The sequence below is a fragment of the Petromyzon marinus genome, chromosome 7 (assembly GCF_048934315.1).
Source record: "Petromyzon marinus isolate PM22_M1 ecotype Great Lakes invasive population chromosome 7, UKy_Petmar_22M1.pri1.0, whole genome shotgun sequence".
NCBI classification, from domain to species: Eukaryota; Metazoa; Chordata; class Hyperoartia; order Petromyzontiformes; family Petromyzontidae; genus Petromyzon; species Petromyzon marinus.
Window position 1 is genome coordinate 8,693,555 of NC_133673.1, and position 55,533 is coordinate 8,749,087.

Sequence of the window (55,533 nt, forward strand, 5' to 3'; positions counted from 1 at the left end):
TTATATATATTTTGTTATTTTGTTGTTTCTCTTCAACGTGACTTTACCGAAAAAACTAAGAATATGAATTACTACAGTCACGAAAGCTTTAAATCAAAAGTGGATACATTGTTTAAGTTGCAATTGCTGTATATCAAAACGGAGTATACTGTTGTGGTCAATAATGCTGCGAAGGACTTAACGTGGGGAAGGTCATTTCTCAGAAGCAAACAATATAATCAATCGTCATGCGGTACTTTTTTCTGTGTTCGCAATTGTGGTTATTCTGAAAATTGAGGTTTGAGTACAGTGTGCGTTAAATGCTCCTTTTCTGATCTTAGAAGCTACGTGACTTGTTACATTTTTTAGGATCACAAAAACTAAAACCAAATATTATGTAATAACTCTGTTAGAATGTGCTCATGTAAAACCCCGTATTAAAATCTCACGTAATTGTGTTGTTATTATTAAGACTTCATATGTGCTGAGCCAGCGTGTTTTCAGCTTCTAGTGCGCGGCATGATGTCCGACGTTTTGCTCCGCGTGCATGAGAGCTTCTTCAGGAGCTGAATTCATACATACAGCACAACCACGGAAGACGTGCACAGTAGTAGTATGTGCTGAGCCCATTTAAGAAATGGCCTTTGTTCATTATTATCTGTCAACATTTTGGTTGCTCAGCAACCACTTTTGCTTCAAGCAAAGTTGTGAATAAGTGTGTCTGTTCAAAATGCTCAGCGTACTTCCCGACATGCAACAAACTTGAAATTTGCCATGTGGGTACTTTCAAGACTGTACACCATGCAAAAATTATAAAAATAAACTTTTGTGGGTTTTTTTATTTTGGGGGGGGGAGCTCAATAATGCATTTATTTTTTGCACGGCAAGTGAGCTGTGACGTCAAATCTGTCACGTGACCCGCGCACGTGGAAGCGTAACGCATTGTAGTGTAGTGGTTAGCGCGCTGCGCTACGAACCTGGCGACCCGAGTTCGATTCCCGCTCACGGCCACCACCGGTGACGATTATTTTAACTGGGCCTCCACTGGGTCGACTCAGCCTCAAACGAGTAACTGGTGTGTGGTGTGTGAACATCGCCACTGGCGGGACAAAGGCGGCCGGGCGTCGTGAATCCAAGTCCCGGGCGAATCCGTGGTAAGTTAAGCTAGTAACAGTATAAACCTATGGCAGACAGAGACAAAGCAAGCACAGATGCATCTGGACCGCATGCAATCTCTCAGGTAAAACACAAGCGTCGCCCAAAGGCAGGCAATCGAATTTTAATGTACGAACTCCTATAGGACGTTGCCGAGAGAATAAAACTACGTGCAGAAATGCAAGTGTTTGCCCGATGCCAGTAAGTCCATGAGCACGAGCTATGACCACAACGCCCCCGATCACGAACGTGGCAGCAGAAACCAAAAAGGTCGAGGGTCAACTCCACCCGCGGTGTCCGTGCGGTTAGAAGGGGGGGAGGGGGGGTGCTTTTTGTGCCCGTGTGAATTATATTTCCCTTCGTATGTGTGTTGTGTTGTTGTTTCCTGTAGCAAGAACTTCCTGTTGCAACAGTGTGTTGAAGCAGCCAGTGTGAAACCAACAGTTAGAGAGGCACAAGAAAGGCTCAGGGCACACGCATGCTGAATGTTGTCCTTTCACCGCACCTCCGATTAGCACGGTTTGCTATGTACGGTGCGAAAGAAGTTCAGCATATATGAATACAAATGATCGACCATCTGGTGTTTCTCACACTCTCACAAGTGTCTACGCGTCTGCAGGTACCAGATATGTTGGTTGTTATCCCTGCAAAGTACTTGCGTTTGTGTGTATATATATATTTTAAACGTGAATTGTATTGCATTAAAAACTACAGCATACAGATTTTTTGCATGCGTTAACGTTTATATGTACAAATTGTATGTATTGTTGCGAGTTAAAAAATATTACCATTTAAGAATTTTTAATTTCTTGGTCAATGTAGCTAATGTATAATGTTGGCTTGAAAATAATTATGCTGTGTAAGTACAAAGCTTATAGAGTAGTGGGGAAAATTGAAATTTGTAAAAAGTGCATGAGGAGAGGTCTGTCTCGGGCCTCATTATTCTCCTACTTTCATTTTAAACCCAACCCAAGCATGGAATAATAGCTTTCAAGAGCTGATCCCTGTGCAAAAAGCAGACCCATGACGACTCTTTGAAAGACATGGTAAATGCCCACACCTGATTGTAACACTCCAGCCGCAACCATTTGCGCGAATGTCATCGACTCGGCAATGCACAATACGCACGGGCACGGCTCAATGTCGTTCTAAAAATTCCACGCGCACGTTAACTTTTGCATTTTGTGTGCGGCGTCATTCCACAGGGTTGAGCCTTCCTCATGATGTGGCCTCGAGGAGGGAGATGAAACACTTTTTATTAAACATAACCAGGAGGTGCCTTGGTTATAATTATCTTCCTCCAACTCGAATCGAACAAGGCACTGTGACACTGCGGAAAGTGATTGTGTTGAAGAGCTACCTGCGAGTGGATGAAGGGAATGCTCTTGACTCTGGCACAGCTCCGCCCTTGTACGCATCTCAAAACATTATGAGGCTCACACAATAACCTCATTTTCCATGTTTCCCCCCCCACACAGCCCAATTAAATCGTATGTTGCTAGGTGATGCTTTGCATTGAGCGGACAAGCGAGCGCCTAACGACAAGTTCTGGTAAACCAAGTGCTCAAATACACACAGCGCACCGAAGAAGCCCCACCACCACCACCACCACGTGCGCGCTTGAACCTCTCCCCCTGAGTGTTGCGTGGGCTGTACTCCTGCGATTCCTGGTCGATGGCGAGCCTGGCCGCCGGAGACGAGGGGGTCGTGACAGGAGCTGCGGTTGTGGCGGCAGGCGGACTTGTTGCAAGCGGTAGCGGTGGCAGTGGTGCCGCGTCGTGCAGAGCATTAACGAGAGCACCGGGGGGCTCCATGTGCGAGACCCCTCCGTGGAATCGGCGGCCGAGCCTGCTGTGGAACCTGGAGCCGGACGAGATGAGGGACAAGGTCCGAGAGCTCTTCCTTCTCTGCGACAAGGAGGACAAAGGCTTCATCACCAAAAGGGACATGCAGGTACGTCCGGGGACTGCTCGTGCCGACTGACACGGTGGCTTTGTGTACGAGCAATGTAGGAAAGCGGTGGCGACGGTGATGATTTCTTCTCCCTTGGGAAAAAAACGAAATAATGTCACATGCAATGTAAGACAGCACGAAGGTGTATAAGGACTGTTGACTACAACTTACAATTTCTATGTATTTCCAGTGACGTCTGAACCGTGCATAGTGGCATAACAGAATGCGATTCTGTGCTTAGCACTCTTGTTGCAGCTAACTGCGGTGTAAATAGTGAACCATGGTTTTGCACTTAATATGCATTACAGTTACGGCACACCTCAGCACATTTGTCAGTATATTTAACTAAAGTGTCACGATAACGAGTTGGAATTGTTAAACGATTGTTTCATGTGTGAATGATAATTACGCTTGGCCGTGTGTTGCAAACGTTCACGTTTAAAGAGTTTGCAAAACAGCTGAAACTACTAAGATGAGGACTGTTAAATATTAGAGCCATTAAAATAACTCGCTGGCAAAGTAGAGTTTATTTTTTGTTAATGGAAATTATAGAAGGCAGTCAGAGACTTGTTTTTTTTCTTTTGTCAAATCGTTCATTTAGATGTGCTACATTATGCCAACTACATATTCAGCGACTCTCTGTTCCTCGTAACACCTCTACTTATAGATTGCGATCTAAAACTTTAACATAAACACGTGTTTTAATAGATTTCAACATGCATTATGGTTGAGCAGAATGCACCCTCATAATGGACATCATGAGCCATGATCTATCCAGTCCTGGATGAAGGCCTCCCCGTAACCATCTCTTATGGTCTCGCGGTGTAATAATCCATCTAACTGTGGCACAGGGGTTGATTCCATCACCCAATCTCTGGGGTGTACATTCTCTCGCATTACTTCACTCCTTTGCCTGCCAATTGATCGTTCGTCTGAATCAGCAGCCATCGTCCCTTCTAGCCAAGTGTACTGCCCAAACCCATTTACTTCCCTTGACGGTCAATGCAATGTCGGTTACTTGCATATGTTCTGTAATCCATGTGTTCCTCTTTCTGGCTGTCGGTGTGATTACAATCATGCACGAATCAATGCTTCTGCCCGCACATTTCAGCTTTTGTTCCATTTTCTTTGTCAATGTTTATCCTTCCGATCGATACGTCGTCACAGCAGGTAATATTAACTTATTAAAAAAAACAATTGCTTTCAGCACGCTGGTATTTTGCGTTTTATTATTAAATTCAATTTCCCAAAAGCATTCTAACGTGATATCGTCCACATATTTATTTAATCAGTTTGATCCCAATGTGCCTTTAATAACGATCCTTGGTATGCATACTCTGATGAGTTTTCCAGTTGCGTTACTCCAATAATTGTCTTCACTTGTTTAGCCAGCTTGCTCTACAGAACTTACATTTGTTTTAATATTTATGACATATTGAGCCTAACTTTGCATCCTTATTAAGTTCAAGAATGATTTCCTCTAGCTATTTTCCTTGGGCTTTTATCATTACACATGTCATTAGAAAAGTCACGATGATGTATTTGAAAAGTACTTCAACACAAATGAAGAATTACAGACCGTTTGTCGTCTTATCGCATGTACATAAATTTGCACAAAGCTTACTGAGAAACGGAATAACTAAAAATGTAGATACCAACCACATGAGAAAGCAGGGTTCAGCAAAGGTTTCTCTTGCGTCAACCACATACACACTATGAAACATATTCTGACAATAACTAATTAATACCAAATACCACTGTGCCTCGTCTTTGTAGAGGATGAAAAGGTATTTGACAAGTTGATGCGGCTATCATAAGCCAAGGCTTAAATTTAAAATACCATTTGCTAAAATGGAACAACTACACCGAGTTTACATCTACAAACCAACAAAAAAAATCATCATAAGGGGTGTCAGACAAGGCAACATGCTTTCACCAAAGTTATTCGCAGAAGCACTGGAAGATAATATGTGAAAATCGGATTTGAGAAAAAAGGCATAAACATAAATCGGGAAAATATTAACCATCTCAGATTTGCTGATGACATGGTGATTTTAATTAAAGAGAGGTAGAACATGTAATCAGCATTCCATGTGGTCGAGAAATGCGGGTATTAAATTGTTTACGAGTGTTCATTAAACCTTGATTAATTTAAGGAACCAAAGCACAGGAAGTGATGTCAATGTGAGGAACATGTAGACTGTGCATTGGTAATGGGTGCCGCACGTCTTGGTGTAGCTTCGATCAACAGTCATACCCAAACTTATTCTTTCGTACGACTGCTGATGTAGATGCAGAGCAACAATGACAGTTTCACATTCACGTGGTCAAGCCCAGACAACCGCGCCAGGAGCAGCAGAGTGTGTGTATCGCTGTGATGTCCCCTTCGTATTCCGTCGTTATATGTTGTGTGGTCCGTTCTGGATGACCACAGTCGCACATGGGAGAGTTTTTAATTTTCCGTTTGTGTATCGAATATCCGCATCTGCCATGGTTTGTGCGGATGCGGTTTAGGGTGGACGATGAGCTTCATGGAGGATGAAAACCAGGGATCTTCTGCGTTGGGTCTTTCACCCAAACATAACAGAGCAATCTGCGCACTGAAACTTCACCATTCGCACGACAGTTTGGCAGACCATGCCGTTGGCCGCTCTGACCTTCATTCATCCACGTGCACACACGATGGACAAATGATGTGCTATCACCCGTAACCCACTTGTCATATAAACAGCGCCGCTATACAGTTGTCCTTTTATCCCGCTATTGTCTAAAATAGCGTGGGCAATTTTTTTTACAAATTTTGTGGTGGTCTACAACAAGGCTGTGTGCATTATACACACGTGGCATGGTGATGTCAAGTGACATGCAAGGCGTGATAGGAGAACCAATCCAAATTGTCACATTCGTACCTCTTGCCGTATATATATTAAAAAATTTGACCTGTTGCGTGTACGGATACAATTAACCATATTTGATTTAAGACTGTGAGCATGCTTGTTCTGTTCGACGAGTTTAAAATAATTCACAGGAAGTGTTGGAATTAATCGGTCAGTGACGTGCTGCGGTGTGCCGGTAACCGTACTCTGCACGCGCGACTGCTTGCGTGCTGCGCTGCGTTTCGTAGAGGCTTGAGGCCGAGCTGCCCCTGAACCCCGAGCAGCTGGAGGACGTCTTTGAGAAGCTGGACTGCCACATGCAGGGATACCTCACCCTGGCCGAGTTCACCCATGGCCTGGGTAAACCGTGCACACATGGGCCGACTTAACCAAATGTTCAGGGCTGGCACGCGACGTCGGTGCAGTCTGTGGATTCGGGGGGGGAGCCCTGGGAAATTCAGGAAAGCCCCCAGAAGCAGCAATGAGTCGCCTGTGCCGTACCAGCCTCACTTTGCTCAGTGATGTAGCCGGGCAACATGACAGCGAGGTTGTGTTGCTGTTAGCGTTTTTCATTCAGTTGTCCAACGTCCCACGTGTATGTACAGCCCACCGGTGAATCCACTGCTAAATGATGGCCTCTCCACACGGTGTTGGGCCTGCGGGTTGGTTGACCATTTCTCACCGTGCTAGTAAGTGCAGGTTGGTAAAGGTTGGTGGAGCGCAAAACATTACTGCATGTTACTGCATTGCCTTCTACTGCCTATCCGAGCACAATCCAGGCTCAAATCTGCTTAGATGCCGAGGTCTAATAGGACGATGTGCAATTTCGAGTCATATGGTCAGAGGTGCATGATGTCCCACCAGTGGAAATATTGCTAACTATAAAAAATAAAAAGGTCGTCTGGCTAGCGTGGAAGAGTAGGACAAATGCCTTTTAGAGGAGCTTTATAGAGCCCCCTCTTTTGGAAGACTTTCTGCCAGTAGTAGCATGAGCAAGTAATTGCAGGGCTGCACCTATACCTGTTAATCTTTTATAATACTGTGTTATTCTCAACGCAGGTCAGTATCTGGGCCTGCAAAGCCTCGTGACTAAGGGAGAGCAGGTCCCTAAATTTGCTGAAAAACATCTTCCCGTCCTGACGTGGGGCGACAGTGAGAGCGACCTCTGCCAAGAAGATGAGCTCCATTTCTCTCGCCTCATGGACAGCTTGGGCGCTCGCAACGTCTTTGGCGAGTGAGTCAACTGCAGGCGGCTGCACAAGTACAACAACACCCCCTTTGTGTCGGCTCCATGGAAAACCTCCAGACGAAGACAAAGATTCCCCGTATTGCCTCAGACAGACTATTGGGACAAGTGCCGTTAGCAAGCACCTATTCCCCCACACACGTACGCACACACATGCACGCACATGCAGTGGCTTGGTTAACTATCGAGTGTGTAGTCGGTGCAACTGCACCCGTGTCAATGGGCCAGGAGAGCCCAAGCACCCACGAAGAGCGGAGATATTGGACCAGGGATCCCAAGTTTATTCTTTGCACGAGGGCCTATGCCAACCATGCTAAGCTCATGTGCTTATGTGCATATTATTGGGTCTTTCGGTAAAGTCACGTAGATAGGTTCATAGAAAATAACAAAAAAATATTTGAACCTATCTACGTGACTTTACAGAAAGACTCAAGAATATGAATTTCTGCAGTCATATTCATCATTTAACTCATTTCAAATAATTGCACCTGAAATGAGTTAAGTGATGACGTCACCCTGCTGCTCTATTTAAGACCGGGAGCAAGCGAGGGCTTTACCATTCTGGCGAATTGCCGATGATGCTGGATGTAATTACCAGCGAAACGTCGTACTCAAACTGTAAATGTTGTGGATTCACTCTTCAACACACCGGTGGGCTAAAGTAGTGAACTATTTGTCTTTTGTCAACGTGACACTTTTTTGCTGATTGGCCGTGTCGGGTGGTGGAGGGTTACGACACATTTATAAATAATGCGATCTAACCCAAAAACCTTTATTATGAAAAATAGTTCACTTTGTACATATGCCCATCGCTTAAGCAATGTTGACGCACACTGAGGTGCATTATTGCAACCCAGTTTGCATTCTTTAACAAAAGTGAAGAAAACACATTTCCAGTTGATTAATTTAATGACGATAGCTGTGAACGAATGCACTTGCACGATTTTCCATGCATTGGTGGAAAGTGAAGGACGTATTGCATCAGCAGCTGCCTTCAAAGGCAGCCCTGTCTCGCAGCCGTTCATTGAATTGAGAGTACAAGACTTTGTGGAGTTTAAAACCTTGAACCTCAATATTAAAACGTGACAATTATTTCTAAAACTTGGAAATACGCTCACACTGAGCGACATCGTTACACTTCAGAGACAATCGTGTAAATGTAATTGGTCATGACTCAGGTCAAGTAATGGCATCAGACGACCACTGGGGACTTGTCCAGAAATGTATTCTTGTCTTTGACCTCTCGCCAACTAAAGCGTGATCTTCCCCTGACTGGGATTGCAACTGGCAACCTTTTGTTTGTGAGTCTTGTACCCTATCCATGGGCAATTTGCAGAGTGCAATACGTTAAGCATCTTAACTATGACACAATAAATAACAGGTTCAATTGGAGGGATAAAAAGTCCCGTATAAACTATAACAAAACTCATTTAAATCAGCCGTGACAGATTTCCATAATATACGTGGAGAAGTGTTTTTTTTTGTTTTAAATGAAAACCATTTTAAATGTACATAATTAATCACATTTTGAAATACCTCCTTTAATTACCACATATTTTAAATGTTTCACATCTGATTATGGTTGATAATACGCAGCAATTCGACAGCCTCCGATTTGATTAGTAAAATAGCAACGTGTGATTTCAGCACGTTATTTAATTGTATGAATCATAGTCTTATTATAACCAATCACAGGAGTGGCCGGGCAATAATTTAATACGCGATTGAACAATGTTTCAGTGACAGTGCACGTTAGGGCCAGTGGCGCCAATAAATTAATTAAATTATTTGGGATAAAGGTGCCCGTTAAAATAAACACGTTGGAGCAGGGTGCATTCATTGTGTGTGGTGACGTGCATGCGTGATGGAAAATTGGGAAAGCATGCATGATGTGTGACCCTGAATGGTATGACATCTACATATGAAAGGAAAGTAGAGAGACTGCGGCATTTTCAAGTGCAGATAGGAGACATAAAAGCACATAAAAGCATCAATTTAATTCACCAAGATGGCCAAAAGCTGAGGTTCAGAGTGTGTTCTCTCCCGCTCAATAGGAGCACATCTGCTGGCCTATCCGAGGTTATATTTATATATAATGCCTCTTTCTTTCCCAGGTCCTCTGGTGAATCATGACTTATGACATACATGCCCCTTTTTTCATATGCAGGGGCAAACGTGGAATGCTGCCTCCAATATTTCACAAGTAACTTGATCTATTTACTGGTGTCTCATTACACACATTCATTAATTCGTATGAGACTCTGTACATTTGGGCACTTGGGTCAGACAAGGATCTTACTACCTACAGTGCTGTCGATAGGTCAGGGGTGCAGCCACTGTGGCTGTCGTAGGTGTTTTAACACCCTTGGAACTTATATGTGGCTAAGAGGCACATGGTAGTTTGGGTCTACGCTTTCCTGACCTCAACATAATTGCTGATTATGCCCATGGCAGAGCCTTTATATACACATTAGCGCACAGACAGTAGGCTAATATAGTCAGCAGCCAGTAGTTCTGTGGATTTGATCAAACTAGAGTGCAGTAGAATTCACCTTATACTCAATGACGTGGGGTCGAACTTCAGGTATAATAACACGTGAGTTTTCACATCCAATACTATGATTCGTGATTGATGTTTTGAGATCGGGCAAATTTGAAGAACAATCATCATGATGCCAGGTAGCAGTTAGATACAATGAGATAGTATCTCATTCCTACATTTGGTTGTGAGGACTGTTCTTCAATTCACCGGTGAGCTCAAACAATAATATATCCTTGTACACGTGACAATTAATTTGTTTGTGTCGGGTGGTGGAGGATCTTAATGACAAAGATTTGGTCAAAATTAAATATATTATTTGGCGACGGTGCATTGACAGTTTTGCATGAGGACAATTATAAAATAAACCGTCAACAATGACATTTCCTGAAATGTCACCAAATATGTGTTGAGTGTTTTTTTTTTACATATTTGGTCCTCATTATTACGTGGCCTAACCCAATGATCAAAAATGACTTCTGGGATCCTATCTGTAATGTAACCAAAAAACCACCGAGAACGGTTCTTTGGTAGGGCACCCTCAACTCGCTCACGCATAGGTGCTGATGTTAACAGTGGTTTGGAGTCATCTACGAGGCGTCACACTCATTGTCAGCAATGGAGCAGCTGCCCAGGCTTGAAGCCACTTGTCTCGCAGGCTTCAGTTGTTAGCCCGGCATCCAACAGACGTTTATAAACGAGTGCATACCTCACAGACTGACCATATTTCTTTGGTTTCGTGGCAGCAATCTGACTCAGGTGAGGTGTATGAATATCGTATTAGTCATTATAATGTTTGGCTTTCTTTCTCCACAATATACCCTTTCAGAAATCTATGTTGAACTGCTGAACACCATAGGCTCATGGAATAATACAATCTACTTGGTTCATTTGAACTTATTTGATGGGTTAATTAGACATTGGTGGATTGGTTAATTCAATCTTGGTAGACTGGTTAATTGTGAGACATGTTGGCACAGTGGTATTGCGCCATGAACCCGGCAAACTTGAGTTCAATTCCTGGCCACGGATAACATCAATGGCAAGTGATATTTGAACCAGCAGTGAGGTGCCCCTTTCACTAACTTGGACTGAACAGCATGGTTGCATATGGTCAAACGACCCATATGACTGACACGGCATGCCTTCATCCAGCATTGGATTGAAAAAAGGCTGTCAATTATTCATGATTGTAATTAGATTGGTTAATTGGACTCTGTCTGGTCTTTGGTGCTGCTTTGGCCTCATGATAATGAGCAGAGTTGGGAGACCTGGTACCCCTGTATCACTGGGCACTCTGTGCCAGCACATCTATTGCGCATTATGATCCAATTCCACCTGAATAGGACAATATTGTAATCAGGATGCGTTCGTGCTCTGTAACAAAACAAGCCTGAATGTATCTTCTTAATATAACACAGCCTCCCAAAAAAATGTGTGTTTGTCTCAAACATTGCTACATCATGATGACACTCTACACAGATGCATGGCAGGACTTGAGAAGCCTGAGGATTTGAAATAGAAAACATAATCAGGAAGGAGCATTTAAGTTTACCACACTGATGTAATTATAAAATAATAATACCTTTTTTTATTTGAAGAATTCATGAATGGAAAAAAATCTTCATTTTTTTCATGCATTTATTTTACGTGCTTTGCCAAAGCATACTGTACATGTTTTATAGATTAGATAAATTTCCTATCGAATATGCACCCCACTTTGTTTTACGTGGGTTTGATTTAACTAAATAACACTTTCCTTCGTATTGCACTCATGAATAAAGCTAGTGCTAAACATTGTGCATTAATTGTCTGAACAAGCTCACATGCCTACATTCATCCAAGTGCTATTTTGTGGGTTAGGCTGCAGTTGAATCGATGGCCGCAGTAGTCATGGCAATAGCTTGAGAGAAGAAATGCTCGACGAGCAGCCTGACCCGGAAATCCACACTTGGATTACAAGCAGCTGCGAAAATGTACTGATTTTAATGTGCCACGTCCTTCTCTTGAATGTGCCCGGCGTTGCAGGCAGGATGAGGTGCGCGCCTTGTGGACCCGCTTACGCAGAGATGAGCCGGAGCTTCTGAACAATTTTGAAGGCTTCCTCTCCAGGGTGTCCCTGCTGATCCTGCAGGCCAAGCAGGAGAAAGCCACTGTGGAACGTATACTCCAAAAGTACGTACTCCGCGCTTAATCGCAGTGCTCATTCCGTTATGGAGATTATTTACGACTATAACCGTCAACTACGGTAAGTGGGGGGGGGGGGGGGTTTGTTGTTGTCCATCAACGGTGGGCACAAGTCGATGAAATTCATCAAGTGTGACGATGTCTTCGATTGCCTACCAGGGAAAAAATCATGACTGGTGAAATTAACCAGTCGATCGAATATGCAGGCCAAAGTAATTTAGGACCATCATTAGAGACAGCAGCAATGCTTAGATGAAGACCCTCACATCAACCTTTAATAACCAATCGTGCACTACATTTTGGACTGCTTACGTCAACAGACCATGATAATTACTATTGTAAATGAAAGCCACGGATGAAGATTCGGCTAAAATATTACAATGTCATCGACCAGACTAAGACGATGACTAAATTATTTATCATTGTTTAACCGTTACCAAATCTCTTCACGTGGGCATGGCAACACAGAGAACAGGGGCCAGGAAAGTCAAATGTTATGATCCCATGATAAAGAGGCTTTATCAGCTACCTTGGTTACTTGCCTTCTCCCAACTTCAAATGTATTTCCACCACCTTTCCATTTCCAGAGCATATATTATTTTGCTTGCAAAGCTAAGAGAACAAAAAGAGAACAAATCGGAAATATCTTCGTATTTTAGTCATTAAAGCCATATTCATATATCCACTGCTGGCTGGAGGACTCCCAATGCCTTGTTGGTCATTGTCAGGCCATAACTCCACCACACTGGTGGACTTTGGGTTGTTCAAGAGTTGATGCACCAGGACTGGATTAAATACCACTTGCCACTGATGTTAGTAATAGCAAGAATTATAAATTCAGTGCAGTGCACAAACCACTGTATCACACCTCCCCCAAATCAATGTAATAAAATAAAATTATCAGAGTTTCTTTTTGTTTGCATTTTTAACTGCTTGTGTTGTGGTTATTGCAAACATGATCCCTTGTATAAAGGTGTCAGTTTTCGTGCCAGCTAAAAGGGCAAAAACCTATTACTATATCTTGTTACTGGCAAAAGAGGTCTCATAATTATTTTTCAGTTTGGCAAGCTTGTGTGGGATTTTGACTTAATTGTGGCCCATTGTGTTTTGTAAAAAAATGGAAGTATAGCGAAAAGTAATTAACTTCATGAAAACACCAGCATTACCCAGAAAATATTGTGAGAAATAATAGTTTGGTTGAATACAACTTCGTATTTTGGCGATTTTTACCACTTGTGTGGGGTCTGCCTTCCTCATTCTCTCTCTCCACTCATCTCTCTCTCTCTCTGTCTTGGGCCATCTCCACGTCCACGCCACCACAGTTCCATCACATCATTCTCTCTCTCCACTCATCTCTCTCTCATCACATCATTCTCTCTCTCCACTCATCTCTCTGTCTTGGGCCATCTCCACGTCCACGCCACCACAGTTCCATCACATCATCGTGATCACCACTTAAAACCACCTCTTTCTAGGCCCTGCATCACAGTCTCTACCCTGGTTTGCTAATTCCCATTGTGTTGTCACCTTTCTGACTTCTTCTTCCGATGCAGTTTCCTCCTCTTCGTCCAACACGTCCCGGCCATATAAGTCGACTTGTCTGGAATCATTAAAATGCCTAAAATAATTGTAAAATATATATTTCTGGTCTCAATGGAGGATACAATTTTCAGTTAGAAAAAGCTAAGGTCGTGAATGTATTAAACAGTGTGTGGTATAATCAATAATCAGATGAAGCATGTGATGCATCATTGTAATTTTGTTCGACCAAATTTATTTAGTATCCTGGCGATCGGTATGCCAACCACAGAGTTATTTTGAATTGAACATGTAAATTAATTAACACAACTGCAAAATACTATAATGGGAATTAGCAAACCACCTGCCATGAAGTACTTTAGTCATTAGATATTCAGTTGCGTAAAAGCCATACATCGAGTGGTTGATATCTCAAACTTTTACCTTTTCCCATATTTGATTTCGAGTCAGGAATTAATGATTGCTCATAGGTACCAATGTTTATTTTTAACTGCATTTTTCTTTCAATATATTTCAATGGTTTCTCAAATCAAACAATAGCATAAGAATAAATTGATCATTATTTATATACTAATTATGATCATTCTATGTTTATACTCAGCAAAACCTCACTGAGTGTCAATTCTTCCTTTCAAAAAGCTCATTGGCCAGTTACATTCATGAATGATATAGGTATTTATGACATGCATCATAAGCTATTAGTAATACATAAAATTAAACAAGTCTTTTTTACGACCAAATACACGTAATTTTGGTCCATTTGCCTATAGGCCTTCTAAACCAATATATTCCAGCAGCATGTGTTCAAGCAAGCAAAGTATGAATCCCAACAAATGGACTAAAAGAGCACAGACAGATGATGAAACCCACTTGATTTCCAAGTTCACTACATGACGAAGCTTAGAGCAGCTTGAGCGAATCAAATTCATGAGAAATCCTAAGCCACCGGAGCATTATTGGTCAGAATTTGATCGAGACAAATCACATCTTTGTAAACGGGACAATCTTGTTGGATGGTGTACGATTAGTTACACGAATTTTGGCACAACACTACTTCGTGGCCTAACCCATAAACAAATATGGATCAATTTATCGACCTAAACCATGTATCTGTTGATTTTTATGATTCGAAAACGGACACCTGTCTGTTTATTTGTTCATTACTTGCTTGCTTATATAGCCTCACACTTTCTTCTGAAAACCGCCGTCCCTGTGCATGTGCCTCTGAGCCTCATTCTCGAGTCCAACTGCGTCTCACGCTGCTTAACGTATGGCACTGGTACTTCTCAATCGATAGTTAATGAGCACCTACTCCCTGCTGATGCTGCTGCGACGCAGCCCACTCACTACTAATGCCCAACTCTCAATTTATAAATCACATTCTCACTCTATTGTGGGCAGATCTATTGGTGTTCAAAAGTTTACGTCACTAAAAAGAATATATTTCAATAAAGAATAATTTAGAGACTTAAGGCCAGAACAATGTTAATATAATATTGGATGAAAGTTTAATTTCAAGATGTAATAAATTGCAACGTTCTAGCTATCCCCTTTTTTAATATAAATTCGTATAGACAACCCAGACAAGTCTTCTTTGGTTCTTTCGGTAAAGTCACGTAGAATGAGAATAAAATAATAAATTGATAAAATTAAATAACACAATAATATTCTCACGACGTTTCGGCCACAACACAAGCAGCCTTCATCAGGTGAAGGGGACGAGACTGTCCGGAGGACAGCGCTGGAGTGAGAAAGCCACGCTGAGATCACGACCTTTAAGCTGTGTGAGAAGAAACAACGTGCCTTGACAAAGGAATTAGCATATAATTTAGCATTGAAATGGCTGCTAATGCTAATTCCTTTGTCAAGGCGCTTTGTTTCTTCTCACACAGCTTAAAGGTCGTGATCTCAGCGTGGCTTTCTCACTCCAGCGCTGTCCTCCAGACAGTCTCGTCCCCTTCACCTGATGAAGGCCGCTTGTGTTGTGGCCGAAACGTCGTGAGAATATTATTGTGTTGTTTTATTTTATCAATTTATTATTTTATTCTCATTCTACGTGACTTTACCAAAAGAACCAAAGAAGATGAATCCTTGCAGTCACGAAAGCTTTAAATCGAAGCCCAGACAAGGTAAAATGTTATCCCCATGCTTGTATTAGTTCTGTATTCTGGATGACCTGTATGGAATGTGTTTCTAACCATTTTAATTAGTCTGCAGTAGTTGGCATTTGAAAGAAAATTACCTGATTATATTTTACATACCAAAAGTGTAGAAGAAGAATAATAAAGAATCAAACTTTTGTGAAATTAATAATTTTGCTACGACAAATTAAATTATCGTATCTACTTTTATAAAAGCATCCATATTTTGTAGAATACCTTCCACTCAACAGAGCAACACTTATGGCTAATGCACCGTTTGAAATATTAAGAGAACATTCTGTACTCTAGTTGCACAAAATGGCTTATAGAGAATAATGTGCGTCATAAACAGAACCAATTTAGTTTCTGCAATTCCAGTTGCACATTTAGAATTGCAATTTTCCCGAATTGCAGCTTAAAGGGCACAAATACAAGAACACAGTACGTCATTATTTTATTTCCCCCTGATGGAGTTGATAAATTCTAATCGACTAAATTAAAATTATTAAAATGTGTTCAGATTACAAATGTAAACATAATTATGATTTAAAGCCCGTTGTACATTTTTAAACCCTTTACCACATAGGCTGAGTGGTTCTAAAAGCAAAAATTGCATATTAATAATTGATGGAAATAAAATTAGTATTAAATGGTACAGTGAACTCTGCAATTCGGTTTTGCACTTTGAAGGTTAAACAATTAGTACTTCACTGCTTACATTGGTTGGGCTGCCAAGTCCAGTATGTAATCCCCAGCTGGATGAAGGCCTCTTAATGCTATTGGTTATAGGGTTGTGTGACCATCCATTACTGTGCTGATCAGTACAGGTTCGTTAAGGGGGTGCACAGGACCAGTTCAGGCATTACTCACCACTCATGTTAGGTGTGGTCAAGAATCCAACTCAGGTGGCTGGGTTCAGAGTGCAATGCACTTAACACTGCACTACCACTCCACCCCTTTTTCAATGTGTTGATTCAATACTTTCCAGAAGTTGCTTTAACCCTGGATTGCTTCTTGACACACTATGGTACTATTTTTGTTAAATATAAAAGTGCCCTGCACATGTATGACATATATGTGATCAATGTATGATTAAATATTTCCTAATTAATGTTACAATATCAATATTCTGTTTATATCAGTGTGAGATGACATGTGAATGTAATGTATATTTATTTAGATTTTTCTCATCAAAAGAAAGCATACAGCAGGTTGTATATTTCTAGAACAGAAATATTAATGTTAGCATTACTTTATTAAACATATATATATATTGTCATACACTCATAATATATTCTGTATGTGATATATAAATATCCCCCAGGGATACATTTAATATTTTTTGTTTCAGATAATGCATTTTCATATTTTAAGACTCAATTTGAGATTTTATTTAGTATTTCATGTTAATTAATTGCACCTTCATGCACTGAATTGAATAATTTGTAAGATTTTAGTAAAACAAACATTTAAATGTAAAAACATGTTCATATTTTATACAAAAGTTACATCCTTTCCTATGATGTTACAGATCAATCTGAAAGTGTTTTTTAGCCCATCTGATATCATTTATAGGCTCGATATTCAGATAAATCCTAATCCCTAATATCCATTGATATGTATTGGTAATATATACCATAATTCCTAACACATTATTGCTAGACATTAAAATAATATCACTGGCCGTATGCTTTCTCTTTTAGAGAACAAATTATATTTACACATACATAACGTAACTGAATTCAAATGGCATATATATGCTGGGGTACCTACCTGTATATGCTTGTTTGCATTAAAATATTTACAGATGTGTAACCTCTGCAGTCCGTACAATTGGTTTCATGAAAGAAAACGAACAGATGTGTAAATCTAGTTCCCTCTTAATGCCTTATTCCGCAGTTCACATTTAACTTCTAGATTGCAATTGGGCTGCATGAGTAATGTCGTATTCAAGTAAGTTGTAATTGCCAACAAAGCATGCGACAAGTGGGGAGGGAGCTTCCATGTCAAGCAAATCATCTTCATCTCGGTGGCACACGGCATTTGTCGCTGCAACAAATATTATGGTACATTTCCTAAGATGTAACATTTACCATTGTAAATGTTACAGTGGCCACCCACCATGTGAAAACCATTAGCGCCAAAACTATTTGGAAATTATTATTATTATTGACCAGACGGGCTGCGCTAACAGCTTTACAAGAGACTTAACCCCCCCTACCTGTCCACTTTGACCCGGCGCTTCGGCATGCTGATGGACAGGAGGAATGGCGACCATGACCGCGAGGTGCAGCACCTGTACGAGGAGATGGAGCAGCAGATGAAGAGTGAGAAGGAGAAGCTCTCCAGCCAGGTATTCATCGCAGCTGCATGCCGTTTCAGAAGCTTAGCAAGCTTTATATTTCCCCTTTATTTACGTATCACGAGCAGCATTATCGTCAGCAGTAGCTTTGATTTATCCGCTGCTCGATGAAGGCCTCCCTAATCTGCTGCCATCCATCACGGTCCAGCAATGTGATCATTCACCTGTCTCTGCAATGCATGTCCTCTGCAGCACGTTTCCTTCCTTGGCTGCCACTCTATCGTTAGACGTTGGTCTCAACCAACGGCAACCATCCCTTCTAGCAACGTGTCCTGCCCAAGCCCACTTACTTTTTTAAAATAAATATTTAATATAATAGCATACGTTTCATTTGCTTTGTTCCCCAATGCATGCATGTCTTTTCCTGTCTGTCAGCGTAATTCAAAGCATGCACTTCTCCTCCATGTTTCTGATCCACGTGTCATAAGCAGGTGATCCACTCATAAAAAACTTTGTTCTTGAGACAAATTGGTATTCTCCTTCTCAAAGTGATCCAACATGCTCTCATCCACCTATTTATTTAATAATGTTGATCTTGGTCCGCGTTCAGAAACTGCCCGAGTCCGATGTGTTCCCAGTTATGTCCCTCTGACAGATATCTGCAATCTTTGAGAAACTCGTTCGTATTGACATATATGTACATACTCCCTGAATCGTGCATCTGGCCCAGTGGTTGCTAACAGCACCATTGGGCTGTTGGCACACTCGGACTCAGCCTATGCTCTCTTTAGAGGGGATACAATGAGTGCCACTTCGTCGAAAACAAATAGTGGCCATGCTCTGGAGAATCTTGCTTCCACCACGAGAACGTAGAGTTTCCACCACTGGCTCAGTACGAGCAATGCGGAAGAGCGCCGTGGCAATGCTCGTTGAGCTCTGAGACACGTTAACTTGACTTGCCGGTGCGGGTCAAAGCTACGCTCACGAGGAGGTCAATAAAGAACTTGCTCTGTTGGACTGTCGATGCGCTTGCTGAAGGATGCTCGGAGGCTTCTGTGCCGTAGCCAAGAACTCGAGGCTGAGTTGGACGCGAAGGAACAGGAGGTGAAGAATATCCGGACTAAGCAAAAACAGGTGGGGATGATGCAGCTCTTTCTCAACGTGTCACCACTTATTATTCTTCTTCTTCGGTAACGCCTAAGGTTCAGGGAGCCAATATAATTAAATTGACAACAATTTCTAAATAATTAAACAGACAATTGTTAAACATGTCCCATCGTGTAAAGAAATAACCACCAGTCTGTGGGCTGTCCTAATGAATGCCTTTCGGCAGAATATGTTTAATTCGGCAACTTATGAATCTCAGTAGCAGAGTGTGGTCTGTTCAGCAATTGCTGCTGGGTTGCCAATGTTTTTAGCAACATATATTACACTATACACGGGGCACTCATATATGAGTTTACCCCATATGGGCACAATAGCTCTTACTCACAGGCCCACTGCTGTTCAGGCCAGCGATCAGAAAAATATAACTGTGCTCAGCACACCACATCCAGTGTACATCTGGTTATGACTGTGCTTACTACTAACGGGTCGACTGCAGCCTACCAGCGACCCGGAATATATTCAATGAGAAATCAGGCCGTCGCAGCGATCACCGCTGGGCGCTGCTGTTGACCCGGCGCCGTGGCTCCCGCGCCGAGTGCTTGCAGCTGGAGCGGGCGCTGACCGAGCTGAACTCGGAGCGGTCGGAGACGCGGCAGCAGAACGATCGCTTGCGGCAGAGCAACGAGGAGCTGGAGGAGCGGCTGGCGCAGGTGCGGCGGGAGCTGAGTGACGCCCTGACCCTCATGGAGCAGCTACCGGCAAGGCTTTCGACGGTCGCATCGTCGCCTGTGGCTCCACGCGACACCCAGTGAGTGCGGGGAGCGCGAGGGCACGCGCGGAGCAAGCGTGCGTCTTTGTCCGCCGGTCCTGTCGTGTGCCTGTTTCCAACAATGTATGTATTTGTGTTGAACTTATTTCACACCATACGCAGCCAACCGCACTAACCGGTGCGGGGGAAGCACAACAAACTTAACACGAAAAGCAGTTCTGAAGAAATTCGTTTTCAATCTGGATTTTCCAGTGCATAGGTCCAGTGGCTTCCTAATATCGGAAGGAAGAGCATTCCAGACGGCCGCAGAAGCGCATCTGAAAGTGCGCGATGCAGTGACCGTCTTTGTTCGATGGATAGAATTACATCACAGAGCTACCTCTGAAAAACATTCAACAGCCTTTTTTTGTTTATTTAGTTGTCCTTCCCCCGCACCTCCAAATAGTGTGGGTGGCTAAGTTCAACATAGTACATACATGCACTGCTAGCTGCAGAGTTCCAAAGTAAAACAAAATCATTGCAAATCTCTTCGTCTTGTGACATGAGGGGAGGAATAATACAAATTGAATGAGCCCAATTGAAACTGGTGAACTAAGGTAGCACACAGCCAAGACTGCTCACAGGGCCCTGAATTCAGTTTTTTTTCAGTTTCATTTATTAGGTATAGCCTGTGAGCCATGCGGCTCTTGACTCAGGTGCAACCACAACAAACAAAAACATGAACAAGAAACATTTTAAAGTGACTACGCGCAACAGAAAAATCCATGAAAAAATAGCAAAATCTTCCAAAATAAACCGTATATCAACGCTGTCTGCAAAAATCCCAGTGGGATGCAAGTCAAACAATAACCATAATACAATTTAGAATAAAGTAATCAGGCTAACTCTGTACTTCAACAAACAAACATGGCTAAACCAAACGTTTTCGAAATCACCAAAATAAAGCTATAAAAACAATGTAATAGTGATCAGAGGAACTGTGATTCAAATTTTACAATAAACAATATACACAACACGTACGACCAAACTTTGCAGCCATAGCTTGTAGCATGAGTCACTCTATAACAGCAGGAGTATCAGTAGGAGTATCAAAAATGTTCAATGCACCGTTAAAGATCAGCACACTATAATCAAAACTCATGATCATACTTTGCAGCGGTCATCCAGAGCGATACATTTGATTTCAGGATACTCTGAATAGCAGTGGCAGCTAGGGGTGTACAGCTCCTCTAGAGCAGTTTTGAGTAAAGATCTCACAGGTAGTGATCCAAGTTGAAGTTTATTGGCGATAGCATTCCAGACCCTGGGGGCATCAATAGCAAAGGCCCTTCCTCCAGTATTTGTACGGCAATAAGGAATGTGAAGCTGGTAAATGAGCAAAGACCTGAGGTCACATTTGTTCTTCGAAACAGTGAGGAGATCCAGCAGGTAGTCTGCGGATTGTTTTGTAAGTACATCGTGCATAAATAAGATCTGATGCACAAGCCGTCAATCATTAAAATATGTTAAGTTTGACCCAATGTAGGGATCGCAATGGTGGGTTCTATATAGGCTGTTCAATTTAAATCTTAAGGCCGAGTGATAAATTGAGTCAAGCTTCTTCAGTATAGTACTGGGGGCTGATTTATATACGATGTCACAGTAATCAAGTAGAGGCAGTATAGGGGGGAAGCAGTGCTTGTGTCGATACAGAAAACAAAGTTTAGTTTTGTATTTTTACCAATATAATCAATGTGATCTTGAAAATTCAGTTTTGAATCAAAGATGACCCCAAGATACTTATAGATCTTGACTTGCTCTATTTGATAATTATTAAAGGAATGTAATTGGGGGAAAATAACTTCCTGCTTTAGTCCTGGTGAGAAGCATAGCACCTTGGTTTTGGAGGTATTCAGGACTAGTTTAAGGGCAACTAGCTGATGTTGTAGTTTGTTGAAATCACCCTGGAGCTTAGCAATCACGTCATTTGGAGAGCGGCCAGCAGTAATCATTATCGTGTCATCTGCAAATAGATTTACCCTGGTATGATCCAGGTCAGTGCCCAAGTTATTGACATAAAGAGAGAACAAGAGGGGGCTGAGGATGGAACCCTGTGGAACCCCTTTTGTTATCTTAAGTGGATAAAGATGGCATGCTGCCATTCTTGGATGTTCTGTTTGAGAGGAGGCCTGATGGCTCCTTGGGACATTCTGTTTACAGGAAACCCACCCACACAGATTCCTACTTGAAACCTGATTCCCACCACCACCCGGCTCAAAATAATTCCCTCATCAAAACACTATACCATAGGGCTCATTGCATTTCTGACCAACACCACCTGGCCAGTGAATTAAAACATGTACATCTGGCCCTCAAGATGAACGGATACTCTGATTGTACTATCCGCCAAGCTGTTTCTCCCACCATACAGAAACAACCACCTGATACTCCGATCAAAATCATCACGTTGCCATACATAGCAGGCGTTACCAAAAAGATTTCCAAAGTTCTGAACAAACACAAGATCCAGGTCCGGTTCAATACAATACACAAAATCCGTGATCTGATCCCATCCGTAAAGGATGTCATTCCTGACTTACAGTACCTCGGTGTTTACAAATTGAGTTGTACCTGCGGTGACTGCTATATCGGGGAGACAAAACAACATATTTCTGACCGAATTTGCGAGCACAAATCAGATTTGAAACACGGCAGAACAAATTCTTCAGCCGTGGCTGATCATTCTTTCAACACAGCGGGTTCTCATGATATTGTTTTCTCCGATACCAAAGTACTCTGCAAACCTCCCGGATACTACCAAAGATTTGTCCATGAAGCCATCCAGATATACAAACATAGACACAACTTCAACCGAGAGGATGGTTTTAAATTGAGCAATCATTGGAAAGATGTCATCAACCAAGTCAAACTTTAGCTGCCTTATAATTGTGCAGCCATTTCCATTTCTTCCAGTTGGTTGCGCTCGTTTTCGACAACCGCTCGGCATCGCCTCTCCGTCCCCCTAACCCCCTGCAGCATAACAAAAGGCGGCTTAACGTAGCCCCCCCCCCCCCCAGGGCCCTTCCTGGCTCCCCCCCCCCTTAACCTGTATGTAATCTCGGGTATCTTAGAGCTCTCTTCACTTGATACAACAATTTTGCTGTAATGGTTCCCACCTGAAGACGGAAGCTTGTGTTGCCTCCGAAACGTCGTGATTTAATTTAGTTGTTTTCATTTATTTTATTTTACCTACGTGACTTTACCGAAAAAACCAAAGAGTATATGTTAACACTGTTTGACCTCCAGAGAGGTAATTTTTTTAACCATTCCACTGCGTGTTTGGAGAGATGGAGGCAACTTAGTTTACTAAGCAGGGTGTTGTGGTCGACTGGATCAAAGGCTTTGGACAAGTCAAGAAAAAGACTGGCGCAGTACTGCTTATTATCAAGGTTACTGTAAATGTGATTTATAGAGTCTAATGCAGCAGATGTGGTGCTGTATTTTTTTCGGAACCCATATTGGTTTCGATGTAAGAGATTGTTGTCGGACAGGAAACTGCTCATTTGTTAATTCAATATTTTTTTTAAAATGTCATCAACGGGGACAAAATTGAGATAGGTCGGTAGTTATTTGGATCATCTTTAGGGCCCCCTTTGTGAAGTGGACGAACATAGTAAAGTTTCCATTGTAGAGGTACTGATGCTTCTTTGATGGACAGGTTGAAAATATGGGCTATAGGTTTGTAAATTAGGTGACCATCAGTTAGCAGAGCAAATACGGGAATACTATTCGCTCCGGTAGAGGAGGACCCTTTGAGGTACAGTTGTTTCAGAACATTACTTTCGTGGATAGGCTGGAAACTAAATTCGTTTAATGTTTGGACAGTGGTGTAGGAAATTGCATGAGCAGGGGTGACTCCCAATACATTTGCAAAAAAAAAGGTCACCAGCTTCATATACAGTATACAATAAAAAAACACATATACATGAATCCATATACTGTATATGTATATACAGAAAAGTATCTCTCTGTAGGGGTTTAAATGGGACAGTATATGACGATATGCCACACTAGCACTTCTCAGAACCTCCGATTTTCACCTCTGGTTGGCTACATGCGGTGTGAAAGAAGTTCAACATACATACAAAACACCAAATATGTATACGGGAATTTTCTAATCGGTTCCTATTCCTATACCAAGGTGTTTCCGCAGGGGGGAAATGGCATAGCACTTGGGCCGCAGGATGAATAGGTTTCATACTGGCACTTCAGCATTTTCATTTCAACTCCTGTATTGATGATGCATACTCCTGTATTGATGATGTATACTCATGCATTAAATTCATATTTCGCTCTGAGAGGGGGAAAAAATACATTAATCAAGGACCCGACTGGAGAATACATTTTACATGCTAATTTTTTTTTTATAATGAAAATATATACTGCGAATAATATATATTTTTTTACAACTCTTTGTCAGGCCACTGACGATGAAGGCCACCCCATGCCATGTTAATCATGTGGTTTTTTTTGTATACCGTACTTCATCATGTTTGTCAGTGCAGGTTGTTGAAGGGTGGGAGAGAGGGCCAATTCCGTTATCACTCGGTTCAGATGTTAGATGTGGCTGGGAATCAAACTTGTGGTGCCAGTTTTACAATGCAGTGTGCATCGGACAATAATATATGATATATAAATCCACATCGAGTTGAGATCTGGTCTTCGGATATGTAGAGCAGCAGGAATAAGAAATATGTCATTAACCAAATACATTAATGACAAAAAGGACGTTGAATGTGCTATCTCGGTGGTTAAGAAAAGGGCAATTGCAGCACGAACACTTGTGTGCATATGTGAGGCTTTGTGGTTCATACCCCAGTGAATGCTGCTCTGCTGTAGAGATCCATTGTCACACATGCGGGCTTCCTTTGCGTATTTTGAAAAAGCTAGCGGCTGCCTTGACAACGTCTGTCCTTGATGGGATTCACTTTATGCAGGTCTCTTTGGCAATGAAGATGTTTCTCTCGAAGAGCTGTTGCATCTCAATTGGCTTATTTTCACTTAGTTATATATGGATTTTTTGTATATATATGCATCGTGGTGACATTTATCTCACTTAAACCTCGCGACCGACATGATATAATCGCTGTATTTATGCTACAAATTGTGCACGTGAGAATGGCGTTATAAATTGTTTGTTTTTACACGTGAATAGCGCATGCTGAACGTGCAAAGCCACACGTGCCTTGAAACGTATACTTAAACGCTACGTCGATATCATAAAACACATATATTTTTTTATAGCCATTAGTCAATTTACTGAGGGATTAGAGCCTTGCGATGCAGTGTCTGCCATGGGAGTTGTTTGACCATACTTCACCACGCCGGTCGTTATGGGTTGTTGAAGGGGGTGCCAGGACCCCTCCACTGTGTGTACTGTATGTACGATGAACTTCTTTCGCACCGTATGTGGCCCGACCGTGCTGATCGGAGTTGCGGGGGAAGGACAACAAACTGAACGCAACAACAACAACAAGCTGTCCATGCGATGAGATTACGTTAGCCGTGGCTGGGAATTTAATTCTGGACGATCGATTTAGAGTGCGGTGCGCTAATCACTATCAGACCCCTTTCCCCCACCTGCTAAGTTGCATGAGGTGCTATATGGTTATGCACCATTATTGCGTGAATATAGTGAAGTGCTATTTAATTGATTTAGCAATGTACTTAAGCACACTGTTTTTGATGTCGTACAAATCTGGGCATGAGCCTGGGGGTGGGCGGGTGGGGATATTGCGACGTCGGAAGAGCACGACCGCTTTTTGCGCAAAAGCGACAGAATCGCGGGGAGCCAACACGACCGGCTACCTGGAGGAAAAAAAAAACGTTCCGTGCGTTGCCGGTGAAACACGCATTTTTATTTTTGCACATTTAATGAGACGTGCCCGGCAGCTTACAGCAATGCACTCGATCGTGTAGTTTCAGAGAACAAAAAAATTGCATAGGGGTCTCTTTTCATTGTGCGTCTCCTTGACAACTCGTTTTTCATTGAGATGTCATCACTGAATTTGTAGCCATTAATGTAGGGTTTTATTTATGCTGAATTTAATAAATGGGGTTCTAGTGAGTCTTTCATGAGCAGCTATCCTTTCAAAGGGACTGAGCATGGGGTGTCGGGCGTGCATGGACTACCTATTCCAAACACATTAACCCTTTAACAATGTACTATTGTGTCCTGCTCCGAAAGGCTCATAGTCATTATTATATAATGTATATGTATGTAAGCAATTTAAAGGTGAAAGAGAGTATAGCAATTACAAATAAAAAACTAAATTTAAATAGTTATTCATAAAAAAACTTAATGACTGCGTCGGTTTTTTGTGGTTCGTACCGCACAGCACTCCAGCGTGTTTTCGGATTGTCCCACGTCCGACGTTTCACTCCACATTCCACACCACGCTCCAGGAGCTTCTTTGGTTGCTGAAGAATTCATAATTCGTAACAATCATACCGAACATCATGCGGGTACAACCCAAGATGTTCACTACTTTCGAGATGTTAACTACCTCGCCTAATATGCAGAAGGTCGTGGGTTCAATTCCGACCCTGACGCCTGGATATTTGGAGTTTGCAAGTTCTCCCCGTGGTCGCGTGAATTTTTCTCCGGTTTCTCCGGTTTTCCCCTCCACATTTAGAGACGTGTTTAGAATATTTGGCTGCAATAAATTCCCACATGTTAAGGCACTTCGATGAGCTGTTATTTGTGGCCAGGTCACTTCTGAAAAAGAGCTAAAGAGCTCAGTGGGCCTTACCGAGTAAAATAAAAAAAAACAAGAGTTTAGTTAATATCAGAAAGCTATCGCCAACTTTAGTTATCTGTAAGTGTGTCAGCCAGTCACAGCACTTTTCTTGTCGTACAAAGTTAAATCAGAGCTCAGTTTTAGCGGAAGGAACCAGGGATATAAAGTGTTGATGAAGAGCTCTTTATGACACTATGACCGCCTTGGTTAAAAATGTGTCTCAAAGTGTTTGCCAGCTATTCGCAATGAGTGACACTCAATGTACAACGTGACCGGGCAGTGAGGGGTAGAGCCTGACAAGGCAGCTGGTTACAGATGTTCGGCAGTTTGATAAATGATTGTGGTTTATGAGACATCTCCCTGTCCATAATATACACCATCGTGCTGAAATGAACATTAAATAGTGTTTATTAAATTTGGGGGGGTCCTGTGACCATGATGGATATTCCATTTTCCTCGGATAGGGCCAGCCTACCAATTAAATGTTTGTCTCCCACAAACCCAGTACACATTGTATCCTTCCCTGAACGAGCATTTGATATTTGATATACATTTTAATTACTTAAATTTTACAGTGTAACATTGAGGATTCTCTGCAATATATTAACTGGCTGCCTAGACGCAGACAACACGCTCAGTGGGGAAGCTGACCTGATTGGGCTTTGCTTGGATTGAACCCAAAGCTCATTAGAACAATGGGAGTAGTGTCATTAGCACCATCAAGTATATTCAAAGCAGCACTCTGATAATGCCACAATCACTTGTAAAACACAGTATTGCTACGTACTACTCTACGTGCACATGCATGCAGGCAAACCTTTTTTGTCAGTTCCCTGCTGGATGAGGGCCTCCCCACACTGTGCAGGTGACGGGGGTTATTTGACCATACTTCACGTAGGCATGAGAGCGTAGAAGCACGGTACAACAGTGTTGTTTGCCCCGCTGCCCTCTGCTGCCCCACGATGTAGCACAGCTGCACAGCCACCGAGCGACGGTCTGGCGTGCATGGTGGTCACAGAACGCAAGGTCACAGTAAAGAAGGTCACGTGGCGCATGCTGTGCAGGGTCACAAGTGAGTTGTAAGGGTAGAACGAAAAATGGACGGTGAAAGCTGATTGTTTGACGTGTAGGGGGCCAGTGTGTTCCAGTGTAAGGGGGGGGGGGGCAGAAGCGAGAAAGAGCTGAATCGTGATTGGGCACAAGGAGGAGGGGGAATAGAGACAGAGCGACAGCTGGGATTGTCGACGGAGCGGGTGAGAAGGAGCGTAGGAAATGAATATAGGATCGTGTCGCTCTTCCATTGCTTGGTGTATGGTAGCATTTCCATATTGCAGAAACCGTATTGGAAACACATCCCGAGTGTGTACTATCTCATTGTGAACCATAAACAGCATCGTCCAAAGGTAATTGTACTACACACCTGGACACGTGGCTGGTGCCATGGCATTTGCTTACATAAATGCTCCATTTTTCCATCTGGAAGTGAAACAAAGTAACCCCAATCTATCCTTTAATTTTATTTTCTCATTCAACACGAACCCATTGTGTCAAAACCAAGAAATGCACAGCTGCTCCCTTGCGAGTGAGTCAATGAATAAATGACACAAAAACAGCACACGTACATTTGTTTGTGCAAAACAAAACATGTTCTGTCAGTCAGAAATCTTCAGATGGAGATAGGTGCATTCTTGTTAATAAGCAGTCCCCCTCTTTAACCTCCTTCCGTCCCTCTCGTAAAGCTTCCCCGCTTCTCTATTGCCCATTCTCTTCCTCTTCCCTCCCCTCGCCCCATCCACCCCTTCCCGTCCTTCCCCTACCCTTTTGTGATCCCTAAGCACACCGTTATCCCTGCTCTTTGGTTCTTTCGGTAAAGTCACGTAGATAATAAAAAATCAATAGATCACGACGTTTCGATCGCAACACAAGCAACCGTCATCAGGTGAAACAAACACAGCAGGAGAAACGTCGTGATGTATTAATTTTCTACCCTTATCCCTGTCCCTCATTTCTCAATCCTTGTACGCCCCTGCCATCTAAATCATTTTATTCCGTCGCCATTTTGTAGGCGATGGCAAGTGCCTCGAGCGAAGTGCACAATCAATATAAATTAAGTTTAGATCGATAATAATAATACCGTCACGCTCGTTGTCCAGTAAAGCCTCACCAAGTCTCTCAACTCTCTTCAAGCGGGTCCTACATTGAGATGTGTTGTCAATTCCATGACTGAATGTTTGGAATGCGGGCTGAAAACTAGTGCACCCAGAGAAAATCACACATATGAGGAAATAACACTCAGAACTCTTTACAGATGGATTAAAAAAAATACGTAACTTTTCTGATATCCGCTGGTCACCTTGCCGTTCAAAACAGACACGTTATCTTTTCACCTAGTTGTAAGTATTTAAGTTAATTGCAAACCTATTTACAATTGAATAGCTATATACGACACTGGATTGTGCAAATCCTATCATCCTCAAAGTCATGAGGGGCGCCATGGTGACTAGATGTTAACAATAGTGACTCGATATTAACTACCTTTTAACACGTAGGCTTTCACGACCAATATTATTCATAATAAAGGTTTTTGGGTGAGATCACGCCAAAATATTCTGGCAAATCGCCCGATGATGCAGGATGTAATTCCCAACGAAACGTCGTACTCAAATTGTAAATGTTGTGGATTTACTCTCCAACACACCGGTGGGCTGAAGTAGTAACTCATTGGCGTTTGTTTACCTTACAAATCCCTAATTGGCTGTGTCGGGTGGTAGAGGATTACGACACATTGATACTTACACGATCTAACCCAAAAACCTTTATTATGAATTAACTACCTTTACTCATTGGTTCTTTCGGTAAAGTCACGTAGGTATAAAATATTTTATTTAAAGTCACGTACAGTGAAGGAAAAACGTATTTGATCCCCTGCTGATTTTGTACGTTTTCCCACTGACCAAGAAATGATCAGTCTATAATTTTAATGATAGGTTTATTTGAACAGTGAGAGACAGAATAACAACAACAAAAATCCAGAAAAACGCATGTCAAAAATGTTATAAATTGATTTGCATTTTAATGAGGGAAATAAGTATTTGACCCCTCTGCTAAACATGACTTAGTACTTGGTGGCAAAACCCTTGTTGGAAATCACAGAGGTCAGACGTCTCTTGTAGTTGGCCACCAGGTTTGCACACATCTCAGGAGGGATGTTGTCCCACTCCTCTTTGCAGGTCGTCTCCAAGTCATTAAGGTTTCGAGGCTGACGTTTGGCAACTCGAACCTTCAGCTCCCTCCACATATTTTCTATGGGATTAAGGTCTGGAGACTGGCTAGGCCACTCCAGGACCTTAATGTGCTTCTTCTTGAGCCACTCCTTTGTTGCCTTGGCCGTGTGTTTTGGGTCATTGTCATGGTGGAATACCCATCCACGACCCATTTTCAATGCCCTGGCTGAGGGAAGGAGGTTCTCACCCAAGATTTGACGGTACATGGCCCCGTCCACCGTCCCTTTGATGCAGTGAAGTTGTCCTGTCCCCTTAGCAGAAAAACACCCCCAAAGCATAATGTTTCCACCTCTATGTTTGACGGTGGGGATGGTGTTCTTGGGGTCATAGGCAGCATTCCTCCTCCTCCAAACACGGCGAGTTGAGTTGATGCCAAAGAGCTCCATTTTGGCCTCATCTGACCACAACACTTTCACCCAGTTGTCCTCTGAATCATTCAGATGTTCATTGGCAAACTTCAGACGGGCATGTATATGTGCTTTCTCGAGCAGGGGGACCTTGCGGGCGCTGCAGGATTTTAGTCCTTCACGGCGTAGTGTGTTACCAATTGTTTTCTTGGTGACTATGGTCCCAGCTGCCTTGAGATCATTGACAAGATCCTCCCGTGTAGTTCTGGGCTGATTCCTCACCGTTCTCATGATCATTGCAACTCCACGAGGTGAGATCTTGCATGGAGCCCCAGGCCGAGGGAGATTGACAGTTCTTTTGTGTTTCTTCCATTTGCGAATAATCGCACCAACTGTTGTCACCTTCTCACCAAGCTGCTTGGCAATGGTCTTGTAGCCCATTCCAGCCTTGTGTATGTCTACAATCTTGTCCCTGACATCCTTGGAGAGCTCTTTGGTCTTGGCCATGGTGGAGAGTTTGGAATCTGATTGATTGATTGCTTCTGTGGACACGTGTCTTTTATACAGGTAACAAGCTGAGATTAGGAGCACTCCCTTTAAGAGTGTGCTCTTAATCTTTCTGATTGAGAGGGGGTCAACTACTTATTTCCCTCAATAAAATGCAAATCAATTTATAACATTTTTGACATGCGTTTTTCTGTTTTTGTTGTTGTTATTCTGTCTCTCACTGTTCAAATAAACCTACCATTAAAATTACAGACTGATCATTTCTTTGTCAGTGGGCAAACGTACAAAATCAGCAGGGGATCAAATATTTTTTTTCCCTCACTGTAGGTATAAAATAAAATGAAATATTTTCTTCCTACGTGACTTTACCGAAAGAACCAAAGAGTATGGATCCCTGCAGTTACGAAAGCTTCGAATAAAGATGAACTACCTTGCCTGGTTTTCAGGAGGTCGTGGTTTCGATCCCGAACCTGATGCCTGTATATTTGGAGTTTGCATATTCTTCTTGTGGTCACGTGGATTTTTCTTCGGGTCCATGGGGTCTTCCCTCCACATTTAGAATCAACATGCGTTGAGAGTAATTTGACTGCTATAAATGTCCACGTGATAAGCCACTTCATTGAGCTATAATTTGTGATAGGCCGGTCGCTTTTGAAAAATGTTTATATAGCTCAGTGGGCCTTACCTGGTGAATAAAAAGTTTAATGCTTGCTTTTTCACGTCACTTCTCAACTTTGACCAAATAATCGACACCAGAGTAAACAGGAAACGTTCAACTGCAGAACACCATTCATATTCTCCTTTGGTCTCTCTGAAATGTCATCTTTCAAGCTGCTGTCAAAGTGATTGCTGGTGTCTCCGCAGGGAGGCGAGCTCGTCCACTGCCGTGACAGTGCAGAGCGAGACGTCCATTCTCCTCAAGCAGCTTGACATGCTCCGGTAAGGCCTGTGGAGAGTCCTCTCAAGGATCTACCCTGCGGTGATGTTGGCTCATGTGGACAGGCCCAGATTTAACGCAGGGGCTTTAGGCGCTGTGAGCTCACATTTTGAGGGATGCACCATAGACTTGTATATGGATCTATGTACATACTCATTGTAATGGCAAAAAATACGTGGTCAATTTGGTAATTAAAGCCATAGTCCATAATAGAGGGTTTTTTTGGGTTAGATCATGTAAATATATAAATGTTTCGTTAAAACCCGCCACCACCCGACACAGCCACTAGTAGGGGTTGTCACGTTAACAGAACATGCCAATTTGTCACTAGTACAGCACACCGGTGTGATGGAGAGCCAAGCCACAACATTTACAAACTGAGTACAACGTTTTGCCAATAATTACAACCAGCTTCATCAGGCGACGGCCAGATTTGTGGAGACATCAACCTGTTTTGTTCCTTTAATAGAGGCGTAGATGTGGTGACCACACTTATGCGCTCTTGCGCAAAGCGGTGGTGGGGGGATTAATGAGTCAACGTACATTATGCGCATGTGCATACATAATGTACTATTCTGGGTTTGCAAAAAGAATGTAAAATCAATGCTTGAGCTGACACTTCACTATCGCTTGCTGTTCTTTATAAATTATGAAAATGTCATTGTCGGGTGATCCGGCTTTCATACGTAAAAAGCACTTCTATTATGAAGTTGCAATGACACTCGGTGAATGCAGTTATAATTTAATAATATAGTTTTTCCCCTTTTTTCTGGCAACAAAACTGAAACCTTTTTACAAGAATTCATGTCTGCATTAACCACAATACTTGCAGTCAAAATGCAGACAATAAAACATGCTATGATAATATATGCATTGTCCTTGAAACTGATTTGTCCACACCAAGGGACGGCTTTCTTTTGAGCCTCGACCCAATTGGTGCTCGACCACATGACGCCAAAAGGCGTACAGCTCAAAGACAATTCAGAATCAAAGTAACGAGGGCTCGGGGTGAGCATCTACATCATTAGACCTCCTTTGCCAGTACCAAAATATAATAATAGGGGTTTTCCCCTTTTTTCTGGCAACAAAACTAAAACCTTTTTACAATGAATCTTGTCTGCATTAACCACAATACCTGCAGTCAAAATGCAAGTAAAAAACATACTATGATAATATATGCATTGTCCTTGAAACTGATTGGTCCACACCAAGGGACGGCTTTTTGGTTAATGCAGACATGAATCCTTGTAAAAAGGTTTTAGTTTTGTTTCCAGAAAAAAGGGGAAAAACCCTATTATTACATTTTGGTACTGGCAAAGGAGGTCTAATGATGCAGTTATAATTTGTTGAACTACTGATTCAGGATCATTTCTAATTACGATGTTCAGACCGTATTTTTTACAATTGTCTATGCGCTTTCGTAATGAATCCGCCATGGAGCTGATTAATCATTTATTTAGCTCCAACTCTTACGTACTTGGAGCACCAGTATTCCTTGAGAAAAGTTTATTTTTCATCAAAAACCTATAGGTTTTAGAGATCTCACTTATTTTTTTATGTCGTTAGCATTAAAGAATGACGATCACAACTTCGAACTCTTTGTCAGTTGCCTGAAGCATGGATGCCTCCCCATGCCCGGTCGGTTTGTGGTTTTGTGAATGTGGGTGGGGGGGGGGCCCAGAACCAGTTAAAATATTGCTCATCAGTTGAGGCCCAGTGAGCTATATATAGCTCTTTTTCAGAAGCGACCTGGCTATCACAAATGACAGCTCAAGGAAGTGGCTTATCACGTGGAAATTTATAGCAGCCAAATACTCAACGCATGTTTCTAAATGTGGAGGGGGAAAAAAACATGAGGACCCCTCGCAAAATCCATGCAACCACGGGGAGAACAAGCAAACTCCAAATATACAGGCAGCGTCAGAGTTGGGATCGAACCCACGATCTCCTCCATACTCGGTGAGGTAGAAAACATCTTGCCAGTAGTTGTACCACATGATGTTCGGCATGATTATTATGAATTCTTCATCAACCGCAGAAGCTCCTGGAATGTTAATTGCGCTATGTGCTAACCACTGCACCACCGCTCCTCCTAATACAGAAATAACTGATGTTATTTGTAATTAGCAAGGTAAAAATAGGAGGGGAGATCATGCAAACTCCCTTCTTCCTAACGCGCAGCCTTTTTGTTCACAGCACACATTGGAAGGATTTATGTCATTCCCATTGACTCTACTGATATTAACAGAGGTCCAGTATTGTGCTGGACCTCTTCATCATCTATACTGCACACCGGGACTTAGTGGAAAACCACTCCAGTTGCACACAGAAGCCAGCAGCAAAGCTCAGCTCCAAAACCTTTACATTAATTCACACGGGCACACGCAATTCACTGCTAATGTATTCCTGTGTTCCACATTATTTTTAACAGCACTGCCGTCCTTAGTCTTCCTGTTACATTTATCTTTTTCTTTGAAGTGCTAGCTAAATGGCATATTGATTAAAATGTAATTAAGTGCGTAATATTTTTTACTCTGCCCACCACGTTTCCATGACAGCACATCACTCGCTGGATTATTTATTACGCAAACAACGCACGCGAATGAATGATTGCTGACGTGCGAGTGACACAGCGGATGCCAAAACGTCGTCTATTATACAAGCTGATGCCAACTAAGCCTCCAGAATTAAGCACACATTGCTGTGTGAAATGGGATGCTGCCCTGGTGTGACGGCTAGGACAGTGAACTTTGCAATCCAGAGGTTGCCGGTTCGATACCCTAGCGAAGCAGTTAAAACGATGTCCACACTTCTTAAACCTTCCCGTCTCTCTCTATGCACATAGGAGTATGAATGGATACACAACGGTTACCTACAGTAAATGAAATATATATAAAATGTATCTAATTGGGAGGTGGTGCCGTAAGCTGCGGGTACTCCTACATCTTCCAAGACTTCTGGCCAGTCTGGAGTAGACTAACATACCTTCTAGAGGGGCTGTGGAGAGCTCGCTCTCGTCAAGGCCCATCCACCAGCAGTGGTTTGAGCAAGCAATTGCAGGGCTGCACCTTTTACCTTTGCCGCTTGAAAATCCCTACATGCAATAAATAAAACCATTACGTCAAAGAATATGCATATACGTTACAATTAAATAGGTATGGCTATTATTGTAGACTTTCAGATGAAGAAATACTGCATTACTCTTTGGTTCTTTCGGTGAAGTCACGTAGGTAGAAAAATAAAATAAAAATCACGACGTTTCGATCGCAACACAAGCGGTCGTCCTCAGGCGTAAAAAATAATCCAGCAGTGAAACTGCTGAACCAGGAAGAACACAGCGAGAGATCTGTTACAACAAGATGTTATATACGTGTCAAATCAAGATTAAATACTGCATTGCTTTCATGTGCTGGGTGCTGTAGAGTATATGTTGCTGAAATGGTACGCTAGTCAAATAGCAAGCATTCAGTATAACTGACATCGTAGATAGCAGCAATCATTAAATTTTGATTTATAGCTTTCGTGACTGCAGGGATTCATATTCTTGGTTATTTCGGTAAAGTCACGTAGAAGGGAACCAATAAAATAATAAAAATATAAAACAATAAAATTCTCACGACGTTTCGATTGCAACACAAGCAATCATCATCAGGTGTGAAAACCCCAAAATATATTTTTTTTCAAATTGATGATGATTGCTTGTGTTGCAGTCGAAACGTCGTGATAATTTTATTGTTTTATATTTTTATTATTTTATTGTTTCACTTCTACTTGACTTTACCGAAAGAACCAAGAATATAGCAGCAATCGTGTTTTTGTTATTTTGTGTTAGGCAAGGCACCATTCGCTAAAAACAAGCTCCTTTTATTGGCTTGCTTAAAATACAAATGTAAACCTATGCTTCAAAATGCAAGTCTTCAAATCGGCCTCACTGAACTGTACGACTTTACGTGCGTATAGTATTTTAATTATTCATTTGTGCCAAGGAAGGGATGCGTTCGATAGTTAACACGTGACTGTAAAAAAAAACACATTCAATTGATCACTCCCCTCTCTTCACCTCAACAAAACTAAAACAACAAATCAATACTACCCTTCCATAGGCTCATACCCCATGTTATTTTTGGCACCAGCCGCTATCTTCCACGAGCATCACGTTTATTGTGCAAAATCAGTGGTTATTTGTTGTGTGTACAAATGTTAAATGTGAAGGACATCATTTGAGTCAACGGCTTGTGCTTTTCAACATCGTTGTCAATCTATTGTCAAGACTTTACTCTGTGACTATTTTTTATTTAACAGAGACATGAATAGATATCTGAGAGATGAAAAGGATTCTTTTGAAAATTGCAAGGTAAGAAAAAACCATTGTCTACTATTGTATCACACAATACACACATTTAAATCCCAATCCCAAAAAGTGGTCGATATAACTGTAAGGAAACAGCTTTCATTGAAAAAAAATATTTTTCAAATTAACCTGTGGAAAGACACTGATCCCATGCTTTGGATGGGTCAGGTAATGCGTACGTTGGATAAATAGATGGAAGTAGAAAGGTTTGCTTGGGCCGATTGGGTTGGCTAAGTGGCATGCAGTGAATGGGTTAGATTTATCTGAATAGAGTTAATTATATTCTTGGTTCTTTCGGTAAAGTCACGTTGAAGGGAAATAAAAATAATAATAATAAAATATATAAAACAATAACATTCTCACGACGTTTCGACTGGAACACAAGCAGTCATCATCAGGTGTGAAAACCAACGGCAAGAACATTTGAAAGAAGTGGTGGTTTGTATTTATTTATTTTTAAACGTTAGCACCACGGATAGCGATTTGACAGCTTATTTAGATGGACGAGTCCATCTATGTTCGGAAAAGAGGAGGGGGGAGACGAAAAATTAAGGTATGCTGTCTGAAAGCCACCGTAAGCGTGAACAATCAATTAAGACCCGAAATGGTTTATCAAATCCTTACAATGATTGCTAAGCCAGAATCCATATTCTCGGTTGAAATTGTCTCTGTCTTTGTATATGTGGATAGCCTCATGAACGAATCTCTCATGGTAGCCAGATGGCTTGCAAAGAACCTCTGTCTTGGAGAAGTCAATGTCATGTGAGCCTACTGAATTATAACAGTGATCTGCCACGGCCGAGGTGTTGGTCCTACCGTGTTTAAGGTCTGCTTTGTGTTCACGAATGCGGTCCGAGACATGTCGTTTGGTTTCTCCAATGAAACTACTACCACAGAGGCAACTTAGTTTGTAGACACCAGGGTACTGTATGTCCGGAATCACATCTTTTGCAGACGGAACCAGATCACGGATTTTATGTAATGTGTTGAAATGGACCTGAATCTTGTGTTTATTCAAGATTTTGGAGATATTTTTTGTGATCCCCGCAATGTAGGGTAAAGTGATGGTTTTGAAAGTCACCTCAAGAGGGTCCTTCTTCATGGTTTGAGTGATAGCTTTGCGGATTATATAGTCGGAATAACCATTAGCCTTAAGAGCTTGGTGTACGTGCTTGAGTTCACTGCCTATGTGTTCCTGGTCGGATATGCATTGGGCTCTATGGTGCAGAGTCTTGATGAGAGAATTCTTCTGTGATGGATGGTGGTGGGAATCCGGTTTCAGATAAGCATCCGTATGGGTAGCGTTCCTGTAGAGAGAGTGGCTCATTGAACCATCACGTCTCTTTTTTATTAGGACATCCAAAAAAGGTAGCTTGCCATCTTTTCCGACTTCCATGGTAAATCTGGCCATATGGCCGGCCTGCTCTAGACCAATTCTTTGACCACATCAATTCCATACACCCAGCCATCAGGAAAGCTACCCATACTGATGCTTATCTGAAACCGGATTCCCACCACCATCAATCACAGAAGTATTCTCTCATCAAGACTCTGCACCATAGAGCCCAATGCATATCCGACCAGGAACACATAGGCAGTGAACTCAAGCACATACACCAAGCTCTTAAGGCTATGGTTACTCCGACTATACCATTCGCAAAGCTATCACTCAAACCATGAAGAAGGACCCTCTTGAGGAGCCTTTCAAAACCATCACTTTACCCTACATTGCGGGGATCACAAAAAATATCTCCAAAATCTTGAATAAACACGAGATCCAGGTCCATTTCAACACATTACATAAAATCTGTGATCTGGTTCCGTCTGTAAAAGATGTGATTCCGGACATACAGTACCCTGGTGTCTACAAACTAAGTTGCCTCTGTGGTAGTAATTTCATTGGAGAAACCAAACGACATGTCTCGGACCGCATTCGTGAACACAAAGCAGATCTTAAACACGGTAGGACCAACACCTCGGCCGTGGCAGATCACTGTTATAATTCAGTAGGCTCACATGACATTGACTTCTCCAAGACAAAGGTTCATTGCAAGCCATCTGGCTACCATGAGAGATTCATTCATGAGGCTATCTACATATACAAAGACAGAGACAATTTCAACCGAGAATATGGATTCTGGCTTAGCAATCATTGGAAGGATTTGATAAACCATTTCGGGTCTTAATTGATTGTTCACGCTTACAGTGGCTTACAGACTGCATACATTAATTTTTCGTCTCCGCCCTTCCTCTTTTCCGAACATAGATGGACTCGTCCATCTATGTTCGGATGGACTCGTCCATCTAAACAAATTGTCAAATCGCTATCCGTGGTGCTAACGTTTAAAAAAATAAAATAAATACAAACCGCCACTTCTTTCAAATGTTCTTGCCGTTGGTTTTCACACCTGATGATGACTGCTTGTGTTGCAGTCGAAACGTCGTGATAATTTTTATGTTTTCTATATATATTATTATTTTATTGTTTCCCTTCGACGTGACTTTACCGAAAGAACCAAGAATATGAATCACTGCAGTCACGAAAGCTTTAAATCAAAAAGAGTAAATTATGTGATAAGAAAGTGCTGGACCATGATGTTTTTTCTCCCAAAGCAGGGCCGTTGCACGTGTCAATCAGGACACAAACCTGCCGCACCCATGGGAAACCACGCTCCTCTTGTGCGCGAGGGCTCCATCATTGGAGACTACCTGCAAGACAGCAAGTCTCCACGAAGGTGAGCAACTTAACAACAACCCGTCACTGCGCAACAACAAATAACACACGGCTTTCTATACAAAGGTACGCGATGTCGCCAAGGCGCACAAATCCCAAACGTCAGTTTTAATAATGCACAGTTCAAATATGTTGGAACAAATGTCAATCCATGTATTACTTCACCTTCTCCAAGCAATACAGTAATTAATGTACAGTGCGGTGAACATCTGCACATAAAGCCATTATGTAGGTGCTCTCTGATGCGACGTGAAGTGCCGTAGGCTTGATGACTGAAGGTCGTGGGACAGAGCCAGGTTTTACAGGCTTACTGGCTGAGAGTGTGTGTAACATGTGTGCTCGGCTGCACTCAGAGGTGAGTACACACACATGCAGATAACCACAGAGCTTTCTGGGGAAAGTGCTGCACGCGCGGCGCACGAGGGCATGGTGAAATTAGCGCCATGCCTGCCCACTTTTTGTACCCTCGGCGCTGATGTTCTAAATTCTGAAAAAAAATACTTTTCACGTAAGTAAATCCAAAACATCAAATTTAATAATGCACAATTCAAATATGTATTGAAATAATCCCAATCCATCTATTACTTAACTTTTCGAGAAATGCAGTAAATAATGCACAGTGCCTTGGGCATCATGACATGAAGCCATTACCTAGCCACACAATGCAAAAGTGAACAACATGATGTTCTATCATGTCTTCATCACAATCCTTTTATGGATATCAGCTGTTCAGTGCTGCTTTTTAAAGACAGCATTGTTTGAACATAAGAGGGGCTGTATCACATGTACTCTTTGAGCTTCATAAAGCCATCATGTTCACGTTCACTCATGGAGCTAGCTCCTTTCACCTTTGGCAATTAAAGATTTCAAATCTATGGCCCACGAATCATGCCCCGTGCCTGTCTTGTCACGACTATTTATAATGCATTTGGACGCACTGCCACATTATATCGTTTATAACTATCACAGTGCTGGGATGTATGATGTACTGCATATTGACATAACTATTTTGGTCTACATGTGTACACTGCACCAGGTACCAATTTAAGGCTGAGTTTCCCTAGGAGAGGCTCGGTGTTCCCGTCACCACCGATGATGGTAACCCTGAGCCAGTGCTAGCCATGGCCAGGAATTAAACTTAAGGCGCAGGCTAGCGTTAACCACATTACACATACACAAAAACCAACCCAAAACACACCCCAATCACATGCACTTCACATACAATTATACATATATAAAGACAAAGATCCCCCCTATAGCCTGTACCAGACTGTTGGGGCAAGTGCTGTTAGCAAGCACCTTTGAAAGCCAGCACGGCACACGAGGCGGCAGGTGGCCAACACCACGCCTGGCCGCCTTTGTCTCTTTTCCCAAGCTGTTAGGGGCCGTCCATAAATGACGTCACACACCTAGGGGGGGGGGGCAGACATTTGTGACGATGTGACGAGGGGGGGGGGGGGGGTTTGAGAAATGTGACGTCACATCAAAATGCGCAACTTTAAATAAATACAGACAACACGTTCTACTTAATTAAATAGACTTTTTTAATAAATGTTTTCTCCTTCAACATCAGTGTGCAGCGCCACATTAAATACGCACGACAATGACAATAGTTTGCATGTTTTATTTTCAAAATGTAAATATGGTTTTGGGGGGGGGGGGGCAGAGCTTCGTGACGTCATATTTGAGGGAGGGGGTCTGACTTTTTGTGACGCCGTGTGACGAGGGGGGGGGGGGGAAATCGTCCTAAATCGCGTGCCGTCATTTATGGACGGCCCCTAAGCAGATCTGTATAATCTTGGTACATTCAAGAAACTTGTTTAATTAAGCTATTGCACCCTAAATAGTGCGTTTGCTGCTGGTCTTTTGGTATTTTGGGCCTTTGAGTCTGTCCTTATAAATCCTGATGTTGAATAATCAGGGAAATAAGATTTACATTAAGTAGTCCCCCGTAGTCTCTTAAACACATCTGCCTCCTCGACTGGAACGCACGAGCTACGTTAAACGCTTTGTGCATACACTATCACACAATCACATTTCATTCACGTTCTGTAAAATTGTGGGGTAGAGCGGTGGTACTGTGGTTAGCTTACTTCATAATGAGCCTGTGACCCAAATATGATTCCCGAACACAGCTAGACAATAGTGTAATTTTGACTTAAAGCTTTCGTAACTGCAGGAATTCATATTATTTGGTCTTTCAGTAAAGTCACGTAGATAGGTTCAAAGAAAAACTTTGCGCTTTCACAGTCATTTCGCGCGCCGACCCCTTCGCTGCGGCTCTGCGATCTCCCATTAACATGCTAATCTCTGATTTAAAGCTACCGTGACTGCAGGGATTCATATTCTCGGTTCTTTCGGTAAAGTCACGTAGAAGGGAAACAATTATTTTTATTATTTTATTGTTTCCCTTCTACGTGACTTTACCGAAAGAACCAAGAATATGCGAATCTCTCTTTAACATGCTAATTTTTCACCTGCCAGCCCTTCGGGTTGGCTGCCCACCACTTACATTATCATTGGCTGCTGACATTTGGGCTACGCCCATTTCAAACCCTTATAAACAGTTTGCCTTGGAAGCTAACCCCCCTTTTCCTGAAGACGACCGCTTGTGTTACGATCGAAACATTGTAGTTTTTTGTTAGTTTCTTTGAACCTATCTACATGACTTTACCGAATATAGTGTAATTTTGATCCTTGAAAAATGTCAAGTTATAGACTTTGGGAAACAGTGGAAGCACCAACTAAGGGAGGCACAGCAACCATGTATTACCTCATTTGTTATTCACCACATTCTTTAATCATGTAAACACATTTCATTGCGATATCCCAAGTTTGGCCAGACTGTCAACCATAACAACCCTGCCTGCTAACGAATTGATGCAGCCAACTCATGCCAATGACATTTCTCCTGTGCCATCACCGCACTTTGTCCATCTCCACAGAAGCATTCTTTACCGACAAACAGCGGCGCAGAACGTTAACCAGTGCAGTGAGGATTCATCTACAGCTGCCATTGAGTCTCAGGTCCAGGTAGAGGACGATGAGGAGGAGGAGGAAGATGAAGCAGAGTCCACTGGAGGCCTGCCAGGGACGCCGCGCGGATGTCCAGCAGGCAAAGAATACCAGGTGCCACAAAAGCTCACTTGTCCTGGTTTTTCTCGCATCAACACTCTTTCCGGTAGCTGTCCTGGGAAACACTAAATGCCTCCGTTTTTTTTGCAGTTAAACACTCAAGACAACCCATGTTCGTGTAGTTATCGCCATAATAATAGGGTTTTCCCTCTTTTTTTCTGGCAACAAAACTGAAACCTTTTTACAAGGATTCATGTCTGCATTAACCACAATACCTGCAGTCAAAATGCAAAAAAAACATACTATGATAATATATGCATTGTCCTTGAAACTGATTGGTCCACACCAAGGGACGGCTTTCTTTTGAGCCTTGACCCAATTGGTGCTCGACCAGATGACGCCAAAAGGCGTACAGCTCAAAGACAATGCACTATCAAAGTAATGAGGGCTTGGGGTGAGCATCTACATCATTAGACCTCCTTTGCCAGTACCAAAATATAATAATAGGGTGTTTCTCCTTTTTTCTGGCAACAAAACTGAAACCTTTTTATGATGATTAATGTCTGCATTAACCACAATACCTGCAGTCAAAATGCAAACAAAAATCATACTTTGATAATATATGCACTGTCCTTGAAACTGAATGGTCCACACCAAGGGACGGACGGCTTTCTTTTGAGCCTCGACCCAATTGGTGCTCGACCAGATGACGCCCATATACTGTACAGTATATGTGTAGTGACTGGCTTGGAGACATAACTTCTTAGAGGCAGTTCTTTAAATAACACCGAGCACACTTTGTTCAATACACACCCTACACTGTTACACACTCTCCTCTGTTTCTCGCTTATACGCAACTCTACGCTGGTTTCTAGCCTACACACAATGCTAGCCATCTGACACTGATGGCGCTGAACTAAGACAGCCAACTACTGTCTAGCGGCGCAATATCAGATGACGACAGTGATGAAGGCAGAGAGACGACAGCGATGATGGTGACGATCTTCAACAGCAATGACAGGGATCCCAGTCCAAACGACAGCCCTGAGGTCCCCTCCTGGGACCCCTCTTATACTCTCAGCGTGGCCTGGCTTCGCCCCGGCCACGCCCCCTTCTGGAACCTACGAGCGGGTTCCCGATGTGCCCCTTCCGTAACTTTCCCCAGATCCCTCTCGGGTCTATCACGTGGCCTGCTGTCAGTCAGGGCTGCTACAAGCTGCAGATCTCCTTCCCTGCCAGCAGCCAGTGCTATGCTGCTAAGTGACAAATTCTATGTTACTACATACATAAAAAAAGAGTAACGAAAACACATGCACAAGGATTATTTGAAACGTACAATTACCAGCTCGTCAAATAGAAAACAAAAGGTGCAATCCTTCGGTTTCACAGGAATTAGGGTGTGGACAGATGCCACCTGACCGGATTTTCAAGGTTGTTCTTGTTGGTGAGTCTGGCGTAGGGAAGAGTTGCTTCATCCAGCAGCTCTGCCAGAAGCGCTTTCTTCCCGGCATCTGTGCCACTATTGGTAAGGCCATCTGCATCATTAAACATTCTGATGTCACGCCACTTACGGAATGCTATCAATTGCCAACTGACGCAACTAAATGGTAGACCATATTCTTTGGGTCTTTCGTTAAAGCCACGTAGATAGAAAAAATGACAAAAATCTAAATCACGACGTTTCGATCGCAACACAAGCAATCGTTCACCTGAAGACGATTGCTTGTGTTGTGATCGAAACGTCGTGATTTAGATTTTTGTTATTTTTTCTCTCTACATGGCTTTACCGAAAGACCCAAAGAATATGAATTCATGCAGTCACGAAAGCTTTAAGTCAAGATTTAAATAGTAGACCTTCACTGTTTGAAAACAAAAGTGTTTATTCATGTATTTATGGTATCACCGTATATTTGCTGCTTACCAGCCTCCTATGGAAAGCTTTACTTCAAAAACTTCACAACGGGTCATGAGTCCTTTTCATGTCAGCACAGAAGCCTGTGTACGGATTTTGAGCTCGCTGCTACTCTGCTAAATCCATTGCCCTACGCATGTCACATGCAGGGCAGACATAAAGGGGCTTTTAGAGAAATTGGAGCGTTACTTTAAATGGTTTTCGAAATCATCCTCCTGGATGGTAAAGAAATAGTAAAAGAAATACGATAACTCCAAGAAACACTTGCGAACGTTATCACATGTAAATATAAAATTGCTGAAACGTAAAGTTCAGCAGCCTGATTCATTGCTATCTTTGACCCGAAGGTGAGGTTGTGACGCAGTGGTTAGTGCACATGCAGTGAACCGAGCGACCCGGGTTTCATTGCCAGCCATGGCTGATATCTGTGGTGAGTGATATTTGGACTGGTAGTGGCCCAACTTTCCCTTACCAACCACACCGTTGCGACGTATAATCAAACAGCCCCTATGACGAGGAATGCTTGGGGATGTCTGCATCCAGCAGTGGATTGGCAAGGGCTTGCGCATTTCTCAAGCTGAGATATTTTGGAAAAGAGAAGGGCTTTCAGTTGGAGATATTTCAGTAGCATGTCACGGTCATTTTCTCGAAAAGAAATGCTGACAGGACCATGTAAAATTCTGTGTGAACATCAATACATATTGATTTATGTTTTTGTTGCCATAGATGTGAAGTGTTTGAAACTGTCGTTTAAAAATAAATCAATTGGAATAAAAATGAACATGTCAGTATGTGTATGCATACAATGTGCTACGCATATTATGAGCAAACAAATGACTAATTACCCTTTTGATCTTCATTTAAACTGTAATAAACATGCTTTGTCAACTTAATTTCACAGCAAAATTTCACTCAATTGTAAATATTTGGGAAAATGTATGTTCTCCTTGTTTTACATTGTCACAGGGCCATGTTTTAGACGATAGTGCTTGTTTAGAGGATGTCACGTTGGCCACTAACCGACTTTGGTTGAATTTCTCATGACAACATTCCGCGTGATCGGCAGGAGTGGATTACCACATCAAGACCCTCACCGTGGGAGATTTTCGTATCGCTTTGCAGCTTTGGGACACAGCAGGGCAGGAGAGGTAAGTCAATGGCTCTGCCAGCTCAGTACAACGTCGCATATCCGACTGTCACATATCCGCCATGACCGATTTAACCGCCCGGTACGGTATTTTTTGTATAGCGCAACTGTCAATTTCTACAGATCTTCACACGTGGGGCCCCTTCACACGCAGCAATGTAATCGTAATCTTGCGTACTTTAACTTACGTCTAACATATAGGAGAGCATATTCTTGGTTCTTTCCTTAAAGTCACGTAGAAGGGAAACAATAAAATAAAACAATATTGTTTTATATTTTTATTTTATTGCTTCGCTTCTACGTGACTTTACCGAAAGAACCAAGAATATGAATCCCTGCAGTCACGAAAGATTTAAATAAATAAAAATATAGGAGAGCATTTGTGAGCATGAGAGATCTAAGAGAGAGGCATAGAGAGAGAGAGAGACAGAGTCGAAATAACAGCTGACGTATGCAGGTTGGATGGAAACATCACAGTCAGTTAAGACTTTACCTGGTTAATAACGTCCTTCCAATGATTGCTCAGTTTGTACCCATCCTCTCGGTTAAAGTTGTGTCTGTGTTTATATATCTGGAACAAATCTCTGAAGGGAGCCGGTAGGTTTGCAGAGTACCTCCGTCTTGGAAAAATCAATTTCGTGTGAGCCCACAGCATTAAAACAATGATCAGCAATGGCAGAGGTATTGGTCTTACCGTGTTTCAGATCCGCCTTGTGTTCACAGACACGATCCGTACATGTCGTTTCGTTTCCCCAATATAACTGCGTCTGCAACCACAGCTCAGTTTGTAGACACCAGGGTATTGCATGTCAGGAATCACATCATGGATTTTGTGTACTTTATTGAAACGATTTGTGCTTTATTTTAGTCCAGTAACCTATTTACGCATGCTCTCCCTAATTTTCTATGGATGTTCAATTATTGAACCTTTTGACACGTACCCGCCTATATACCAGTCCCTCGTGAGTCGGATATGAGACGTAGGATTGCAAATAGTATTAAAATTGCCAAAAGCTATATTACCCCAACAGTCTGATCGAACAATCATTACTTTAATAGCCTCACACTTTTAAATATTTACACAGGCTATGAAAAGGTGATGGAACCTGACAGAGTGTAATTGTTAGCACACAAGATTTGCATTCCAGAAGTCGCTGATTCGATCTCCCAGCTCGGAAATTAAAACTAATCCTCGCACCTCTGTCCATGCAGTTGTTTAAATGAATTCGCCAGAGTCAATCGGCAGCACGTGCGTGTGGTGAGGTAGAGTATGGATGCTGCGACTTCTTTCAAGATGTCTAACCAGTGTGGAAGAGTAGACCACGATAACCTCAAAAGCTCTGTTTAATGGAGGCCCTTCTGCCGCTGGTGGCGAGAGAGCTCGCAAATTTGCAGGGCTGTACCTTTTAGCAATATTATCAAATTAACCTGACAGTATGGTCACATACTCTTGGGTTTTTCGGTCAAGTCACGTAAATAAAATAATAATAGATCACGTGACTTGACGGAAAGACCCAAGAGTATGAATTCCTGCAGTCACGAAAGCTTTAAATTAAGTATGCTCACATTTTTTACATTGCCATAATTTAACATTTGCACATGGTTTCAAGGGGTGGGGAATTTCACATGAAGTGTACAAATTAAAGTATAGCATATTAGGAGTGTAACGATGCATCGATTAAGTTTACCATGCACGCATCGAAATGGGTACGTCGTAATCAGTTCTTTGTAAAGTGTGTATGCTGTAATTTTATGGGTTTTTGTGACCCTCCAGTCAGTAGAGGACGTGACTACATCCCCTACAGATTCTTAAATCAACTTCCGACCCTGCGTTGCAACGATTAATTGAATACCAAGTGGGGAAAATCTATACGCGCTGACTATATACCATTAGTAAATGGTTTAGAATAAAGGTCATTGCATTTGTAGCATTTTATTCGTTTGTTGACATTGAAATGTACACTCTTTGGTTCTTTCGGTAAAGTCACTTTCGATTACCTGAAGTAATGGGGTTGGGGGGGGGGGGGGTGCCCTGGGTGGCCTGGATAATGTAATAAAAAACAGATAATCATATGAAACTTAGGACATAAAATGCACTGTATTTAATGTTTGCCTCTGTAGAGTGGGGGTGAAGACATAGAATGCTCTTGGTTTTTTGTTATTATGTATTAAAGTAATATGTTAATTTGCTGACATCTCTGCATTCACGTGGACTTAGTCGCTGACCCTCGATGAGTGAGGAGCAGCGAATAATTTAACGAGTTCACATAAAAACATATGTCAACCCCGGAAGCATGGTTAATAGGGAAGCCAGATAATCTGCTCGTGGATAATAAAGAGTACTACTGTACTTTATTTCCTCGATGGATTTGTATGTATGTTGAACTTCTTTCGCACCGTGCGTAGCCAACCGTGCTAATCATAACATTGAATCCCACGATTGTAATAGCACAGTACTCAGATATGGCAGAAAGGGAAATCAGAAGCTTAAATAATATAAAAGTCATAATTGATTTGAAGTTCTACCAGTTTATAATGTTGGTGGAATAAGTGCTTTAATTTACAAAAAAGAGTAAGTCTGTCCATAACGTTGATCAATACTTTCAGAACTGCAGTAGTGCAATGGAGTACCGAATCATTCAGCCTCTGCTGCAACTTGCGATGACTTCTATCCTCAAACATTGATCTTAACTTTCATCATCTTCATCTACCCATTATTTGTTGTTGCTCTTTGCAGGTTCCGCAGTATCACCAAGCAGTACTTCCGCAAAGCAGATGGTGTGCTGGTGATGTACGACATAACCAACGAGTTTACCTTTAAATCCGTACGGAACTGGATCATCAGCCTTCAGGTACGTTTTAGTTGTAAATTTTGTAATTTCCCCACAATTGTGTTCCGATTTCAGCTATCGGTGTCACGTCACAAGATTAATTATCCACTCAGATTTCTCAAAGAGCAGTGCAGGCCATGTGTTAGAGAATGGTCTGCAGAAGTGGACATCACAGAGCTACCTCTGAGATCCCTTCAAGTGACATATAATTCACCCTCATTGCGTAAAAATTAAATATGAGTTAACATGTACAATTATTTTTAGCTCGTGTCGAATTTTACAAGTCAAATATAGAAGATGTTTTCCTTTTTAATTGGCCATTTTCTATATTTCAACTGTTAAAATGTTGCATTAAAAATGCGTACAACACATTTTTAATTCCAGCACTTGCGTAATACTGAATGAAGATCCAGGCTAAGAAAGTGTTAATTGGCTATACGGTGCAGGTACATCAACAAAATTTCCGAATTCACTGGGTGGTTTACTTGATAATACTGTGGGAGCGGTGGGGAATTGTGCATCCCTCACACAAAAAATTCATGAAGTGGACCCTTCTTTGCCTGTTTTCGTCGACGACATGAAGAGAAAGACTGAATGACTAAATGAAAGCCACAGACTTACAATGTGACTAAAATTCCACAGGTTGTCGTTGAGTATACAAAGACTATAGTGTTATATTTTAAAAAAAAAAGTTTTGCTGGCTGGCTGGTTGCCTGGCTACCTGGCTGGCTGATGCATGGGTGACATCACTGCTCACACCTGCATGATGCTGTCAACTGCATCCCACAGGGTTGAGCGGGTTTGTGCATCATGCTGACGTTACACCACCTCCCCACCCACCCTCCATGCTGGTTGTGTATCCCATAAAAACGCGTGGCAAGAGCTAGTTATTAATAAAAAAAACCTTGTGTGGCACATCAGGAATGGACTACTCTTTTAATTATTTCCTGGTGCAACAATAAAGTGTGCTTTTGTGAAGGCCCTTATGTGCTGGGCAGTACATCAATGCACGTGTGTACACCAGCATGCGATACTGAGTAGGGCCTGTAGGTGTCTGGCAGGGTTGTTGAGTAACCTGACTTGTACACCAGTCACGTGGTTAACGGCGACTCGGTTGAGGATTGCTGTGTGACACCACGTGCTGTTGCATTTTACCGACTGACCACAATAAATGTGTTTGCCCTCGATTTGGAGCACCTGCCCACGTCCTTCATTTTGAGTGTGCAACAGTTGGAATAAATGAACCCTGCTTCATCGACTTTAGCGTTCAAATCCATCGGGCCAACGTTGGTACAACGTTCCATGTTTACTGGTGAGCTGAGTCCGTGCTGCTGGTGTCTTGCAGGAGAAGGTGGAGGAGGACGTGGTCGTGTTTTTGCTCGGCAACAAAACGGACGCGGTGGAGGACGAGGGCCGTCTCGTAAGCACCGCGGAGGGCAAGAGGCTCGCTGAGGTAGGTAAATGCTCAATCGGCCAAAACAGCGAAAACTCGATCACTTCTTACACAACCAGAGTGCAAATCACAAACATTCACTGAAACCCGAGTGCACATCCAGTCTCTCCTGACTTGGTTCAACGTCTGTATATTTGTTTAAATAAATGTTGTGCACGATCAATTATCATTGTTATTTTTATAAGTAGTAAATTGACAAAAAAAGGATCCGATTTATTGTGTACGTATAATTGAGGGCATGATTTATAACCAGCCAATGACTTACAAGAAAGAGTTATATATATCTTAGCCTTCTCTCGATGTCAACCACCAATGTCACCTTGCCCTCATGAAGATGTAAGCTGTCACTGCATTTATTTATGTTCTCGATGGAAAAACAATGTTGAGGGCAAATGGTAATTATACATGTAAAAACACATTTTTTAAACAGAGCATGGTCACTTTTACCCCTCATATTGAATTGCAAGAATATATTTGTCCACAGTGAGAGACTTTTAACTAACATTAATTAAATTTGTCCATGCTTACTTTTTCATACTCTGCATGATTTTACACTTAAATGCTGATTACTGATGGTGGAGACTCGTGTTCAATATTGGCAGGGCTCAAATGCACTACTCTGATCTTGAGCTTTCTTATTAATTTCACTATACGTACCCCATTCCTATAAGTCATAGAACAGCCTTTTTTGCATCTTGGCCTATTTCACATCATCCGTTCTCCCAGAAGCCCCTTCATTAAACTTTCACTTCTAAAAATGTGCCCAATCCACATATATTTCCTTTTATGGAGTGTTCTAATTAGTCTTCCCTCCTCCTAGGCCTGTTCTAGAACACTGTGGTTCACCCTTCTGACGTGATATTTAAAACGTGGGAAGCGCTTTAGATGGTATTTAGTGAACGTGAACCGTTGAATTAACGTTGGACCAATGGTGGTCCAACAATTAAACCACATTACCAATGTTGGCCCAACGTTGCATGTTTTCATGGGATGCTGCAGTGGCTGAGTTTGCAATTTCCCTGTTCAATGCCGGTCGTGGTTTCTTGTTGAATCTGTTTACCTTCCAGGAGTACGGAGCAGTGTTTTACGAGTGCAGCGCGAGACTGGCACTGAACATAGAGGAACCCATCGCGCACATGGCCAGGTGAAACAAACTAACAGGCATGAACATGGCTTGTACTGTGGGGACGATAATGTGCTGAGATGGTCCTACAATTGCATGCTACAAGGTGGCATGCATAGAGGGAAGTACAGTAAGTCGGTTGTCAGCCTGGAGAATTCAAGTGTTATCTCTTTGTGGCTAAGTTGGGTAAATTCCCAAGCAGCTCAGACACTTTGAGGCTTTCCTGAGTAATTATACATGAACCAAACAAAATAATGATTCATATTACCTACGTTGTTAAAATATGTTAACCTGAAATTAGCCATATTCACACACACACACTGCAGTGGAATAATCAAATAGCCCCATTAACGAGACAATGGTGATCACTTAATAACCAATAGCAATCATCATTGCCATTGCAAGGCTTTGTGAAGCCTACTATTACAATAGTGACATAAATTTAACTGCTTGACATTGGGAAATTGGCAGAATGTCACGTAAAATAATAAATATTAACCCCCGTTTCTATACCAGTTTTAAAAACCTACCTTCATTATTTAAAGGTTCCAATGTCATGACTACTTGGATTGCCTAAGCCACAAGCCAATTATGGGAAGACTAAATTGCGGCTCTGTCCCGATTAATTGAACAGTTTTGGCCTTGGCTTGTTCTTGCAATTGAAAATATTCAGCCTTAGTCTGGCCCTTAGCAATTACCCTTTATAGTACATAACACTGGCCCAGAGGTTGTCCTTTGTGATAAACATAGTACATGTGCATTAGGGTGGAGTGGTGGCACAGTGGTTTGCACACTCTACCACACACTCTGCGATCGAAACACATTGGTCACTTGGCGCTGCATTAAAAATAAAATTATATAATAGGTGACATTTCGGGGAACGGCGGTCTCAGTTCAATTCATGTCCATGGCTACAACCAATGATATTTGAACTGGCCCTGGCTCCCTCCCCTTGCTTCACCAACCCACACTGACCAGCTGGAAGTATGAGGCTCAAACAACCTCCATGAGCGACGCCATGCGTGGAAGCCTTCCTGCAGCAGTGTTTTGACACCGGACTGTAAATTACTCTTTCATCAGTATTAATATTTTGGTTTAAAGCTTTCGTGACTGCAGGGATTCATATTCTTGGTTCTTTCGGTAAAGTCACGTAGAAGGGAAACAATAAAATAATAAAAATATAAAGCAATGAAATTCTCACGACGTTTCGACTGCAACACAAGCATTCATCATCAGGTGTGAAAACCACAGCAAGAAAATTTGAAAAAAGTGGCGTTTTTTTTTAACGTTAGCACCACCATGAACAAACTGCCAAATCGCTCTTCGTGGTGCTAACGTTAAAAAAAACCGCCACTTTTTTCAAATTTTCTTGCTGTGGTTTTCACACATCTGATGATGATTGCTTGTGTTGCAGTCGAAACGTCGTGAGAATTTTATTGTTTTATATTTTTATTATTTTATTGTTTCCCTTCTACGTGACTTTACCGAAAGAACCGAGAATAGTATTAATATTCTTATATAAATGGGATCATGACGCCAATGATTCAGAGCTTAATAAAATTTTGCCATAGGTAACAGGTGTGCGTCGGAGCTTCAAATCTGCGAATACAAAATCTCTATCGCAGAGCATTTTATATTTTTCCTTCATGTACAATATATCGATGTGTTGTACAAAGATACACACGGTAGTTTTCAACACTTTATTTCATACATTTCTTCAGATAGTTCTCAGTCCATGCCTTTTAAATATTTGTTTGTTTGATTGGGCACCGCGATGATTCTGTGCCTTGCTCTCCTTACAGGTTACTTACGGAACAGGAGGACAGGCACAAGGAGAAGGTGCTGCACCTGCCAGAAAAGTTTTCCGGAGTGAGGAGGCAAAGCGAGAAGAAAAACCAGTGCTGTGCTTAGCGCGCCACTCTGGCAGTTGCATCCGGCGTGAAAATGTGGCTGAATAAACCCCCAGCGTGTGCAGCTGCTGTTTATTCATGGCGTTAACCGTAAATTTAACGCAAATGTTCTAGCTACGGGTGTTTAAGTGCAAGGTACGTGTAACGTCATATGATAGTGCACAAATGCATGTGGCAATAATGGAACAAATTCGGCTCAAGTGTTGGTGGCGTTCGCCGATGCAGTACGTGATAGGGTTGTAACGATGTATGAACAATATGATAAATCTGCGGTATGACTCCATCCATGAAAATGTTAATTGGAAGGCGTTCCAATTATAGGAGCTATCGGCGACTTTACAGATCCTGCAGAAAATCGGAGTCGTGGGTAACAGGTCCGCAGACAGCAGTTTTACTGTACAGTATTTTGATTTGTATATGCTTAAATTAGTTATTGCGAACCCCTGCAATCACTCGAGGCATTTACATTAATAGCACTCGTCAAAAACAAATTGATCCTTATATTAAATTATGAGATTGTAATTCATTTAATTTCTGGGTAAATGGAGAGAATCGTTACACCCCTTGATATTTGCCATAGGATCAAGGAAGAACATATTTCTGCCGCAAGCAATGTTTGAGCATAGGTTTAACTTATTTTTTTGACTAAAATTAAGCTTGTTAAGTATCGCTTTACAGTTGGTTTAGCATTCATCTGAAGTCACAGCTAGTGCAGGACTGTACGTAGTTTGCTCACAGTATTAATTCACATGCCTTGCTGGTTCAAGTCAATGTTGTTTTGTCCAATGCAGTGTAAGACAAAAAAAAGGTTTCTCCTTCTAAAACAGCACGATAAATTAAAGATGTATTTTTTAAAAAAACGAGACTGAAAATGACTGCAATTTGCTATTTTGTTGAAATATTGTTGTCTCAATGTTACCGGTTTGCGTTGTAACCAGTGTTTGTGTATATTTGTTTAAAATCAATTTGAACAAATTTTGTACATGTCCAGCCTATTATGTAAAATCCACGTTAAGACGAGGGCCTCCCCATTCCTTGCGGGCCAGCCATGAGGGGTATTTTGACCATACTTCATGCTGGTCAGTGTTGGTTGGCGACGGTGGGAACAGTGCAGAACAGTGGATTTTTATATAGTGACCCCTACTGCCCACAATGCCTATTACAGTCTTTATTTCGTATGGCTGATTGAGGTGCAGAGCAACGGCTACAATTTCACATTCACGTGGTCGAGCCAGATAACCGCGTCAAGAGCAGCGGAGTGTATCTCCATCGTATTTGTGGATCGTACATTGTTCTGGATGATCACAGTCGCACAATGGAGAGTTTTTAAATTTCCATTTGTACATCAAGTATCCGCATCTGCCATTGGTTAGTGCACATACGATTTAGGGTGGACCTAAACCCAAGGATTTTCTGCGTTAGATCTGTCAAAAGGTGTTTGTGAGGTCTTTTGAACTCCATTCAGTTCTCCAGGCTAAATCAGGGTTGAATTCACATTGTTTAAGGTAAAGCGCATGGGTGCAAATGGGCTTGCGTGACTTCAAGCAATAACGAGAGATGTTATTGAGGTAGTGACCACCATACACCTGCATGGTGGTCACCCATCTAAGCACTATGCCGGCGAACCCATCCTAGACTATCAAGACATTATGGGTTAGAGTAGCCATCGGGACCAAACATTTGAACAATGAAACTATTAACAAGTTTAAAGTTCACAAAAAATAACTCTTAGCCATGTGAAACATGAATTATACAATTGCTGGCGAGAAAGTATGTCCATGTAACAATTTATTTTACATATTTTGCTCACTCCAAACCATTAGCCAATAAAGATTGAGAAAGCTAGTTGTAATGCGTCTTGTGTAAGGCATACTTCTATTGCTGGAAACTAACCAAATCCCTCTAAAACCACCACACGAGCTTTCCACACGAGCAATCGTGCATCAAATTCCAACCTTGATGTGTGCTTCTGTGGTAGCTCAGTTTGCTGTAACACCACTCCCAAGATATCTATAGGTTATCATGGATAGAACCCTGATCTTCAAGCCCCACATAAAATAGATCTGTAAAAAATAACAAATCAATAATGTCCTTGGTATAAAAAAAAACTTGTAGGAACGACCTGGGGCATCTCAGCTGATGTGCTGCAAACTGCTCTACTCAGAGTATCGTTCTCCTGCCTGGACTGAGAGCTCGTACAAAAAAACTTTGAGATGCACAATTTATTAACGCAATGCACATCATTACCGGAACACTGATACCAATCTCCCGACTCCCTGTTCTGGCGAACATTCGACCACCAAATATCCACAGAGACATGCAAACTGTAAAGGGAGTTTACACGTGACAACTACCTACCCATCAACCAAGACCTCAACAGTGTCTCTCTCCCAACTCCAGTACTGTCACCATCCAATAATCTCACCCAGATCAGGAAGATCTCATTCCAAACTTGAACATCGCACCTTCTAAGGTTTGAGATTTCTCAAAGACACTGGTGTAACCATCAACCGCAACAGCACATCAACAGGCTGCTGTGCACATCATTAATGGACAACCAAAGGCACACCACAGTGCGAATGTGGCCATGTAACTCAAAACATGGACAATGTATTAATTCACTGCAGTCTGCACTCAGAGCAGGAGGAGGGGTAGCAAAACTAGAGGAACTCTTTCCTGAATCCCTCCCGTAGCTATCACATCTCAACATTGGCATTTAGCTCCTGAACATGTTGCCATCATTAGCAACAATAGAATAGTGTAAAAGCCGTATGGTTTGAAATCTGTACCTTCCTCTTGCGTTGCATTGAGGTTTCACGAGGATGAATGGCAATTAAAAAAATATTAATTTTAGATTCTAGAATTGATAGCCTCTACGGGGAGGGTTTTCAAATATGAATTTGCCTAATTGTTGTGCTTCTATGAATACTTGTCTTTCCATAATTTGGTCACTGCAAATACAGATTAAACGCTGTATTGTTCAAATATAAAACATGCGTATATGCAGACGTTGCAATATATTCACAAGAGATTCAATAAAATAAATATAAAATATTGAGTCTAATACCATAGCGCCATCTGCTGCACATAATCTCGTGATACAGCGTTTTGTACACGCATGCCATTACTTTTTTTACTATGAATCTGTTAACTAAGCGATGGCTTGTTTAAGGTAGCTTAGAGTAAACACATCTACAACATGTGTACATTCAAAACACACACATGAAACACTCAACGGCAGTTGAAACAATGGCCACGTTTTTTTAAATGAATGTCCCAGCCTCTGTCCACCCAGCAGTATAAACTGGCGTCGAAGGTGACAGCTTTGACGCAGCCAATTCTGCTAAGTG

The 55,533-nt window shown here is 42.0% G+C and overlaps 1 protein-coding gene across 8 annotated transcripts; it reads left to right on the top strand.

Moving 5' to 3' along the window:
- The first annotated feature begins 488 nt into the window (after window positions 1–488).
- Window positions 489–54,028, top strand: LOC116939920 (EF-hand calcium-binding domain-containing protein 4B-like). Of its 8 annotated transcripts, XM_032948969.2 has the most exons (19): window positions 489–1,753; window positions 2,109–2,180; window positions 2,340–3,087; window positions 6,212–6,323; window positions 7,023–7,197; window positions 11,777–11,923; window positions 17,878–17,968; window positions 18,956–19,051; window positions 19,630–19,832; window positions 31,575–31,649; window positions 35,950–36,001; window positions 38,612–38,733; window positions 41,678–41,861; window positions 43,197–43,332; window positions 44,786–44,867; window positions 47,604–47,718; window positions 49,043–49,150; window positions 50,218–50,294; window positions 52,076–54,028. In XM_032948969.2, the coding sequence occupies exons 3-19, from the start codon at window positions 2,809–2,811 to the stop codon at window positions 52,182–52,184; spliced, it is 2,163 nt and encodes a 720-aa protein (XP_032804860.2). In that variant the 5' UTR covers window positions 489–1,753; window positions 2,109–2,180; window positions 2,340–2,808; the 3' UTR covers window positions 52,185–54,028. The 8 variants fall into 8 exon arrangements, with proteins under 8 accessions (XP_032804860.2, XP_075921446.1, XP_032804859.2 ...); XM_076065331.1 differs by having other exon boundaries at window positions 2,109–3,087; XM_032948968.2 differs by lacking the exon at window positions 2,109–2,180.
- The last annotated feature ends 1,505 nt before the right edge of the window (window positions 54,029–55,533 follow it).

Excerpts from the sequence above, each read along its gene's own strand:
- LOC116939920 (XM_076065331.1), top strand. The coding sequence starts at position 2,809 with ATGGCGAGCCTGGCCGCCGGAGACGAGGGGGTCGTGACAGGAGCTGCG. Across the intron at positions 38,734-41,677 it reads GACAGCAAGTCTCCACGAAG|AAGCATTCTTTACCGACAAA; the intron begins GTGAGCAACTTA and ends CCATCTCCACAG. Across the intron at positions 43,333-44,785 it reads CGGCATCTGTGCCACTATTG|GAGTGGATTACCACATCAAG; the intron begins GTAAGGCCATCT and ends CGTGATCGGCAG.